The sequence below is a fragment of the Lepus europaeus genome, chromosome 15 (genome assembly GCF_033115175.1).
Source record: "Lepus europaeus isolate LE1 chromosome 15, mLepTim1.pri, whole genome shotgun sequence".
NCBI classification, from domain to species: domain Eukaryota; kingdom Metazoa; phylum Chordata; class Mammalia; order Lagomorpha; family Leporidae; genus Lepus; species Lepus europaeus.
This window is the reverse complement of record NC_084841.1, coordinates 42493072-42554892: the sequence shown is the minus strand read 5'-3', so window position 1 is coordinate 42554892 and position 61821 is coordinate 42493072. Positions and strand designations below refer to the sequence as shown.

General features: G+C 48.1%; 3 protein-coding genes and 1 pseudogene across 3 annotated transcripts; 2 read left to right on the top strand and 2 right to left on the bottom strand.

The window, feature by feature from the left end:
• Positions 1-1158: 1158 nt before the first annotated feature.
• LOC133774501 (ribosome production factor 2 homolog) lies at positions 1159-2586 on the bottom strand. Its single transcript, XM_062212239.1, has one exon. The coding sequence runs from the start codon at positions 2536-2538 to the stop codon at positions 1618-1620; it is 921 nt and encodes a 306-aa protein (XP_062068223.1). The 5' UTR covers positions 2539-2586; the 3' UTR covers positions 1159-1617.
• Positions 2587-24031: 21445 nt separating this feature from the next.
• On the top strand, positions 24032-26217 carry CCNO (cyclin O). Its single transcript, XM_062212073.1, has 3 exons — positions 24032-24418; positions 24960-25145; positions 25535-26217. The coding sequence occupies exons 1-3, from the start codon at positions 24032-24034 to the stop codon at positions 26018-26020; spliced, it is 1059 nt and encodes a 352-aa protein (XP_062068057.1). The 3' UTR covers positions 26021-26217.
• Positions 26218-29746: 3529 nt separating this feature from the next.
• Positions 29747-35044, top strand: MCIDAS (multiciliate differentiation and DNA synthesis associated cell cycle protein). Its single transcript, XM_062212072.1, has 7 exons — positions 29747-29863; positions 29953-30049; positions 30165-30256; positions 32922-32994; positions 33535-33758; positions 34324-34434; positions 34604-35044. The coding sequence occupies exons 1-7, from the start codon at positions 29747-29749 to the stop codon at positions 35042-35044; spliced, it is 1155 nt and encodes a 384-aa protein (XP_062068056.1).
• A 20901-nt stretch (positions 35045-55945) lies between these two features.
• LOC133774633 (PRELI domain containing protein 3B-like) lies at positions 55946-56495 on the bottom strand (annotated as a pseudogene).
• Positions 56496-61821: the final 5326 nt, after the last annotated feature.

Here is a 61821-nt window from a genome sequence, read left to right as displayed (position 1 = left end):
TATCTATGGTCAGCTGAATTTCAGCAAGGGTGCTAGAAGGCAAAGAACCATCTTTTCTGCCAACAGTACTGGAAAAATTGGATGGCCACGTGCAAGAGACTGAAAAGGACCCTTAGTTCCCTCATACTAAATACAAACAGCGACTTATAGAGCTAAATATAATGGCTAAAATTCTTTTTTTTTTTTTAAAGATTTATTTAAAAGAGTTATGGGGAGAAGGGAGATAGGGAGAGAGAAAGAGAGAGAGAGAGAGATTTTCCATCCACTGGTTCAACTCCAGATGGCCACAATGGCCGAGGCTGGACTAGGTAGAAGCCAGGAGCTTCTTCTGGGTCTCCCACATGGGTGCAGGGGCCCAAGCACTTAGGCCATCTTCTGCTGCTTTCCCAGGTGCATTTGCAGGGAGCTGGATGGAAAGTAGAGCAGCTGGGACTAGAACCAGCACCCATGTAGGATGTTGGCATTGCAGGCAGTGGCTTAAACCATTGTGCCAGCGCTGACCTCAGCTCCCTCGTTTGTGGAACAGGCAGAGGGAAGGCCAAGGAATGGGTTCCCACAAGAAGGGAAGAAATGCAAAGTTAAACTGAGGCTCTAGCTTTTGCTTGTTGTCAGCTCCACCTGTACATAAATGTACGCACACACAAGCACTGGGGAGCTCTCTGACATGGAATTAAAAACAAGAGCGCTCCTATATCATGAAACAAATTACAGTTTATGTATGTTTGTGTTTTTACAACAGAACTGGCTTGTACTTGTAGAAACAAGTGTATCTGCCAGAGAATCAAGGAACTTAAATTCTCCACTCTGGGGAAGCAAGTATGCAAAACCAGCAAGATTCTTCCTGTTTTCCTCAGCACAGAGCTGGGCTTCAAGAACCTTTCAAAATAAGCTGTCAGGCTTTGGCTGACTTCTACTCCGCCTGTGAGCACTTTCACACAACCTGCAGCTGCCCAGGAATAACCAGCTCCCTGAAGCACCCTGTGACCTAAAACTCATTTGTTCCTTTTACCTCCTTTCTAAGAGGGACTCCACCTAATGGCAGAATCAACTGAAACAATCAACAGTAAGGTAAGGTGCCAACATCACGTAGTGGACAACCCTCTCAGACATTTATATTTTAAGACACAAAGCTTAAAATCTCAAATCAATCTTTGGTAGGATTTCAGGCAGAATAACAGAAAAGTAAAAAATAAAAATCAGGTCATAGATACATATTGGGAAATGGGGCTAGGTTTTTATCTCAAATGTTTATACAGCTCCTTTGGGTTCTTTCTGCTTTCCAAGGCTGTCTCTGTTTATCTAAAATGTCCCATCCAGAATTTTTTTAAAAACACCAATGGTTGTGAAGATCCCTCCTCTCTTACCCAATGAGAGAGAAGAGTTTTAGGAAGGCAGATGTCATATCATAGAGAGAAAACAGCATACCAGGGTGTAACATCAGAGGGAGGAGGCTCAAACTTAACACCAGTACATTACTGTCCACAATAATATAGAGTAAGTTATTATGTTATAAAAATATACAATAAAATCTTATAAGAAACTCTGAATTGACTGAAGCTTGACAATTCTCTTAAGTAAACAGACTAAAATAAAGCCATATCTGTTGGCTAAATTCCATCAATCTTTTTTAACTCTCTTTGATTTTTCCTCCTGGTTTTCTGTTATCCTTTCTGCAGGTCGCTTCTTCAACCCCTTCATCTTCCTGGTTTGTAGTTTGCTTAGGTCTTGCTTCTGCATATGAATCCTTCCGTAAGTTGTACCAAAAGTATCATGGGAGATATTTTTCTTCTTCTTTGGCTTGAGAGCTTTGGGCATTTTCATGGATAATTTATAAAGGTCATCGGATGCTAAGTGCGTCCTCCTCAGAACCAGATCCAGTGAGGGTCCCATCTCTTCTAATTCAATCCGAGGCGTTCTGCAACCAGATTTCTTCAAGAGCAACTTATAGCTTCGAAAGTAAATCTTCCCGTTCAGTGCAGTGAAGTGCAGAACATACTCCAACCCAGCCAGGCGAATATTTGGTACTGTGGGGCCTCTGAAGAAATCAATAAGAAGACTTTTTAGTCTTCTATAGTCTTCTGTTGCATCAAAATCATCACCAGCAAATATCAACATGGGTTTCGTGCCCTCAGGACATTTACTATTCTTAATATCTTTTAGAGAGACAAACTTCTCAATTCCTAATTCAATCATATCCAGCACGTGGTAGTCATACATACGACCCAGAACTAGATTATTAGGTCGCTTCTTATTATGGGAGCCAAACATGAATAAAGAACAATCTGACTTCTTTGAAAAGAATTCCAGTGATGTCTGATCTTCAAATGGTCTTGTAATATTTTTCTTTTTATACAGTATACCATATGGTTTTTTCAGGGCATACACATCTCTAAGCACTTGTGTTACTGTTGCATTTGCGTTGCCCCCTTTAATCAGCATGGCATTTTTAATATTTTCACTCAGCTTCGGTTCTCTCTTCTCAAGGAATCTCTTGGCCCTTTTTGTTTTGGGCTTTACTATCCGATCCAAAGGGTCCATCGCCACCGCGGCCAAGCCAAGAAAGCACACGTGCAGCTCGCGGTAACCGGAGACCTAATGGCTAAAATTCTAATACTCAGAAAAAAAAAAAAAAACACAAGAGTATATCTTCAAGACCTTGGATTACTTGTTTGTTTGTTTGTTTGTTTGTTTTTTAAGATTATTTATTTGAGAAGCAGAGTTAGAGAGGGAGAGACAGAAAGAGGTTTTTTCCAGCCACTGGTTCACTCCCCAAATGGCTGCAATGGCTGGAGCTGGGCTGATCCAAAGCCAGGAGCTTCGTCCTGGTCTCCTACATGTGTGCAGGGGCTGAAGCAGTTGGGCCATCTTCCACTGCCTTCCTAGGCCATTAGCAGAGAGCTGAATCGGAAGTGGAGCAGCTGGGACTCGAACCAGTGCCCATATGGGATGCCAGCATCAGAGGTGGAGGTTTATCCTACCATGCCACAGTGCCAGCTCCAAGTATTTTTTAGATAGAACACCAAAAGCACAAGAGAAAAAAATAAGTAGGACTTCATCAAAATGAAAAACATTTGTCTAATACTCAATAATACCATTCTTTTTTAAGATTTATTTTATTTATTTATTTGAAAGGCAGAGTTATACAGAGAGAGAGAGACAGAGACAGAGACAGAGAGAGATCTATTGGTTGGTTCACTTTGGCCAGGCCAAAGCCAGGGGCCAGCAGTTTCTTCCAGTCTCCCATACGGGTAGAGGAGCCCAAGGACTTGGGCCATCTTCTGTTGCTTTCTCAGGTGCATTAGCAGGGAGCTGTACTGAAAATGGAGCAGCCAGGATTTGAACCAGCACCCATATGGGATGCCAGCACTGCAGGCTGTGACTTAGCCCATCATGCCGCAATGCTTAGCCCCAATAATGGCCATTCTTAACGTGGTATCTAAAAAAGCAAAGTCAGGACAGGCATTTGGCCTAGTGGCTAAGCCACCAGTTGGGGATGCTCACATCCTATAGTGGAGTGCCTGGGTTTGATGCCCAGCTGCAGCTTCCTGCTGAGCAGCACGTAGGGAGGCAGCAGGTGATAGCTCAGATGATTAGGTTCCTGCCACCCACATGGGAGAGCTAGATTAGAGTCTCAGTCCTGAGCTCCTGGCTTTGGTCTGGCCTATCCCTGGCCATTGCAGGTATTTGGGGAGTGAACCAGTGGATGGGAGTTGCCCCTGCTTCTGCCTTTTAAACAAGAGAAGAAAAAAACACTTTAAAAATAAATTACGGCCGGTGCCGTGGCTTAACAGGCTAATCCTCCACCTTGCGGTGCCGGCACACCAGGTTCTAGTCCTGCTTGGGGTGCCGGATTCCATCCCGATTGCCCCTCTTCCAGGCCAGCTCTCTGCTATGGCCCGGGAAGGCAGTGGAGGATGGCTCAAGTGCTTGGGCCCTGCACCCTCATGGGAGACCAGGAGAAGTACCTGGCTCCTGGCTTCGGATCAGCACGATGCGCCGGCCGCAGCGGCCATTGGAGGGTGAACCAACGGCAAAAAGGAAGACCTTTCTCTCTGTCTCTCTCTCTCTGTCACTATCCACTCTGCCTGTCAAGAAAAAAAATAAAAATAAAAAAATAAATTCCCAGGGCACCAGTTCGAGTCCCGGCTGCTCCTCTTCCGATCCAGCTCTCTGCTATGGCCTGGGAAAGAGTAGAAGATGGCCCAAGTCCTTGGGCCCCTGCACCCACGTGGGAGACCAGAAGAAGCTTCTGGCTTCAGGTTGGCGCAGCTCTGACCATTGCAGCCATCTGGGGAGTGAACCAGATGGAAGACCTCTCTCTCTCTGTCTCTACCTCTCTCTGTAATTCTGTCTTTCAAATAAATAAAATAAATCTTAAAAAAAAAAGAAAATATTTGCAAACTGTGCAACAAATATCCATAATCTATAAAGAGCTCAAAAGAAAAAAGAAAGAAAAAACAAATTCCCCCCTCCATGCCGCTCTGGCTGGAAGTCCTTGTTTCTAATAAATACTTTTAAATCTCAAAATAAAATTAATTAAATTAAAAAGGCAAACTCATAGAAGCAGGGAATAAAAGAGTAGATTCTCGAGGGTGGATGAAATCAGGAGGTTTGGGTCATAGAATATAAGCTTTTAGTTATTAGGTAAGTTCTCAGGATCTAACACATGGGAACTACAGTTAATAATACTGTATTATTTGCTGAAATTTGCTGCTGTCACTTTACTCATTGTGAACTGTTAAATTCAAGAAAGTCTCAGAATACAAAATCAAAATAGAAAAATCAATTCCACTTTTATACACTAACAATGAAGAATCCAAAAATGAAATTGAGAAAATAGGTAATGACAGCATCAAAATTAAAATACTTGGGAATAAATTTAACCAAGGAGGAGAAACACGTATACACTGAAAACTACAAACACTGCTAAAAGAAATTAAAGGAGACAAATAAATGGAAAGACATCTGTGTTCATGGATCAGAATATTTATATTGTTCATACTAGCCCCAACAGTTTATAGACCCAATGCAATCCCTACCAACATCCAAATGGCAGTTTTTACAGAAATATAAAAAGCAATTTCTAAGATTTATATGAAACCACAAAGAAACTTAACTTGCCAAAATAATCCTGTTACAGGTAAAGCTGATGGGCTCACACTTCCTGATTTCAAACATATTAAAAGCTATGATAATCAAAACAGTATCGTATGGGCCAATGTTGTGATGTAGCAGGCTAAGCTGCCACCTGTGATGCTGGCCTCCCATACTGGTGCACAGGTTCAACTCCCAGCTGCTCTAGGACTGCAGGAGATCCTGATGGGATTTCTGGCTGCTGGCTTTGGCCTGGTCCATACCTGGCTGTTACAGCCATCTGGGTAGTGAACCACCAGGCAAGAACTCACTTCTTGCTCTCCCTCTTTCTGCTGTTGTGCTTTTCAAATAAACGAATAAGTAAACCTTTAAAAAATGAGATGAAATCCTTTCACATGCTACAATATGGATGAACCTTGAAGATATTAAGCTAAATGAAATAAGCCAGTTACACAAAGGATGATTCCTTTCATACAAGGTCTCTTAAATAGGTAAACTCATAGAAAGTAAAACAGTGGTTGTCAAGGACAGAATAAAAAAAGTTAAAATATCTAACAACTGAGTAAATGGATTTAAAGAGCATCAATATGGGGGCTGGCCCTGAGGCACAGCAGGTTAATGCTCTGGCCTGCAGCACTGGCATCCCATACGGGAGCCGGTTCAAGTCCCAGCTGCTCCACTTCCAATCCAGCTCCCTGCTACTGTACCTGGGGAAGCAGTGGAGGGTGGCCCAAAGTGTTTGAATCCCTGCACCCACATGGGAGACCCGGAAGAAGCTGCTGGCTCCTGGCTTCGGCCTTGCCCAGCCCCTGTCATTATGGCCATTTGGGGAGTGAACCAGCAGATGGAAGATCTTTCTCTCTCTCTCTCACTCACTGTCTCTATCTCTTTCTGTTACTCTGCCTTTAAATAAATATTTTCTTTTTTTTGAAAGGCAGAGTGGACAGTGAGAGAGAGACAGAGAGAAAGGTCTTCCTTTTGCCGTTGGTTCACCCTCCAATGGCCGCCGCAGCCGGCGCACCACGCTGATCCCAAGGCAGGAGCCAGGTGCTTCTCCTGGTCTCCCATGGGGTTCAGGGCGCAAGCACTTAGGCCATCCTCCACTGCACTCCCGGTCCATAGCAGAGAGCTGGCCTGGAAGAGGGGCAACTGAGATAGAATCCGGCGCCCCAATCGGGACTAGAATCCGTCTGCCGGCGCCACAAGGTGGATGATTAGCCTGTTAAGCCACGGCGCCGGCCATAAATAAATATTTTCTAAAAGATTTTTTTTTTATTTATTTGAAAGTCAGAGTTACACAGAGAGAGAAAGAGGTCTTCCATCTGCTGGTTCACACCCTAACTGGCTGCAATGGCCGGAGCTGTGCCAATCCAAAACCAGAAGCCAGGAGCTTCTTCTGGGTCTCCCAAGCAGGTGCAGGGGCCCAAGGACTTGGGTCATCTTCCACTGCTTTTCCAGGCCATAGCAGAGAGCTGGATCGGAAATGGAGCAGCTGGGACTCAAACCAGTGCCCATATGGGATTCCGGCACTGGAGGCAGTGGCTTTACCCGCTATGCCACAGCGCTGGCCCCAATAAATCTTAAAAAAAAAAAAAAAGTGTCTATACTTAATATCAATAGGACCAATGCAGTATAATGAAATCAATATATTGTATCAATAAAATAGGCTACTAGATCATTTAAAAAGGGATCAAAGACTGTTAATATGCTACAATATGGAAGAAGCTTGAAAACATAAGCCAAAGAAGCCCACAAAAGGCCACACATTGCATGACTTCTTAGACTTCAAATGCCTGTAACAGGCAAATCCATAGAAACAAATAGATTAGTGGTTGCAGGGGGCCAAAGGGACAGGGAAATGGGGAGTAACTACTCATGGGAACAGGGTTTTTTGGGGGATGACAAAAATGTTGTGAAATGAGATTGAAGTGATAACTGCGCAATTCAATGCTAGAAACACAGAATTGTATACTCCAACAAGGTAAATGTGCACAAACAAGATTATCAGACTCAAATTCTCTCCAGCCAGGCGTCTGAACTACCAAACCAGGAAACAGTGGCACAACCAGTTAGCAGCACAGCTCTGGACCAGAACTTGTGGAACGAGGAATGAGTGCTCTGTAAATCAAATGTCAGTTCTTTGGATTTGTGTTTCCCTCAATTTCCTAATAAATACACAGTCACCCACCAGTATCTCGGGGTGATTGGCTAGAGGACCCTTTACAAAATATGCGGATGCTCAAGTCCCTTCTACAAAATGGCATGGAAATTGCATATAACCTACATCCTCCCATGCTTTAAAACATCTCTAGGGGTGGGTGTTGTGACACAGCAGGTTAAGCCACTGCTTGGTTTGCCTGCATCCCATATCAGAATGCTGGTTCAAGTCCTGGCTCTTCCACTTCCTATCCAGCATTTCTGCTAATGTAACCTGGGAGGCAGCAGATGATGGCTCAAATGCTTGGGCCCCTGCCACCGACGTGGGCGGCGCAGACAGAGTTCCAGGATCCTGGTTTCAGCCTGGGCCAGCCCTGTCTGTTGCAGGCATTTGGGGAGCAAATCAGCAGATGGAAGGGGGTGCTCACTCTCTTCACCCTCTCTGCCTTTCAAGTAGATGAATATAAATAAAAGTAAACATTAAAAATCATCTCAGGTTATTTACAAATGTGATTCCTAATACCAGATAAATGCTATGTAAATAACTGCTGTATTGTTTAGGAAATAATGACATGGAAAACATCTGTACACACTCTCTACAGATGCACTTTTTCAGAATATTCTCCATCTGCCATTGATTGAATCCACAGATACAGAATCCACAGATCCACAGGGCGGACTTGTAACAGATTTCACCCCAGCCTCTACTAAATGAAAGAGGGTCAGGCGAGAGGGGCAGCTGTGGCCAAATGGTCGTGCCTGGATTCTCTAGGAAGGGGAGGGCCAAAACACAACCAACGTTGACTGTGCAGCACAAGTCACAAGGTTTTCCCTTTATTAACATATTTTAATACACCCCAAAGCTGTACCGATTTAGGATTCAACCCAGTCATTTTCAGATAAGGACATCTACAACAAACTATGCCTTTTTTTTTTTTTTTTTTTTTTTTTTTTTTTTTTTTTGACAGGCAGAGTGGATAGTGAGAGAGACAGAGAGAAAGGTCTTCCTTTTTGCCGTTGGTTCACCCTCCAATGGCCGCTGCGGCCAGCGCATCTGGCTGATCCGAAGTCAGGAGGCAGGTGCTTCTCCTGGTCTCCCATGCAGATGCAGTGCCCAAGGACTTGGGCCATCCTCCACTGCCTTCCCAGGCCACAGCAGAGAGCTGGCCTGGAAGAGGGGCAACAGGGATAGAATCCGGCGCCCCAACCAGGACTAGAACCCGGTGTGCCGGCGCTGCAAGGTGGAGGATTAGCCTGTTAAGCCATGGCGCTGGCCCAAACTATGCCTTTCTAAAAGGCAACAGAAGGATTCTTTTTCTCTTATTTATTTGAAAGGCGAATGAGAGAGAGGGAGGGAGAAACATCTGCCGAATCATTCCCAAATGGCCTACAACAGCTGGGGCCAAGAAGCCAGTAGCCTGGAACTCCATGCTGCTCTCCTACATGGGTGGCAATGGCCATCTTCCGCTGCTTTCCCAGGCACATTAGCAGGGAGCTGGATTGGAAGCAGAGCCACTGGCAGTGGAACCAGCACTCTGGTATGGTGCCGGCGTCACAGGCAGTGGCTTAAACTGCTGTAACATGACACTGGTCCCCAGGTTTGTTTCTGTTACCCACTGAATGTCTATGTAGAAGACAAAATTTGGAGACTGATGGAAACATACTGATTTTAAGTTTACATTTAATTGTAAAGTGAACTTTTAAAATTATTTATTTATTTGAAAGAGTTGTTCCACCCACTGCTTTCCTCCCCCAAATGCCTACAGCAGCAGGAGCTGGGAACTCAATCCAGGTCTCCCATGGGGTGGCAGGGACCCACCTACTTGAGCCATCACCCACTGCCACCCAGAGTGAACATCAGCAGGAAGCTGGACTCAGGAACAGGGTCGGGACCCAGGCATCTGACAAAGGATCTGGACATCCCACATGGTGCCTTAACTGCTATGCTAAGCACCTGCCCCACAGTGGAATTATCAGTGTGCTTCAAATCACGGTGTGCTGAAAGCTCTTAATAAGCAAGTCCTATCCAGCCTGGTTGTGCAGTCTCTCCCTCCCCTGCAACTCCAACATTACTTCCACACCTCCAAAGTTCCCGTGGACCAGGCCGAAGGGGAGTGGTGTCCCCAGCAGGCAAGCCTAGCTCCCCTGCCAGGGGAAGGGTTGAACAGGGATTGGAGAGGGAACAAAAGGAGAAAAACTGAGCAGTGCAAACCTAAGATCGGGTAGTTTCAAGAGGAAAAGGTGGCGACACATGGGTGTGAATAAACGAAGAGAAACGATAGCTGGACAGAATGGGAAGGCGTAGGGAAGCACTCCACTTGGAGAAAAGATAGGGGTCCAGAGATGTAGGTTGTAGCTTTGCCCTTCTGTGTGTGGTTTTGGTCCACAAATATCTGTGCTAAAGTAGAGAGAAATTTTAACATTATAGCATCCTAACGGTTCTAAATACATGCCAACAAGCTACACGTCTTCAGATCCTGATCACCAAACTTCAGGAAATCAAGAGGCATTCCATTGTAACACTAATCTTCCTAGAATGCCTAAGTACATAACTACACATACATACATTTCATGGGAAACACAGTAGCTGTTAAAAAATCATGATTCTGAAGACCATTTCACACCTTGGGGAAGATGCCAAGATACAACGTTAAGGCAGACGAAGGGGATGGGGAAGAGACAGTGCAGTGCATTAACTGTGCTGCTCCTAGCTTCTTGGCATACAACACCACGTTTCCTACCTCCACTGTGTCAGGCTGGGACCATGGCATTGGATTTCTCACTAGTGAGAATATGAGCAAAACTGCTGCGTCACATTCTAGTCTCAGGCACAAAAAACCCAGAACAAGTGTGTCAGGGTCTCTCTCCCAGCCTCAGGACTGGATGCGGACAACTCTCAAGACAGTGATTTGCAAAATGGAAGCAACCATGATCTTTAACTCACTGTTGGAGGAAAATGACCAGCAGAGCTGCCTGACCTGCAAAGAAGTGTGCTGAAAGCAAGAAACTAACTTTGGTTGTGTTGAGCCATTAACATTAGGGTTTATGGTGCAGGTGTTGTGGTACAAACAGGTTAAGCCATGGCTTGGGACACCTGCATCCCACATTAAAGTGCCTGGTTCCAGTTCTAGCTACTCCACCTTTGATCCAGCTCCCTGCTAATGTACCTTGGGGTGCACTTTGGCTCCAACCATTGCAGCACTTTGAGGAGTGAGCCAGTGGTTGGCAGATCTCTCTCTCTTCTAACTCTGCCTCTCAGAGAAATAAATAAATCTTTTAAAAATCACATAAAAATTAGGGTTTACAAGGACTGGCACTGCGTAAGGCCACCACCTGTAGTGCTGGCATCCTATGTGGGTGTCAGTTTGAGTCCCAGCTGCTCCACTCTGATCCATGTATCTGCTAATATGCCTGGGAAGGCAATGGAGGATGGCCCAAGTACTTGAGCCCCTGCACTCATATGGGAGACCTGAAAGAGGCTCCTTACTCCTGGCTTCAGACTGGCCCAGCTGTAGCCATTTTGTCCGTTTGGGGAAAGAACCAGTGGATAGAAGATTTCTGTCTCTCCTTCTCCCTATCTGTAACTCTTTCAAATAAATAAATATTTTTTTTAAAAATTAGGGCTTAGAGGTCAGTGCTATGGCGTAGTATGTAAAGCAGTTGCCTGCAGGGCCAGCATCCCATATGGGTGCCAGGTCATATCTTGGCTGCTCCAGTTCCAATCCAGCTCTCTGTTTATGGCCCAAGTCCTTGGGCCCCTGCACCCACATGGGAGACCCAGGAGAAGCTCCTGGCTTCGGATTGGCACAGCTCCGGTCATTGTGGCCATTTGGGGAGTGAACCAGCAGGTGGAAGACCTCTCTCTCTCTCTCTCTCTCTCTCTGCCTCTCTGTAACCCTACCTTTCAAGTAAATAAATAAATCTTTTTTAAAAAATTAGGGCTTAGTTGCTAGGGCAATGACTAGTAAGATATCAAACTATGTATGTGAAGAGTCAAATTTCGCTTTGATGAAGTGAATATATAAGTATGTATTGTGTTTATGTTTAGATACACATAAGCAACTGAAAGAATATGTATTAAATTGTAAGTGTACTCTTATAAAATTGTAATATTTAATCCTCTATGCACTGTATATTTTTTCTCATTTTACTGTAATAAACAGGTATGACTTTTGGAATCAGGAATATACTATAAATATCATTAACAAAAAAGTAAGTAGGCCAGGCTCAGAATAGACAATGAGTGAACCCTGGCTGATTAACTGAAATCTGGGTACGGTGAGTGACTGGCATACCGGGACAAGGGATGGGTGCATGGTTTGCTACACAGCTTCTCCTGGAATGCTCAGATATTTTCGAGTGATCATTCACCACCAAAAGAAGCCAAGAACAATTTCTTCATATACTACTTAGTTAAAAATAATTTTCACAGTTTTATGCTAAAGTTGTCATGTGCATACAATTCCCTGTTGGCCTTTGAGTTTAAAAAAATGATGTCACAATAGAGACATAATAGGTGCTCCATGAATGGTGCACACCTGCTTCCTGCAAGCCGATTCAGAACCAGCAGATAGGAAAACATCAGAAATGCAGGTTAAGATACAGGGATGGGAAACAGAGGATCTCTGTCTCTGCTAAGAGACTGGGAAACTCTGCTCCTGGCAGATCTGACTTTAATACGCACACTTGCCATGTGAGGAGAAAACTCACCTCCTCCATGCAAACTGGGAGAATGGAACACGCAGGCTGGATCCTGCCTCCCAACAGGGCAGCCTAACCTGCTACATGCTGAACGCTGCTGCTAGCTACAGGCCTCGGAGCCCTCTCTTAGAAACTCAGCAGCGCAGGACTCAGCGGCCCTCAACAGCTGCGCAGCTTTCATCTGAACTCTGTGATTTGCCATCCAAGTCGGCATAGTGCACACTGGGCCCTGCAGCCTTTCCCTTTGTTGGCTTTTCAATAGGACCAGTGTCGCTTTACACCTGGGACATGGCGTTATTGTACCCTGGTCTGAAGACACTAATTGTGGCTCTCTCTCTCTCTCTTTTTTTTTTTTTGTCTCTTATTTGAGAGAGAAAGACAAGACAGGATGGATCTGCCCTATCCACACCAGAGGAACCCAAAGTGATGTTAATATGGGATGCTGCACCGGCCACCCAGGCTGTTCATCATGTAAAGTCATGTCATCAACAACACAGCAACGTAGAGGAGCAATCGCTCTGTCTTGCATTGGGCTGGGCAATGTCCATTGTTAATTTCCACACTCCTCGCCTTCGCAGATCATTCTGAGATAACTCTCAGGAGAATTTAACTATCACCATCTAAGCAGAGTTGGGTCCCCCTCCCTCGATGGGAAAATGTTGCTCCCTAACAATGATATATCAATTTCAGCCAACATTTTGAGAAATGTCACTCAGGGAATGGGTTTGCACCACATTAGAAGAAAAAGACTGATGGTGACTGGTGAATGCCAGCAACACAGGATAACATTCTTCAGATAGGCATCCATGATCATGCAATTGTTGTAGCTCCCTGGGGCAGGCGTTTGGCCTAGCAGTTAAGACAGCAGCTGGGACGCACACATCCCATACTGGAGTGCCTGGGCTCAAGCCCTAGCTCTGCTCTCAATTCCACCTTCCTGCCAATCTGCACCCTGGAAAGCAGCAGGTGGGCCAACCATGCGGGAGAATCAGACTGAGTTCTTGTCTCCCAGCTTCAGCCTGGCCCAGTTCCACCCACTGTGGGCATTAAGGGAGTGAACTCATGGATGGGATTTCTCTACCTCTTAAATAAAATATAAATTAAAAAAATTTTTAAATAGCTACCTATTCATACTCTAGACCATGACACATTTTCATTGTTGCACCTCCCTTACTGCTGTCTGATATTGTTTTCAGCCTCCCCACCCCTTGCTCTATGTAAGCAGGGCCTTGTGTGTTTTAGGTACTCATTAAATACTGGTGGTAGAAGAGCAGAGCCAGACAACTACAATATTCAGGGCCACTTACGTCCCAGTGACCAGGCTATTTCAAAAAGTTAATGGAAAATGGAATTAAATGATGCAATTTTTGAAATCCATGCCTAGTTTTTCCATAAAACACATTTCCCATGAACTACTTAAAGAACTCTTATTGAAGTTAAGAGGTTCCTTTAGTGGTTTGTCTTAGATCTGCCTCTTCATATGAAATATATGCTTGCTCCAGCAATGGAAGGTGGACAGATAACCCATACTTCCCAGCAGATTATCAAACAAAAGCACCAGGGGTAGACGTTTGGCCTAGTGTTCGAGATGCCCACAACCCACATCTGAGTGCCTAATTCAATTGCTAGCTCTGGTTCCTGATTCCAGCTTCCTGCTAAGGTAGACTCTGAGAGGCAGCAGGTGCTGGCTCAAGCAGCTGGGTCTTTGCCACCCATATGGGAGACCTGGATTGAGTTCCTGGCTTCTGGCTCCAGCCCCAGCTCAGCCATGGCTGCTGCAGGCATTTGGAGAGTGAACCAGTGGGTAGGCGCTGTCTTTTGAATAAATAAGAAAAATTATTTTTAAAGATTTACTTTATTTATTTGAAAGACAGAGTTACAGAGAGAGGTAGAGACAGAGAGGTCTTCCATCCAATGGTTCACTTCCCAGATGGCTGCAATTGGCAGAGCTGCGCCAATCCGAAGCCAGGAGCCAGGAGATTCTTCCAGGCCTCCCATGTGGGTGCAGGGGCCCAAGGACTTGGGCCATCTTCCACTGCTTTCCCAGGCCAGAGTAGAGCTGGATTGGAAGAAGAGTAGCCAGGACTTGAACTGGTGCTCATATGGGATGCTGGTGTTTCAGGCCAGGGCTTTAACATGCTGTGCCACAGCACCAGCCCCAGAAAAAATATTTTAACAAAAGAACAAAGGCATTAACTTCCCTCATTTTTTTAGAGATTTATTTTATTTATCTGAAAGGTAGAGTTAGAGAGAACGAGGGAGAACAGAGATTTTCCACTGCTGGTTCACTCCCCAAATGGCCACAACAACCAGGTTGAAGCCAGGAGCTTCATTCAGGTCTCCCAAGTGGGTGCAAGGGCCCAAGGACCTAGGCCATCCTCTGTTGCTTTCCCAGGCACATTAACTAGAAGCTGGATCCGAAGTGGAGCAGCCAGGACTCAAACAGATGCCCGCCCATAGGAGATTCCTGCACTGCAGGCAGTGACTTAACTTTTTACACCACAATATGGTAACCACTTCCCTCATTTATTAGGCCAATAGCCAATTGTTTTCTTTTTTTCTTTTCTTTTTTTTTTTTTATTTGATAGGCAGAATGACAGAGAGAGGAAAGGAGAGGGAGAGATCATCTATCCACTGGTTCACTCCCCAAATGGCTACAACAGCCAGGGCTGGGCCTGGCTGAAGCCAGGAGCTTCTTCCAGGTCTTCCACATGAGTACAAGAGCCCAAGCACCTGGGCCATCCTCCGCTGCTTTCCCAGGCACATTAGCAAGGAGCTGGATTGGAAGTGGAGCAGCTGGGACATGAACCAGGTGCCCATATGGGATGCCAGAGTCACCCAGAGGGGCTCTGCCTGCTGTGCCATGGTGCCAGCACCAGGCCAGGCTAGCTGCTGAGATTTTTTTTTTTCATTCAAGGGCTGCTAGACATGGGAACTTGCCTTTCACAGCCCAGTTTAAACACATCTATTCAGCACCAGGACTCTTACAGGATACCTTTCTTACAGCTACCTCCTGAGAGGTAGCTGGGTCACAGAAAACAGAGGCAGTCTGTGCTCATCACATTCCACAGAACATCACATTTTCTTTGGCCTCAAAGCCTTGGTCCCTTTTTATCCCACTCTCAATTACAGCTTAATTTTAAAATTTTTTTTACTTATTTTGAAGAGCACAGAGATCTTTTGTTCCCTGAATCACTCCCCAAATGACTGAAACAGACAGGACTGGGCCAGGTCAAAGCCAGGAGCCGGGAACTCCATCTGGATCTCCCACATGGGTGGCAGTTGCCCAAGGACTTGGGCCACCTACTGCTGCCACCCAGAGCGCACATCAACAGGGAGCTGGACCCTGGAACAGAGCCAGGACTTGAACCCAGGCACTGCGATATGGGATGTGGGTGTCTGAAGCAGGATTTTAACCTGTGGGCCAAAGCCTGCCCCTAGTAGTCGCATTTTTACCCCCTGAGATTCTGCCCACCACTCACCGCAAGAAAGTACAGCAAGCTTTGACACTCAGGGACCTGCGACCCCTCAGCCTCGCTCTCCTTTCAAAGCAGTGCCCTGGGAGCGGACTCAAAGCCCTCCCTCGGTTCTCCCTTAGCACCGAACAAACATAGAAAAGCACAAAGGTAGAAGTCTAGACTGGGATTACAGATTCATTTTCAGTCTTAAATATTCCACTTCCTAGCTAGACATCTTTAAGCAATCTCTCTAATCTGTCTGAATGTGTTCTCTCATCAACACAATGGGGAGAATGTGTTATCTCGTACAGCCCAGGGGATGATGAAAACGCTACAGTAAATATAAGGTGCAACCTAACAAGCCCCAGAACTCAGCGAATGTTAACAAGACTCAGCGTGACCCGGCCTCATCTCCTCTCTGAGCTCAGCTGCTGCTCTCCTTACCCCCACTCCAGCCACGCTGCCTTCCTCACGCCAGGCCTATTCATGCCTTAGGACCTTTGCACTGGCTGTTTTTGCTGATACAGTTACTGTCCCCACAGATGTCCATGTGGTCAACTTCTCCTCTTCTTAGAGGCCTCTGCTCAAATGATGCTTTCCCTGGCCAGCTTCTTTGATCCTATACTCTGTCCATCAACACTCCCAACACCCCAATTCCTGTACTTTTTGTCTCTCTGCGTCAGCACCCGATTTAGGTTCCACCAAAGCCAGAGAGTTTGTCAGTCCTGTTCACTGATCTAAGCCACATGTAAAACCCAGCAGAGCATCAGGCTAGGATGGCAGTGCGAGGAGATGCGGTGGAGTTCTAGGAAACAAGTCACTTAGTCCCCCATGCTGAGAGCGCGCTGCAGCCTGGTGTGGCTCCAGCATAATCACACTGCTGTGCTGTCTGTCTGGATCTTCCTGATGTTCACGCCTGATCCAGAGGGTGCGTTAGCAGGAAGCTGGAATTGGAAGCAGGGGCAGGACTTGAACCAGAGCGCTCTGAGATGGGATGTGAATGTCTTAACCACCGCGCCGGTCTGGAGGACTGGGGCTGCTGCTGGAGCCCGTGTGTTCTGTTCTGGTGTTTCCTTTCTAGTAGCCAGAATTCTGCATCTACATGGGCAAGGACATGTACACTTTACAGATGTAAGACTTCTTAAAGGTTACCCCAAACAATGCTTATTTGGAGGTTCAACACTCAAAACACAGCCTGAGATCTCACATGAAATCCAGCAGGATTGTAACCCAAACCAGACTCCTTATAACCATACCTCGTTCATATCTACAAACATATCATAACAAAGTAAAGAACAAGTATTCTCTTCCCCAGTCATCTTCAGTGGCAACAAGACACAAACCTTATACCTTAGCTGGCAAAAAACATAATTATAACAACAGCTGATCACAGTGAACATGATACAAGCATGTGATGTCTTATTTAACCCTCACAATAAGCTTACAAGATACTCTTACTCTTTAAAATGTATTTGAGAGGCAGACAGAGACACACACAGAGTTCTCGCTCGGTGGTTTACTCCCTCGAAGCATGAAACATCCAGGGCTAAAGCTGGGAACTGAGAGCTCGATTCAGGTTTTCCTTATGGGTGGCAGGAACCCAACAATTCCCATCACCACTGCCTCTCTTGGTCTATTAGCAAGAAGCTGGAGTCAAGAATCAGAGCCAGGAGCAGACCCCAGGCTCTCTGATCTGGGACCTAGGCATTTTAACCATCGGGCCAAATACCTGCCCTATTCCCCGCCCCCCCCCCGCCCCCCCCATCCTGTGTGTTTTTAAACAGCTGGGTAAACAGAAAAATAAGAGGTTGAATCACTTGCCCAAGTTCACAGCATTGGTTAGGCCACAGCTGGGCTTGAACCCCAGGAGTTTGACTCCAGAACCAAAGTTCTTTTTTTTTTTTTTTTTGACAGGCAGAGTTAGACAGTGAGAGAGAGAGAGAGAGAGAGAGAGAGAGAGAAAGGTCTTCCTTACGTTGGTTCAGAACCAAAGTTCTTGACCATCCTAAGGGATGGCCTGTGCTGCGGAGGTTGCCACAGGTGGGTGTGAGTTGGGAGGAAAATCACAGGTAGGCAGTGCACCTAAGCACGTGTACTGAACCTGTGATGAACTAGGAACTGGCAAAGCCCCAGGAAGGCAGCTAACAAAGAGGCAGACTTTTCCACAGGTGGACGTTTTGACGTGTAAGCCAAAGGTTTGGGTTTTTTCAGTGTGTAGAAAATGCTTGCCCTTTGTTTGCTAAATACCAGCCAAACTTGTCTGACTCCAAGGACCCTGAATACGCCTCCACTTTGGTGCTTAAACACAGCAATGGAGAAGAGAGTCTTGAGTAAACAATACAGTTTTCAGCAACATCAAAACTGAGTTGAAGGTGCTTACAAAGTAGTCCACGTTGAGGTGGCAGCCGCCGGCTTAGTTTGCTGAAATAAGGCACTGTCAGCAAATGCCTTGTTCCCACTACAACCCCAGTCACTGGGTTGGGGTGGGCAGGACTATGTTGAGCGGGTTGGGTTGTGGGTATGGGTTGGTCTCAAGCCAAAAGTGAAACACACACACACACACACACATCCCACCCCCGGTCTGGGTCCATTCTATTTAATACTCCCTGGTAGGTTTCATAAACCATATCTGAAAACAAAAAGGTCAAAATCATGATTCAGCAGCCAGATCTAATGAGGTTTCACATTCTTTAAGCATTCTAGGTTTGCCTCGTGCCTTTAAGATGCACTGGGCCTGGGGCCTAGGGAGATTAAACAGAAATTAATTTTAAAGACCTTTCATGGGGAAATAAAAAAGCCCTTAACTTGGGCCATGGGCCACAATGTTCATACCACAAATACTGAACAAAGGAGAATGCAACACTGATGTCCCTGAGTGACAGCCTTGGGTTTAAAAAACAACAACAACAACACAAAACCGAAGGTGACACCTTGAACTGGGGTTTGTGCAGGGATATTACTCGGCATACCCCACCCCAACCAGGTTGAACTGGGTTTCGATAGCGCATTCCACAAGAAGGAAATGGAATATCAGGAAAACACTAGGTAAGCTGGAGGGAGCCACGATATTTCTTGTTTCTTGTTATTGTGTATTTACCCTTATTAACTCATGCCACCCAAATGCACACCTTCAGCACAGCCTCACTCCTGACTGTCTCACCTGTGTACTCAAACACTCAACATCCCCACTGGGATGCCTCACACACTCAAACCTTTTCCCTTCCCTTAATCTTTCCCATCTCAGCTCACAACCATTTCATCTTCTCAGCTACCAGGGCCAGAAAATCTGGAGTCATCCTTGACGCCCTCATACCCTGTTTTCACACTCTGCCGGCCTGTGATCAGAATGTGTCCAGCGGCTGTGGCCTTCGTGGTGTAGCATAAGCTGCTGCTTGGGGTGCCTGCACCCCATGTCAGAGGGCCTGGTTCCAGCCCCAGCTGCTCAGTTTCTGGCTCACTTCCTGCTAGTGCGCACTCCAGGAGGCAGCAGGTGATGGCTGGGTACTTGGGTTCCTGCTACCCACATGGGAGACCACAGTTCAGTTTTGGGCTCCTGGCTTCCACATGTTCCAGCCCTGGCTGTTGCGGGCATTTGGAGAGTGAACCAGGAGACGGGAGATCTTTCCCCATCTGTCCGACTCTCCGCCTTGTCAATAAACAAACTATGTTTAATTGCCTAGCACATCTTAAGTACTCAGTAAACAGCCGAATAAATGACTCAGCAGTAAACACTGCTTCTAACAATGAGCCTCAGCTGCAACCTCAAGGCCAGCAGACAAGAGGCTGGCCGCGTAAGCACGGAGGTGGCCAAGATGCTCGGCTTCCTGCTCTGTACTCACCTGCATGGACCCGTTGCTCACATATTGGGTCCTTAAGTACTGGGACCCTCACCAAGTTCAGTCTTTAAAGACCTCACTCAATCCAAGTCCTGCACGTGGGTGGCAGGGACCCAAGTACTTGAGCCATCACCTGCTGCCTCCCAGGGTGTGCACTAACAGGAAGCTGCATCAGAAATGGAAAAGTCACAAGTGGAACCAGCTACTCCGATATGGGATGCAGGCATCCCAAACAGGGACTTAGCCACTGTGCCGAGCATCTACCTCCAGAGTAAATCCTTTCCTTTCCTTCTTCTTTTTTTTTTTTTTAGATTTATTTATTTGAAAGACAGAGTTACAGAGAGAGGCAGTGACAGAGAGAGAGGTCTTCCATCCGCTGCTTCACTCCCCAGATGGCCGCAACAGCCGGAACTGCATCAATCCGAAGCCAGGAGCCAGGAGCTTCTTCCAGGTCTCCCACGTGGGTTCAGGGGCCCAAGGATTAGGGCCACCATCTACTGCTTTCCCAGGCCATAGCAGAGAGCTGGATTGGAAAAGGAGCAGCCAGGACTAGAACCAGTGCCCATGTGGGATGCCGGCACTTCAGGCCAGGGTATTAACCCACTGTGCCACAGCGCAGACCCCAGAGTAAATCTTTTCAACAAAAGACAGATCATCTGTGTCCCTGGGTCAGACATCTTCAGCAGCTTTTCAGGTCACATCTAAAGTCTTACTGTAGCCCACAAGGCACTGCATGATCTTGCTGTTAAAGCAGTATAGCACAGTATTATGGAGCAAGGAACTGCTAGGCTAAGTCTGAGTCCTAGTTCTGCCATTTACGCAGCTGTATGACCTCAGACAAATTAGCCCTCCATGCCTCAGCTTCCCCATCTATAAAGTGGGGAGAAGGCTAGAAGCTATTTCAGAGAGGGGTGGTGAAGATTAACAGAGCACAACAGACACCAAGCGCATAACAGAGAACCTGCCGCATACTAAGTTGCGTGTAAGTATTAGCTGGCATGGGCCCTGGATCTTGCCTTCCCCTCCACTGTGAGTCAGAGTCATTCTGTATCGGGAGGACCCTGTGTAAAAGGTCTCAGGAACCATGCTTCCACATCCTGCTCTCTACGGGGAATACTCCCACCCTAACCCCTTCCTCTCTTCTTTCTGCCCCCCTCCTCCTAGCTGCTTAACTTCCACATGTGTGGGAAGACTTTCCAGACCAGGCTAGTTGCTCCTACCATGGGCTTCTGTGGCACGCAGCCAAATGGCAGGATGCCCAATCAAATCGGAATGTTACACAGATGATCTTTTTTGTTTAAACTATAGCAGTATAACTTTTTTTTTTTTTTGACAGGCAGAGTGGATAGTGAGGGAGAGACAGAAAGAAAGGTCTTCCTTTTTGCTGTTGGTTCACCCTCCAATGGCCGCCGCAGCTGGCGCATCACACTGATCCGAAGCCAGGAGCCAGGTGCTTCTCCTGGTCTCCCATGTGGGTGCAGGGCCCAAGCACTTGGGCCATCTTCCATTGCCCTACCGGGCCACAGCAGAGAGATGGACTGGAAGAGGAGCAACCGGGACAGAATCCGGCGCCCCAACCGGGACTAGAACCTGGTGTGCTGGCACCACAGGCGGAGGAATAGCTTAGTGAGCCATAGTGCCGCCCTGCAGTATAACTTTTTTTAAAAATATTTTTATTTATTTATTTGAGAGGTAGAGTTACAGACAGTAAGAGGGAGAGACAAGAGAGAAAGGTCTCCCATCTGCTGGTGTTCACTCGCCAAATGGCTGCAATGGCTAGAGCTGTGCTAATCCAAAGCCAGGAGCCAGAAGCTTCTTCTGGGTCTCCCGTGTGGGTGCAGGGGCTCAAGCACCTGGGCCATTTTTTTTTCTTTTTTTTTTTTTTTGACAGAGTGGATAGTGAGAGACAGAGAGACAGAGAGAAAGGTCTTCCTTTTTGCCCTTGGTTCACCCTCCAATGGCTGCCGCGGCCGGCGCATCACGCTGATCTGAAGCCAGGAGCCAGGAGCCAGGTGCTTCTCCTGGTCTCCCATGTGGGTGCAGGGCCCAAGGACCTGGGCCATCCTTCACTGCCTTCCCGGGCCATAGCAGAGAGCTGGCCTGGAAGAGGGGCAACAGGGATAGAATCCGGCGCCCCAACCGGGACTAGAACCCGGTGTGCCGGCACCGCAAGGCGAAGGATTAGCCTGTTGAGGCACGACACCGGCCCTGGGCCATCTTCTACTGTTTTCCCAGGCCATAGCAGAGAGCTGGATGGGAAGAGGAGCAGCCGGGACTTGAACCGGCACCCATATGGGATGATAGCACCACTGCACCAGCCCCAACAGATCATCTTTTAATAGAAGAATATCCCAGAAAGTCTTTGCATTTCAAATAACTAATGAAAAGTTTTTTTCTTGCGTTGATGTAGTGTAGAAGGTTAGGTCACCACCTACAGTGTCAGCAACCCAAATGGGTGCCAGTTTGCATCCTGGCTGCTCCATTTCCAACCCAACTCCCTGCTAATGCACCTGGGAAAGCAGCAGAGGATGGCCCAAGTGTTTGGGCCCCTGCACTCATTTGAGAGGCCCAGAAGAAACTCCTGGCTCCTGGCTATTGCAGCAATTGGAGGGTGGGGGAGATGGTGAACCAGCAGGTGGAAGATCTCTCTCCTTTCTATAAAAGTAAAAAGTAAACAAACAAAAAACCCAGGTTTTTTCTTATAAAGAAGCTCCTTGCAATATTTGTTGCACACATAATAAAAAAATGTGTTTATCTAGCATTCTTATTAAACGGATGTCAGGTATTTAGCTGTCAACTCTAACCCCTGGAGACTCCTGCTCATCATCCTATCACCGTAATGATCTAAGCAGGTGGGACAACGGGTCCCTTATTTCCGCTACTAGAGTCAGCTGTAGCCAGGGCCCATGCAGTCTTGCTCCCCAGCACCTGGCCCAGCAGACATCCCACCAATGCTACCGAGGAGCAGCCCATCCAGCTGATCCTCAGGCAGCACCTGCTGGGGGTGGACTAACTGGAGAGAGGGAGAGGCCCACACCCACAGGCGGACCCAATGATGGCACTGCTTTCCAGAGGCTCCATAGGGACAGCCCCAGAGTGACCCCACAATTTTACATCCCACAGGGACCTGGCACTCTCACACCCACTTCACTTGGCCTGCAAGGCAAGTGTTACTGTCCACACCTCACAGAGGAGGGAAGTGGCTTGCCCAAAATGATCAATAAACAGGAGGGACAACGCTGAGCCTAGATGTTGATTTCATGCTCTTGCCACTGCTCCACCCCAGCCCTTTGGGCTGGTGGGAGATGCAGATTCCCTGGGTTCTTCTTTGCTGTAAGCTCCTCCAAGAAGTGTGATAGCGCACCCCTGTCCGCTGCTTCAGTTTCCCCTCTTGTCAGAGGAAACTGAAGAGGCGGGCACCTGCATTTTGAAAACCTCTCCCAGGTGGTTCTTAGTACACCTTCCATGTTCACAGGACACCATTTAGGGCAGAAGAATCAAGAGCTTCCAGTTAAGGGGAAATGAGTTACAGTGGCCAGCTGCTGTGTAAGAGATGCCTATCCCACCCTGTACCTCATTTCTAGGGACGGAAACTGGCCCTTTGATCACATACATTTGTCACCCGTCTTCTGGAACGAGGTGAGGACGGCTGAACCTGCTGTTGGCATGGCACCTACCACCACCCACTGTGGGGGCTGGCACACTCAGTGCCCATTCCCCTAAAGGGCCAGGGACCCCCAGGAGGATTCGCTCGGGACAGGACTGAACCAACGGTGCCTTGAGGAAGTGCCAGGTGTAATCAATCCTTCCTGCCCAGGGCTGGAAATAACCAAGACAAGACTGGGCCTGGGGTGGGGTGGGGGCAGAAAGGTCAGAAGCTAATGAGCTAAAACAGAACAGGCTGTGAACAATTCGAGAAAAGTAGCAACACAACCCTTCAGCTAGCGCTACGTTCTCTGCTCACCGGGCCTAGGAGTTAAGCGCGGGACAAGGTGCTCGCTGCACACTGGGCGAGCCGAGGGTCGTTCGGCAGTATTCTGTTTTGTCTGAGCACGGGCGCCTGCCTGGCTGGACCAGCTCCCTCCGACTCCGCAGCACAGACCCGGGTTCTGTTCCCGGACACCGGCCGGGAGCTATTCGGATACGGACTGGAACAAAAACCACAAACGCAAGGGAATTGGTAAGCACAGGTCACTGGAGAAAACGTCTGTGCCGACAGATTTCTGGCCCGACCTTCGCAGGGAAAAGCGACAGCGGACCTGCATGAAGTTACCGACTCTACTCAGAGCCGCCAAGGAGGGTGCTCGCCCGTGTTCACACCATCCGGCTCAAGGACAGGGAGATGCCCCCTGGGCGCACCTTGCGGCCGGGCCCCCAGCTCACCTGGCTGTGCCACCGCCGCCTCGCTCCGCGCGCGCAGCTCCCGCCCTGACCCGGGCTCCGGTTGCCGTGGTAACCCGGGACGCGCGCGGAGCTGGCGGCGGAAGACGGGTGCGCGGCGCCCGTTGCGGCGCCTCCTCCCCCTTGCGGGCCGCGGAGGCAACGCGGGACTCGCAGCTCGGGGCGGGGGGCGGGGGAGTGGCGGCTCTCCAGCCGGGAAAGCGCGGCTCTCGTGACGCCCCGGGCTCCGCCAGTGAGGGGCTGGGGGTGTGGCGCAGGGAAGGGGCCGGCAGGGTACTTAGGGCCTCGCCAGGCGCCGGGCCCGGCCTCCCTCGCACTCGCGCGCGCTTGCAGGCCGCCGCAGCCGTGGCGTTGGGGGGAGTAGGGCGGCCAGCCGGCTGCACGATGGTGACCCCCTCCCCCACCAGCCCCGCGAGCCCTACCGCCCGGCCTGGGAGGCGCGACAACGACCCGAACCTCCGCGCCCCGGTGAAGAAGAGCAGGCGCCCGCGCCTCCGAAGGAAGCAGCCGCTGCAGCCCCTGAGCCCGTGCCAGCTGCCCGGAGACTCCGGCGTTTGCGACCTGTTCGAGTCCCCCAGCTCCGGCTCGGACGGCGCAGACAGCCCCGCGGCGTCGGCAGCGCGGGGCTGCAGCCCCCTGCCCGGCCCTGCCCAGCCGTTGGCGCCGCTAGACCTGCAGACCTTCCGCGACTACGGTCAGAGCTGCTACGCCTTCCGCAAGGCTCAGGAGAGTCGCTTCCACCCGCGGGAGTCGCTGGCGCGGCAGCCACAAGTGAGGCGCGGGCCGAGCCGCCCTCCCTCCTCGCCGGGCCCCGTTCCTGCCCGCTGTGTCGGCGAGGCCGCGCCCCTCGGTTGGAGCAAAAGGGGCCCAGCCGGGTCACTCGCCCCCTCTTACGTTAGCTGGAGCCGAGCGGGGCGCAGGCGGCCTCCAAGCTGGTTAGTGGGGGCGCCGTAGAGGACAGAAGAGTTAGTTTCTAGGTTCCGTCCGGACTCCTGAGGACGTCGGGAGGTTATTTAACGGCCCTGAGCTCGTCCTGCAGCTGCAGAGTGGAGCCCTGGCCCCCTTTGCATTGAGTGGCTGGGAGCTCTACTGGAGGATAGCACGAACTTGGGCAGTCGGGCTCCCAGCCCCGGCCGCCGCCGCCGCCTTCCGCAGCCGCGCTGCCTGCGGGCCGCCCGGTTCCCAAAACCTTTAGCGTTTTCCCTCCGGCTGCCTCGCTCCGGGGGGAGCTCCCTCAGTCGCCTCGGTTCTTCCCCGCCGCAGCCCCTCTCCGCTCAGGCTCAGCCGGCCCGCCTCCTCTCCCTCCCGGCAGGTGACGGCCGAATCCCGCTGCAAACTGCTCAGCTGGCTGATCCCCGTGCACCGCCAGTTCGGCCTCTCCTTCGAGTCGCTGTGCCTCACGGTGAACACGCTGGACCGTTTCCTCACCACCACGCCCGTGGCCGCAGACTGCTTCCAGCTGCTCGGGGTCACCTCCTTGCTCATCGCTTGCAAACAGGTACCTGCCCGCGGTGCTGGGGAGGTGGGTGAAGTCGCTCTCCCCGCACGGACGACGCTGGCAAATATACACATCCCGTCCCAACCTAATAACCCTAAGTCCTGAAGGAACATAGGCTGAGGTCAGCTCCAAACAGCTCGGCTGCGCCTTTATTCTGGTCTCGGGGAAGAAACCCTGCGGAGTTCCCAAGCCCTTTTTCAGTTGCACAGGGGTTAAGAGAAGCCGCGCTGAACGCACGCCCCGAGTGATTCAAGTGGAAGCGATGGGGAGGCAAAGCCGGGGCCCTGTCCATCTGGAAGGGATGAGGGGAACCCGGGTTTCAACCCTGGGGGCGGAGGCCTCGGGTCCTGGCCACCTCGAGGCAGGAGCTGACACGCCCTGTGTTGCAGGTGGAGGTGCACCCGCCGCGCGTGAAGCAGCTGCTGGCCCTGTGCTGCGGGGCCTTCTCCCGGCAGCAGCTGTGCAACCTGGAGTGCATCGTGCTTCACAAGCTGCATTTCAGCCTGGGCGCGCCCACCATCAGCTTCTTCCTGGAGCACTTCACGCACGCGCGCGTGGACGCCGGGCAGGCGGAGGTCTCGCAAGCGCTGGAAGCCCAAGCCCTGGCGCGGGGCGTGGCCGAGCTGAGCCTGGCCGACTACGCCTTCACCAGCTACGCCCCCTCCCTGATGGCCATCTGTTGCCTGGCGCTGGCTGACCGCATGCTTCGGCTCCCGCACCCCTTGGACCTGCGCCTGGGCGGGCACCCCGAGGCTGTGTTGCAGGACTGTATGGGCAAGCTCCAACTGTTGGTGGCCATAAACAGGACCTCTCTGACGCACATGCTGCCCCTCGAGATCTGTGAGAAGTGCAGCCTGTGCCCGAGCCGAGCCTGACATAAAGCAGAGCTGCCCTCGCTGCCAGCCTGCCCGCCCAGCTGCGGGACCTCTCCCCCATGGCCTCATTAAGGTGCGGAGGCTCCACAGAGGGGGCCTCCTGCAGATTGTAAATAATGGACGATTATAGAATGTAGTAGGTTTATTTATTTTGCTGAGAACACAGGAGCCAGCTGAATTCTTTGTCCAATAAACAGGCTGCCTGTCCTGGTTTGTCCTTGTGCCGTGACTGCGCGCAGCTGTCTGCTCAGGACTGGGGGATCCTCCCCTCCCTTGGGTCCACTCTGTAGCTGGCACCTCTGTAGGAATGCCAGATTCGGTGAAGCTCTGGATGATACCAGGAGTCAGGGTCACTTCTAGGGTTGGGGCCTATGCCCTTAGTGTCAGGAAGCTAAGGACTGTACAACCTTGACGTGTGTGTGTGTGTGTGTGTGTGTGAGGGGCGTGAAGCAGAACATAGCTGTGCAGGCTGTCCAGAAGGACCACAGTTGCACTTGCTGATGGTGAAATTGGAGGGCCAGGCAGGCCCACAAATAGATGGAGAAGATCCCTTGACACAGAGAATCCAGCACAATTAACCTGGTGTTGGGCCACTGTGGCTTTTTCAAGTGGAGTCCGTTTACTCTGCAATCAGGTGGTTCACCTGCTCACGCTGTGCTGTGTAAGAGCCCAGGGTAACAACAATGGTGTGATGGTAATCAGGGCTATGCTGAGGGCTCACTGCATTCCTATATGGTGTTCAGCACTCATTGTCAACCCTGCAACAGTTCTAGAAAGCACCGTCTGTTATCATGTTCCATAGAGGACAGTAAGGCATGGAGAAGCCAGGAGAGTTTGAAGGCAGGTGATCAGAGTCCAGGGTCCCACCATCAGCCACTTTGCTAAACTTCCCTCATAGAAATGAGGGTAATTCAAAAAGTTCTTAGAAAATGGAATTAGAAGATAAGTTTATCGGGGTGCAAACATTTTTGGAACCCATGCATGGTCTTTTCAAAATGTACATTTCCGGGTCTTTTTTTTTTTCTCTTTCAAAGACTCTGTGTAGTTTTCTGGAAATGTTCAAAAACCTCTTTCCTGTGGTGGGCTCGGGAGAGCCAGCCCAGTGCTTGCCCCCAGTCACGTTCTAGATCTTGGAGGACAACTGGAGCTGAGCAGCGACAGGCTCCCCCGATCACCTGAGTTCTGCGGCTCTTCAGCTGTCCCATCTTCACTCTCGCAGTGGTGGCTCTGTGAGATTCTTGTATGGGTATCACCCAGACCTTCACCTCCAGCAAATTCAACCCAGGTGTAAGGGTTGTTGGGAACCTTAGATGAGGTTACGCTTACGTAGCATGATCTCTATATTAGGTAGCACAGAGTAGTGATCAAACGGGCAGGATCAGGAGCCAATTTTCTGGGTGACTTTAAGTCACATCTTTGTCCAGGTCTCATCTGGAATAATGAGCACACTTTATTTGATAGGGTTGAGGTATGGAGCTAATGAGACGTTTTGTACAACAAGGTGCTTGGAATGTAGCAAGCCTTTGAGAAATGGTCAGTAGGAGCTTGTGCAGTTATGGGAGCCAGAGAGATTATGCAGATCGGCGCAAAGGAATACAGAAAGCAGATATGAGAGTGGTAAGATATGAGAGCATATGGTTCATTATGTTATCACATTTTTGCACGGTGGAAAAGATTTTCTGGGGAGGAAAGATCCCAGGTATGTTCCACTGCTATTAGAACAAATAAAATTGTATAACCAATATGAATAAACAGTAAACAACCTGTAAGCAAACTCAGAGAAACCACTTTGTACTTCTTCACACAGTTCCAAGTGCCCTCCAGAGCCTGGGGGCCTTGCTTTGGGCTCCTTGGATCCCTTCTCTCCTGACAGGTTGATATGCTAAGCTCTTCTCACAGAGCTGGAAGTACTGGTCCGCAACCTGTTCAGTGAACATCACCTGTCCCAAGTCCCAACCTATCTGGGGCTCCCAGCCTGGCATCTGCAAAAGAGTGACTTGGGAAGAAGTTGTCAGCGAAAGTATCCACTCAGTCAAATCCCCTAAGACTCCACTCCTGTCCCTTGTGCTGCTGTGCTCTGATTTCAGAATCAGGCAGGCTAGGAGTCCTAGAATCACGCTTTTCCCATTCTGTTGCTACAGGCAATCTAGTGTGATGCCCATATTTTTTTCACCCCAACTGGGGACTATTTTGATGACTATTTCAAAAACACCGAGGCTGTCCTGGAAAATCTGTGATAGTCTCCACGTGTGGAGAGAGCTCTGCAAAACTCAGCCAAGAGCTTCCCGGCTCATTTACAGCCTGGGAAGTGGGTGAGGAGAGTGAGAGGAGGGACCAGTTGGTGGGCTGCGCTACTCCTGGATCAGACAGAACCGGGAACCAGCGCTGGGAAGCTGAAAAGATTGCCTTAAAAAATGATCAGCATGAATGTATCCACCCCAAGCACTAATCGCCTGACATAAATCTCTCATCTCCACAGCAGCTCTATTGAGGTGTCACTGTTTTTCCCAAAGACCTGGGCCTTAGCATCTGGCCAAGTGACCCTAAAAGGCAAGGCCCCTCCCCCTGTGCACCGTCACATCCAGTCTAGCAGGCCCTGGCCCTGCATTCAAAGACAACTCAGAGGCCCTAAGAACCCCATCACTGCTAGGAGCATCTTGCTGCTTCACCCAGATTAATGGGCGCTAAAATAAAAACCGACCACGTCGCTTTCAAAGGGGATCTTGACTCCTTTTACTAGGAACGAGGCAAAAACAAGATGCCCGTGTCCACTGTGCCGTCAAGCCGGACGGATCTGAGGGGCACTCTGCAAGCGCTGGCCTCTCCGTAGGGGGCTCCTTTCCGGGAGACGCCCCCGCAGAGGCCAGCAGAAGAGCAGCCAGCCGGGGAGGTTTTAGTGCGTCTGGGGCTGTCCAGCGAGTCGCTTGCAAAAACCGGGTGAGGATTTCTGCAGGTCACTCTAAACCGATCCTCTTCTCAAAGGCCGGGCTCAGGCGCCCAACTGCCCGGGAAAGTGTGGGGGCCCGGGGTGCGAGGCGGGGCCCTGGGCTTCTGGCCAAGTGCGGCTGAGGAGGAAGTCGGTGAGTCAGGACCTGAATGCTGCCCAGGTTAGGGGGAATGCGATTCTGTACTCCGGCCGCTGCCGGACGTCTTCGTCCCCACCAAGTCCGGAGTGGGAGAGTAAACGCCCGCGTCTGGCTTCGGCGAGCATCGCCCAGCGTTTCAGCCGTGCCGGGTGGCTGGCGTGGGAAGAAAGGGGAACGAGGATCGTTGACTTTTCCATCTCGGCTGTCCGCAGACGGGAGGGCGGCACCCAGTGCTGGAGACGGGTGCGGCGCACCCGCCCCTCCTTCTTTTCTTTTTTTGCGATCCGCGCGGCCGCGAGGCGGCGGCGCCAACGCTCGGCCCAAGGGCGCCCGCGGGCCGGGCCCCGCGCTCGCCGCTCCCGGGGGAGGCCGCGTTGCCAGGTTGGGTTTAACGCCTCCGCCCGCGCGCAGATTGTCCGGGGCTGAAGGCGCCACCTCGGGCGCTCAGGCGCGAGCCGCCCCTCCCTCTCCGCCCGGCCCCCCCTCCGCACCGTCCAGGCCGCCCCTCGGCTCCTCCCCGGCCACGCGCCAGCCGCGACCTGGGGCCGCCTTCTGAGCCTGCCAGCGCGCCCCGGCCGAGCGCGAGGTGTGCTGCGTCGCCCTCCCAAACCTGGGCCGCCGCCTCCGAGCAGTCGGCAGGATGCAGGCGTGCTGGGGTGGCGCGGCGGGACGCCGGGCCTTCGACAGCATCTGCCCCAACAGGATGCTGGAGCCACCTCGCCGGTCCCTCGGCAAGCCCGGGACGCTGGACAGGAAGGTGGGGCTGCTGGCCGAGGCCGGGAGGGATCTGCGCCCCCGTGTGCCTTCAAGGGCCGACCCGCACTCACCATTTCTGTGCCCGGCTAGTTGGCCCCTCCGCGGAAGTTCTTTCCTGGACGCAGCGGCGGCAGCCGGGTGCAGGTGTACGAGGATCCCCCCGACGTGGAGCCCGCTGAGCTGCCAGGTGAGCCCCGCGGCACCTGCGCGAGACCAGTTGGGCTGCCGGTGCCGGGCTCCCGACGTCGTGGCGCAGAGGCTCAGGGTCCGTGCGGCGGATGTCTCTCGGTCTCTCCACGCAGCCCTCACCACCATAGACCTGCAGGACCTCGCAGACTGCTCCTCTCTACTCGGGTCCGACGCGCCGCCTACTGGTGACCCGGCCGCCTCACAGGTACCTGCGCTTCTCGGGGAACCTGGTGGCCGCTGATAACCCCCACCCCACCCCGGAGGGACGCGTTTATTTCCCCAGAGGTTAGTCTCGGGCTAAGGGCGCAGGCACCTGGCGCGGTGCAAGGCGCAGTGCAAGAACCTGAGCCTCCCAGATCTGAGCTTCCTCCTCCCTCCTAGTGTGTTGGGAAGGCCACATTTTCTTGGCTGCCTGGGGCTCGCCTGGAGGGCTGCACTGCCACACCCCTCCAACCCTGCCCAACTCGTTCTAGGAGTTGTGACAAAACGGGGTGCAGATGCCCACCGAGGGACCAGGTGGGATGGGTGGGTGGGAGCTACGTTGTGCTCTGTGCCCCTGCTCTTGGAATGCGTGCTCCTTGTCCAGCGCCTTCCTGGCCATTTACTAACCGTGTTCTTTCCGTGGCTGAGTAAGGAGAGTGGAAGTCCATGAATAACTTCCCATCAAGACTGGAGAAGAGGAAGAGTTTGCATTTGGGGAACCGGGGAGGACAAAGACCCCTGGAAGAAATTTGACAGAAAATGTTCCTCTGCAGACATGGCCCTGCAGCAGCTGGGCACTTGTACAACTTCTCTCCCCCTTCTAAAGCTCTGGTCATAACTGTCGTGGACAAAGAGGACTCTGGCCTTTTCCTTTCCCACCAAGTCTGTCTTATTTCTATACCACTTTTACCTCCTGCCAGGGCTGGCCCTTCCCAGGCAGGTGATGGAGCCTCCCAGTTCTGGAATCTAGGAAGTCGGAGGCCTGGCTCATCAGTGAAACTCGAAGTACCCAGAAGAATAAAAAGTTGACCAGATGCAGCCCATAAACATAGTGCCAGTTCCAGCTTCCTAGTGGCCGGTGCTGGGGCCATGAGATCCCTGGAGGACCAACCCAGCACAGAACTCTCCAGAAGATGCAACCACCTCGCAGAGCTGGTGGTGGAGCAGAACTTCTGAGGCCTCCACCTAAGGCCTCATTGAAAAGCACCTTGGGGTAGAACCCCAGGGGGCTCAGGGCCAGTGGCTGCTAAAAGCTGGGATTGGTAGGGCCTTGTACTTTATAGACCTTTGTGCTCAAACAAGGAGAGGGAACGCCTGCACATCTGTCAGCTGACCAATAGGCACACACGTTTATTTTGTACCAAAACCCAAGCTGTCACTGAATTTTTGCTACTGTATACACAGCATTTAAATTCCACATCAGGTTCGGGTTAGTAATCATCTTCTTCCCTTTGCTGTTGGAGCTGGAGAAATGCCTGGTTTATCTAACTGGGGAGGTAGGATTCAGAGTTTCCAGGCCAGACTTTATATCAGATGGATCAAAAGGTCTGGGACTTTTCCTGGGAAAAAATAGTGCTGGTGTGGAGGGAGAGAGGCCCCTGACCCTGTGCACCTGCTGGAGAAGGTGGACAGAGAGAGGAAGAAGTGCTCTAGAGGTCCAAGTTGGCCCCAAAACCAGGGATAGCGTAAGAGGTGGTGCATTGTGGGTCCCGGTCTCTGAACTGGCCTGCAGCCCTTCAACTGGAGTCAGGATTTGCCTGGGACTCTCAGCCCCTCCTCTCACAGCTCCTTTCCCCATATAGCTTCAGTGTCCCCTGGGACCAAGGGAAGTCACCCAGTTTCATTCTATCTTCCCTGTGGGAATCTGATACACTTCCTTAGGAGTTGGGGTCAGAATAAGTTCTTACCCCAAATACTCATGTATGAATAGGAAAGAAGGGCTTTGGGGAGAACAGTAGGATTAACACAGAGGCATGGCTCTTTCTGATGAGCGTTTTGGATGCGCGCCATGGCCATCGGACTCCGGGCATTTCCAAAGAGAACCACAGACAAGGAGCTGCAGGGGAATGAGGATGGACGCGGTGGGCCTCCAGAAATCCCTTCTTTCAGAGCTGGGGGAAGGGCTTTGCACTTCAAAACCTCTGGGCGCTTCAGATTCTCCCGCAGTCGGAGAGGAGGGCCCCCAGCCTGCTTCCCACACTGGTGTGAGGATTAAATGGGGATAGCAAAAGAGCATCCTGCCGATTCTAAATGTCCCTGAATTAAGGTTATCAGAAGGCACCCAGGTTTCCAGCCGTTTGCCACAACCCCAGACACCTTGTGGGAGCCCAGGAAGGTGTTCAAGAAGCCACAGGTGTGTGGGCTGCCGCGCTAAAATCAGCTGCAACCTTCCCAGAAACTGGAGAGCGCAGTAGGGGCCACGCCTGACACACAGAGGCCTCCTTTGCCCCGGCAGCATCCCGGGCCTCCTTCCCCCAGTTTGGGGGAACGGCATTGGCTGTGACATGTCGTCTTGGCGGGAAACAGGGCTTCCAGAGACTGCTTTGGAGGATTCAAAAAGGCTATGCCCTTTGCTCCTAGAGCCACGGCTCCTAGGTGGCTCGGGTGAGTTGGCGATGGGGTTCCGTGGGCGTCGGGGACCTGCACCTGGCGCGCCCCCCGCGCACAGTTTGGCTGCTGGTCGCAGCTTCGCCTACCAGGTGGGCGGTCAGCGCATCTTGCTTCATGCCAGGGCGGTGTAAGCCTGCTAGATTCCGTGTCCCGGATGGGGCTTGAGGTTTCAGGTCCATGTAGACCCGCCTCCGAACCAGGGAGAGCGTCAGTCCCATCTAGAAGCCGTTCCGGTCTGGAGTAGACATTCACCCGGCTCCTCCTGTGGTTTATTTTAGACCCATTCCCTGCCAGCGGAAGGGGACTTGGCACTGCAGGATTTCAGAGACACGGTGGATGACCTCATTGCAGGCAAGTGTCGTCTCCTTGCAAGTAACTGACAGCCGCAAGTGCCCCGCCGCCACCTCCCCAGGACGGGCTAAAGAGTCCTTGGTCGAGAAGGTGGTACCCCCAGTCACCTGTCCGTGACTCATCACAGGACGAGGCCCTTTTATGTGTAGGACATCCCCCATGAGAACTTGCGCCTCTGGGTCCGTAGCGCTTGCGGGTTTGTGGGTTTGAGTTCTGGGAGAGGGAACCCTACCGTGGGAGGGAGGGAGGGGGAAGGCCGTGTGACCCGAGTGTACAGAGGAGCAAGGCCCTGGGTGACTTCCAGGAGCAGGCAGCTTTGCCTGATTCGGTTCAGGTTAACTCACCAGGCACGTACCGGGTGCCTGATGTCGTGTGCGGGATTCCACGAAGGGTCTCAGAGTCGCAGGCATTGCGGAGTGAGGGGCGCCTGCCTCACATAGAAACATCTCGTAAACCTCACACCCGCGGCGTGGCGCTTTGCCGCCGTAGCGAGCTGGGCGTGCGTCTGGGGCTACAAACCCAGCCCTCGCTCTTCCCCAGACTCGTCCTCGTTGATGTCGCCTCCCCTGGCCGGCGGTGACTTCCCTTTCTCGCCCTGCGACGTATCGCCTTTCGAGCCCTGCCTCTCCCCGCCGCGGGACCCGAGGGCCCTGCCGTCCCCGCCGCTCCGCCCTCCGGACGTGCCCCCGCCGGAGCAGTACTGGAAGGAGGTGGCCGACCAGAACCAGAGGGCGCTGGGGAACGCTCTCGTTGAGAATAACCAAGTAGGGACGCGGGGCTGACACCGGGAATCCTGGGGGCGGAGACAGAGTCTGGAGCGCGGGGAGCCAGTGGGGTTGCAAGGGTGCGGGTGCGCTCCTGTGGGCGTCAGGGGCCCCGCCAAAGGTCCACGTGGCTGCGACTGCTCCAGGAGCAACCCCACGGTTTCCAGCTTCACCCAGTGGGGGTAATCCCGTCCTACCAGATGTTTCATAGGGTCGCCAGCGTGCACCCAGGCTGTCCAGGAGCTTAGTATTTTTGCTTTCTCCTCTTACCTAATACCACCGCTGAGCTAGCTACCTCACCAGCCCCAATTCACAGAGAAGGAAACGGAGGTGTGGGGTGGTTAATCTGCCTGGTACACTGCATGCTACAGATGTTTTGTCCAAATGCTTTGTGGAAGGAAAAACAAAAACATCAAATAAATGGTTTAGGAGCCTCGCCAGCAACAATGCCCTGAGACCACCCCCCTCCCAGTTCCCGAAGGGGCGTCAGGACCTGCGTTTGATTCTCGCAGACCAGGTAGAGCGCGGCGGCCCACCCCCTGAATGTGAGGGTCTCCCCCTGCAGCTGCACGAGACGTTGACCCAGAAGCAGGAGGAGATCGCCTCGCTCAAGGAGCGGAATGTGCAGCTCAAAGAACTCGCCCGCCGGACCCGGCACCTGGCCTCGGTGCTGGATGTAAGTGGGGCGCGGGTGTGAGGGACCATGAAGCACTTGGAGCCGTTCCGGTGCCCCGGTGCCTGTGTTGGGACCCGGCGGGGCTCCGGGAGAGGAGAGGGCGGCCGGGCGCCTGGCACACGCGGAGCCTGACTGGCCTCAGGGCGGCGCTTGCCCTCGTCTTTCGCAGAAGTTGATGATCACGCAGTCCCGGGGTGGCGGAGCGGCGGCCGAGCCCTTGCTGCTCAAGGCGACGGCCAAAAGGAGCCTGGAGGAGCTGTTCAGCGCGGCCGGGCAGGATTGCACGGAAGTGGACGCCGTGCTGAGGGAGATCTCCCAGCGCTGCGATGAAGCCCTCCGGAGCCGCGAACCCAAGCGGCCCCGGCTGCAGCCGGAGCCCGCGAACACAGACGGCAGGCCCGGGAACCTGCACGGCGCCTTCCGGGGACTGCGCACCGCCTGCAACCAGGGTGCCTTAAACCTGAGCCGCAGTGAGCTGGAGGAGGGCGGCTCCTTCAGCACCCCCATCCGCAGCCACAGCACCATCCGCACCCTCGCCTTCCCCCAGGGCAACGCCTTCACCATCCGGACAGCTTCAGGGGGTTACAAATTCCGCTGGGTCCCCAGTTGACCTGGGGAATGGTCCCCTAAAACACTGCCCTGTGTCCCGATGGAAGCGCCTGGAGGTTGAGCAGGCGTAGCTGGACCGGTTCCCCTAACCTGGCTCGTGGGGAGCACCGCCGCCCCGCAGGGCGAAGACCACCCTGGAACCTGTTCGGTTTTCGGGAGCAAAACCGGCCTCATGCTGGTGCTTTGTCTAGTTCCTCCGAAGAGCGTCGTGTAGCCTCTCCCCTCCCCTTTTACAGCGAAAGTGTGTGTGTAGTCACACCCATGCCACAGTTTTTACAGTATTTATTTTTAGCAGCTTTGAATTGTGTGCCCTCAGAGCAGGAAGGGATTTAGAACCACTCAGCTACTTATGCAATTACAAAATGCCCAAGTTCCGTAAGAAGGAAAAGGAGGCTAAGATGGGAAAGGCAACAGAAAGGCTGGCAGACCCTTGCCGGCACTGTCATTCCCACGGAGGGGTCCTGGGCTCAGGGTGCATGTTGCCACGCATCACTTCCCCTCAGTCTGGGACGGACGCCTGATTTTGATACCCTGGAGAAATTTCATTTCAGCTGTCAGTGTGGAAAACCAGGAGAGGGAACCTAAGGAAGTTGCCTTAGAAAAATACAGATTCTTCGGAAGCGGTGGGGCTATGGTCCAAACAGGTGCCAGACACATTTGCTGTGATGATCATTCACATAATGTTGTGAGGTTGATGATAAGGGTTTATATCAATTATAGGTACCATTTTATTTGTGTGAACAGAAAAACTCCTCAGAAAGCAAACTTTATTCAGAAGAAACGAGCAGTTTTAAGAAAATGGCAAATACCACTTTTTTTTGTTTGTTTGTTTTGGTGCCGGAAGCCAAGTGTGGAAATCTTAGTAAAAACAGACTCTCTATTTGAATTCTACGAATAAAACCAGGACATGGGGAGTGGGGGAGGTTGCACATTCTTGTTTTACAATTCTTGGCTTTCTCCTCTAAGAAAAACTTAACCCATTATTTAATTGCCTTCGTTGACTTTTCTGCCTTTTTTTTTTTTTTTTTTTTTTTGGTCTGGGCTTCCTTTTTCTACTCTGTTCTGAAATCACGTGAGTGGCATATGTCAAGCAGTGATTTGTGCTCACCACAGGGGTGAGTTCTTGCTCAGCCTGGGCAAGTTGCCAGGGCTGCTACACCTAGGTGCGTTGCTGGCTGCAGGGTGCAGAGCTCAGGTAACAGGTGCGTGGGGTAGGCTGGTAGAGCCTGCTCCTCCAGTTTGCCGTCTGTACTGCTATCTGTGTTTAAGTGGCCATTTAGGAAAAAAGGTGATTTTAAAAGGTGATAAAATAGGCCATATTTCCTCATATTTTGTCTAACAAATGGAGTCTTAAAAAAATTCAATGGGAGGTTTAGACTTTTCTTTCATCAGCTTACATACAGATTCACCACAGTTCAGGATCAGAAAAGAAAAAAAAAAAAAACAAGAAAAAAACCCTGTCCTAAAAAATAATAAGCTTTTCTAAATTCTTTTCTTCTGACTCCTCATTAGTATCTTCATAATGTATTACCTTCAGTGATGAAAAAGTTCATTATTTATGGGTATTTTTTCCTGTAATGTCTTTTGCCTGCATTAAAAAAAAATGTTTCTTCCTGAATTTCAGATTATAGCCCTTATAACTGTCATGTTAGCCATTTTAACTACTCAAGTACCCTCTATTTTTGGGGGAAAGCTCTCTTCTGAACTAATGGTATGATTCTTTTTGGTTAGCAGTTGTAGAGTATAAAAATTTGACTCAAGCTGACATTGTGGCAGAGCGGGTTAAGCTTCTACTTGCATTGCCTTGATTCCATATGGGATCCCTAGTTGAGTTCTGGCTGTTTTACTTCACTTCAACTCTCTGCTAATGCACCTGGGAAGGAAATGGATGATGGTCAAATACTTGGCCCCTGTCACCCATGTGGGAGAGACTCAGATGGAGTTCCTGGCTCCTTTCTTTGGCCTGGCCCAGCCCTGGCTGTTGCAGTCATTTAGGAAACTAAATAGGTAGGTAGATGAAAAGATTTCTCCTCTCTGCTTTCTTCCTTTCTCTCTCTTGCTCTTCCTTTCAAATAAATAAATTAATCTTTAAAAATTAAGATTTATTCATTCTCTCAACATTTATTTATTGAGTATTAATGAGAAGCTCAGTAATACAGATATTAAGAAATCAACAAAATTACAAAGCATGAAGGTCTTGGCCTCCCAGATTTCTTCTGGGAAGAGAGAAATACTAAACACATAATTATATGGTGTTCTGAGGAAGAAGAAGACGAGTAAGGCTAATGCCTCAGTCAGCACGGGCTGCTGTAACACAGTTGATCCATGGCTGCTTAGACAACAGTACTTGTTTCCCCCGGATGTGGAGGCTGGCTGGCGATTTGCTGGTTTGCAGGTGACTACCTTTCTGTTGTATTTTCATATAGCTGAAAGCAGGGTATTCTGGTTTCTTCCTTCTTAAGATAATACCGATGTTTTAACATTTTATTATTTACTTATTTAAACATTGTTTTCATTTTATTTGAAAGGCAGATACACACACATGTACACACAGAGCTGGAGGCACAGAGAGAAAGACCGAGAGAGATCCTCTACCCACTGGCTCATACACCAAATGGCTTGCAACAGCCAGGGCTGGGTCAGGCTGAAACCAGGAGCCAGGAATCGAATCCAGGTCTCCTGTGCGGGTGGCAGGGACCCATGCACTTGACCCATCATCGGCTGCCTTCCCAGGGTGTGCATTAGCAGGAAGCTCAATTGGAAGGGGAGCTGGAACTAGAACCAGGAACTCCATATGGGATGTGGAAATCCCAAGCAGAGCCCTAACTATTTCACCAAATGCCTGCCAGATCTCTTCTTATAAGCACACCCATCCCATAATGAAGGCCTCAGGCCATCCCCAAAGGTCTCACCGCCACAAAGCATCACATTGTGGGGTTACAGCTTCAACATGGGAATTTAGGGGGACACAAACATTTGGTCCATAAAAGATAGAGAATAGTGGGCAGGGAATGCTATTCTTTTAAAAATTATTTTACTTATTTGAAAGACTGAGAGAGACAGACAGATCTTCTATCTGCTGCTTCACTCCCCAAATGTCCGCAACAGCAGGGGCTGGTCCAGGCCAAAGCCAGGACTGGGACCTCCTGCATGGATGACAGGAAACCAAGTGCTTGAGCCATCACCTGCTGCCTCTCAGGATGTGTCTTAGCAGGTAGCTGAAACTGCAGAAGTAGGATGGGAACCCAGGCATTTCGGCGTGGGAAGCAGTGTCCCAAGTAGCACCTTAACTGCTAGACTGAATGCACACCCAGTGCCATTTTAGATAGGGTGATGTGGTCTGGAAAGATTCCTTTGGGGCACTGACCTCTGAGTAGAGACCTGAGCTCTAAGCATTATGGGTATCTAGAGAAAGGATGTTCGTCCCTAGCAGAGGGGACAGAAAGTACAGAGGTCCTGTGGGGGATGACAGGTGGGTACAGAACAGCTGGAGACCAGCAGGAAGGCCAGTGTGGCTGGTGCTGAGTAAGGAGGGGGGAAATGGGGGCCACTTAGTAGGGGAGGTTGCAGACGCCTCATGGCCTTGGGGATTTTGGTGTTTCTTCTTTGGGGAGTGTTGGCTGAGGATCATGTGATCACACTTGATTTTAAGTGGAATTCCCTGGCTTCTTGGAGAGACCTGCAGTGGAGTAGGCATGGGAAAGCAAGAGTGGAGCCCACTGGGATCATCGAGGTCAGGGATAATTATGATTTATGCCAATGTGATTGTGGCAGGCAGGATAATCAGGATGACACCTTCCCCTACCTCCACCTCCAATATGTTCTTGTTCTAATCCCTGTGACTGAGCAAGCCCAGAGCAGGTTCTGCACCTCCCTTGAAGGCCCTGGGAGGCTGAGAGGGATGGACACAGTGAAAGCCCAGACATGCAGCCTGGAACTGGAGACCTGAGTGTATGAGATGAATACAATGGTGGGTGCCCACATCAGATTCTTCTTGATAAGTTCTCATCTTCATCTTCTAATTAAAAAATGAAAATAAATATTTTATGCAAGTAATACATATTCATTATAAACTCATTTGGACAAAAAACTATAGCAAAGGAACAAGTAACTATTCCTACTATTCAAAGCTATTGCTATGGGGGCCAGAGTTGTGGCACAGCCATAGGCTGCTGCTTGCGAAGCTGGCATCCCATATTGGAGTGTAGTTCTGAATCCTGGCTGCTCCTCTTTCTGATCCAGCTTCCTACCAGTGTACCTGGGAAGGCAGTGGATGATGGCTCAAGCACTTGGGGTCCTGCCACCCATGTGGGAGGCCAGGATGGAGTCCCTGGCTCCTGGCTTCAGCCTGGCCCAGATTCATTTGTTGCGGCCATTTGGGGAGGGAACCTATGGATGGAAGAACTCTCTCCATCTCTCCCTTTCTCCTTGTCACTCTGCCTTTCAAATAAATAACTCTTTAATAAAAACACGAAAATATCACTATGAACATGGGGGGGGGGAGAGGCAGAGAGAGAGAGAGAGAGAGAGAGATTTCTATTCACTTGTTCACTCTCCTGAAACTGGAAGCCCACAACTTCATCCAGGTCTCCCAAGAACTTGAACCATCATCTGCAAGCTCCTAAGGTGTGACTTGGCAGGAAGCTGGATTGGAAGGAGAGTAGCCGAGGCTTAAGCCAGAACTCTGATATGGGATGTGTGCATCCCAGGTGGTGACTGTGCCACACATCTTCCCCTTAGAAAATTTTTATGGACATACATATATGAATTCACAAGAACGTTTGTGTTTACAAGTCGGATCATTTATACTTATTGTTATTGAATGGCAGCAATTGGTCATTGGATAGCATTGGTCAAGAGGTCTGAAGTCCTGTGGAGATGTGTAGGTTCCTATGCTGGCTTTGCTGGGCAGGACCAGTTGGGTGACTTGACTTGGATCTGTGACTAAGTCTCACTCTTCAACTTTGAAACTGGGGTAATGCAAGTTGTGGGGGTTGAGCGAGGTGGTACCTATCAAAATGTTTGTCATGGTGTCTGTTTTCTGGTGCTCAGTACATGCTGACTGTCTGTGTTAATTTTCTATTGCTGCTGTAACAAATTACCACGAACATAGAGCTTGACCCAACACAAATTATCTCAGTAAGTCAGAAGTCTGTAGGACTGACTCAGCTGGCTTTTCTGCTCTGGCATTCTTGGAAAATAAGGGGTCACCTGGGTTCTCATGGGGGCACTCTGGGAACACTCCATTTCCAAGCTCATTCAGCTGGTGGCAGGATCCACTTCCTTATGGTTGTAGGACTGAGGTACCTGTCTCCTTGTTCTCTGTAAGCCAGGAACTTGTCTTTGCTCCCAGAGATATTGCTTTGGTCTTTGCTCCTGGGCCTCTACTTCTCCAAGCCAGCAGCTGTGCCAAAGCTGACTCTGCCTTCTCCCTACCACTCCATCTCCCTTTAGCCCCCAATTGGAGGAAATCGCCCAGGAGCTAACAGCCCAGGCATGAGGTAAATGTGAAAGGCGTGAGTGTGACCGCAAACATGGGTCTGTGCTCACAGCTGTCTTCTGGGGCTTGTTCTTCCAAAGGAGCAGGTCCGGAGAGCCTGGTGAGATGCTCCCAGCGCTCTGTAATGCTTTAGGCAGTTGCCGGGAGGAAAGCAGAGATGGGGCGTTAGGGTCCGTTCTCACTTTCCCAGTGGAATTCCCTGGCTCAGGGAACTTCAGACTGACTCAGGAAAATTGCCAGGGCCCCAGAGACATCTTGGTGTTGATGTACAGCCAACATTTCTGCTTAGCAAAGGTGCAGAGTTGAGAAGAAAGCATTTCATACAGATGTTTAATATCTTGGAAGTCTGGCCAAGGCTATGAATGCAATCTTATAATCTCACCATGGGCCCTTTGAAAATGTTATTTAAATGATTGTGCCCTCCTCCCAGCCCCTAAACTTGCTTGGTTAATAGAGGTTTTGTTGCTGGCCTCAGAGCCTAACAGATCTTGCTCTGAAAAATCACCTTCTCATGCTTTAATTTAGGAATGACATCTTCATCCGGTGCTTTACTTTATCTGGAGTAAACTTGGATTCACTCATTTACTTACCCATTTCTCACTTAGCTGTTTATACTTTATGCCACTTACATATGAAATTAATCTGAGGCCATTTGTAATGAAAGCTTACGGACGGGTGTTGTGGTACAGTAGGTTAAGCCACCCTCTGCGATGCTGGCATCCCATATCTGAGTACTGGTTGCTGTCCCAGCTGCTCCACCTCTGATCCAGCTCTCTGCTAATGCACCTGGGAAAGCAGCAGAAGATGCCATCCGTTTGGGAGACTCATATGGAGTTTCTGGCTCCTGGCTTTGGCCTGGACCAGCCCCAGCCACTGTGGCCATTTGGGGAGTGAACAAGAGAATGGAAGAGATTTCTCTCTCACTGTCTCTCTCTCACTCTCTTCTCTCTTTCTTCCCCATCTCTGTCAGTCTGCATTTCAAATAAGTAATTAAAAAAATAAAAAGAAAAACAAAACAAGACAGTTAAAATTGAGTACCCTTAACTGTAAGGAGATCAGTATGATGGGATAGAGCAGCCATCTGCTTTGATTCAATCATTCCTGAATGTAGAGACATATAGCCCCCCGTTTAGGCAAACACCTGTTCAAACTTGCATAGCTGACAACTATTTGCAATATTTACTTTTGGCTGCTTAACAAAATCCTAGGTAAATCAGACATGACAATTACTTTTATTCATTCCTTTCGTACTAGGAGAAGAAACTCCACAGATTTACTTGGGATTTATATGAACAGCCAAAAAATAATTCGAAATTGCATTTAGCTATAGGCTGTGGAAAATTCGATTATTTCTAAGCCAAGCCATGGTTGAAAGTAAATATGGTTGAATACCCTGTTCTGTGAGTGATAATAATAGTCTCGGGCACTTGCATAAGTTCATGACTAGCTCCCAAGGTTTCAGGGTTGCATTATGTTAGAATGGAAGGCTACTGCTTGGGGCCACTTCCAAACTCATGGTGATCCCCTCTTTTCTGAGAACAGACCCAAGCACACTGGGTTGGTTCTGTTTAGCTTGCGCTTAGCCCACCCCTTCCTGTCATACCACCCACCATCCCACGTCCTCACCAATAGCTGATTGGGTCAGGGGACTATCTTTTTAAACAGATATATTGAGAAGTAATCCACACACTACACAATTTACACATTTAAAATGTACAGTCAAATGTTTTTAGTATATTCCTAAGGGTTTATAACCATTCCCCAAATCTAGTTTTAGAATATTTTTCTTCCCCCCTTACAGGAAAATAGGAAGCAACCACTCCTCATTTCTGTCCCTGCTCCATTTCCCAGCCCTAATTTATTTTCTGTCTCTATAGATATTCACCTATTCTGGATATTTAATATAAATGAGATCCTACAAATGTGGCCTTTTGCGACTGGCTTCTTTTGCTTAACTGTGATGTTCTCAAGGTGTATCCATGTTGTAGTGTGCACCATTAGTTCATTCTTATTCCCAATGAATATTCCTCTGTGTGGACATTCCACATTTGATTTATTCATTTATCAGCTGATGGGTGTTTGGGTCATTCCAGGTTTTTGGTTAGTATGAATAAAACCGCTATAGACATTCTGTGCATGTTTTCATCTGTTTTTGCTTCTCTTGGCTACTTGTGCAGGCATGGAACTGCAAGGGTGTATGTTTGCTCTATGTTTAATTTTGAAGAGCTGCCAAACTGCTTACAGAAGCAGCTGCACTGTTTTCCATTCCCACCTGCAGCGTATGAAGATTGCAATTTCTTCACATCCTTATCAACAGACACTATTGGCTGTCTTTTTAAAAAGACTTATTTATTTGTTTTCATTTTATTTGAAAGGCTGAGAGAGACAGAAAAGCAGACAGAAGAGAGCTCTTCCATCCATTGGTCCACTCCCCAAATGCCCATAGCAGCCAGGGGTGGGCCAAGCCAGAGCCAGGAGCCCAGAACTTAGTCCAGGTCTCCAACATGGGTGGCAGGGACTCACATATTTGAGCATCATCTGCTGCTTCCCAGGGTGTGCATTAGCAGGAAGCTGGATTGGAAATGGAGGATTCAGACTGGAACCAGACACTCTAATACGGGATGCAGGAGTCACAAGCAGCAACTTAACCACTGTACCAGATGTCCATCCTTTGGCTGTCTTTTTTTTTTTTTATTTTAAGATTTATTTATTTGAAAGGCAGAGTGACACAGACAGGGGGAGAGACAGAGAAAGAAAGAGATCTTCCATCTGCTGGTTCATTCCCCAAATGGTTGTAACAACTAGGGCTGGTCCAGGCCAAAGCCAGGAGCCAGGAACTCCATCCAGGTCTCTCACAAGGGTGGCAGTAGCCCAAGTATTTGGACCATCATTTGCTGCCTCCAAGGCACATTAGCAGACAGCTGGATCAGAAATGGAGGAGCCAGGACTGAAATCAGCACTCTGATATGGAAGCCAGTGTACCAGTGGCAGCTTAACTTGCTGTGCCACAATGCAGACTTGATTATAGTCATGTAAATGGATGTCAAATGCCATGAATATGGATACTGATAGGGTATGAATGCAAACTCTGGGAGGCAGTGGCTGATGGCACAAATAATTATGTTCCTGACACCCACATGGAGACCTGGATTGAGTTTCCAGATACCAGCTTCGACCTGGCATAGCCCAAATGGCTGTTGAGGGCATTTGGAGAATGAACCAGCAGATAGGATCTCTCTCTCTCTCTCTCTCTCTCTTTCTCTCCCTCCCTCCCTCCCTCCCTCCCTCCCTCTCAAATAAAATTTTAAAACAATAACATTGAAGCAAGTACCTTGATGAAGACATAGTCTGGAGAAAGAGAATAGCAATGGAGAACCCAGATGATATGATTCTTTATTTAGGGGACCCAAAGAACTCTACTAAGAGACTGCTGGAACTCATCGAAGAGTTTGGCAAAGTAGCAGGATATAAAATCAATGCACAAAAATCAACAGCCTTTGTATACACAGGCAATGCCACGGCTGAGGAAGAACTTCTAAAATCAATCCCATTCACAATAGCTACAAAAACAATCAAATACCTTGGAATAAACTTAACCAAAGACGTTAAAGATCTCTACGATGAAAACTACAAAACCTTACAGAAAGAAATAGAAGAGGATACCAAAAAATGGAGAAATCTTCCATGCTCATGGATTGGAAGAATCAATATCATCAAAATGTCTATTCTCCCAAAAGCAATTTATACATTCAATGCAATACCCATTAAGATCCTGAAGACCTTCTTCTCAGATCTGGAAAAAATGATGCTGAAATTCATATGGAGACACAGAAGACCTCGAATAGCCAAAGCAATCCTGTACAACAAAAACAAAGCCGGAGGCATCACAATACCTGATTTCAGGACATACTACAGGGCAGTTGTTATCAAAACAGCATGGTACTGGTACAGAAACAGATGGATAGACCAATGGAACAGAATAGAAACACCAGAAATCAATCCAAACATCTACAGCCAACTTATATTTGACCAAAGATCCAAATCTAATCCCTGGAATAAGGACAGTCTATTCAATAAATGGTGCTGGGAAAATTGGATTTCCACATGCAGAAGCTTGAAGCAAGACCCATACCTATCACCTTACACAAAAATTCACTCAACATGGATTAAAGACTTAAATCTACGACCCGAAACCATCAAATTATTAGAGAGCATTGGCGAAACCCTGCAAGATATAGGCACAGGCAAAGACTTCCTGGAAAATACTCCAACAGCACAGGCAGTCAAAACCAAAATTAACATTTGGGATTGCATCAAATTGAGAAGTTTCTGTACTTCAAAAGAAACAGTCAGGAAAGTGAAGAGGCAACCAACAGAATGGGAAAAAATATTCGCAAACTATACTACAGATAAAGGATTGATAACCAGAATCTACAAAGAAATCAAGAAAATCCACAACAACAAAACAAACAACCCACTTAAGAGATGGGCCAAGGACCTCAATAGACATTTTTCGAAAGAGGAAATCCAAATGGCCAACAGACACATGAAAAAATGTTCAAGATCACTAGCAATCAGAGAAATGCAAATCAAAACCACAATGAGGTTCCATCTCACCCCGGTGAGAATGGCTCACATTCAGAAATCTACCAACAACAGATGCTGGAGAGGATGTGGGGGAAAAGGGACGCTAACCCACTGTTGGTGGGAATGCAAACTGGTTAAGCCACTATGGAAGTCTGTCTGGAGATTCCTCAGAAACCTGAACATAACCCTACCATACAACCCAGCCATCCCACTCCTTGGAATTTACCCAAAGGAAATTAATTTGGCAAATAAAAAAGCCATCTGCACATTAATGTTTATTGCAGCTCAATTCACAATAGCTAAGACCTGGAACCAACCCAAATGCCCATCAACAGTAGACTGGATAAAGAAATTATGGGACATGTACTCCATAGAATACTATACAGCAGTAAGAAACAACGAAACCCAGTCATTTGCAACAAGATGGAGCAATCTGGAAAACATCATGCTGAGTGAATTAAGCCAGTCCCAAAGAGAAAAATATCATTTGTTTTCCCTGATCGGTGACAACTGAGCGCCAAAGGGGAAACCTGTTAAGTGAAATGGACACTATAAGCAACAATGAACTGATCAGCTCCTGTCCTGACTTTAGATGTACAATGTAATACTTTATCCTTTTTAGTATTTGTTGTTGTTGTTGTTGTTCTAGTACTATTGGTTGAACTCAGTAATTAACACACAATTATTCTTAGGTGTTTAAATTTTAACTGAAAAGTGATCCCTGTTAAATCTAAGAGTGGAAAAAGAGAGGGAGGAGATGAACAATTTGGAACATGCTCAATCGGACTGGCCGCAAATGGTGGAGTTAGAAATGTGCCAGGGGATTCCAACACAATCCCATCAAGATGGCATGTACCAATGCCATCGCACTAGTCCAAGTGATCAATTTCAGCTCACAATTGATAGCTCTGATAGGTCTAAGAGTCAAAGAGATCACACAAACAAGACTAGTGTCTGCTAATACTGATAGAATCAAAAAGGGAGAGAAAGATCCAACATGGGAAGTGGGATACACAGCAGACTCATAGGATGGCAGATGTCCTAAACAACACTCTGGCCTCAGAATCAGCCCTCAAGGCATTCAGATCTGGCTGAAGAGCCCATGAGAGTATAGCAGGCATGGAAAGCCAAGATATCATGGGGAAAAAAAAAAAAAAAAGACCTAAATGAATGATCTCTGTGAGTGAGATCCCAGTGGAAAGAACGGGGCCATCAAAGAAGGAGGTACCCTTCTCCGAAGGGAGGAGAGAACTTCCACTTTGACTATGACCCTATCGGAATAAGATCAAAGTCAGCGAACTCTAAAGGCTTCCATAGCCCTGGCAACTCATGACTAGAGCCTAGGGAGATTACTGACGCCATGAACAGGAGTGTCAAATTGTTAAGTCAGCAACAGGAGTCACTGTGTACTTACACCCCATGTGGCATCTGTCCCTAATGTGTCGTCTAAAGCCAAGTGATGCTATGACTGGTACTGAAACAGTATTTTTATACTTTGCGTTTCTGTGTGGGCGCAGACTGATGAGGTCTTTGCTAATTATATACTGAAGTGATCTTCTGTATATAAAGAGAATTGGAAATGAAAAAAAAAAAAAAAAACCAACCTGGTGTTAAAATGGAAATGGCATAGAAAATTAATTAATTTGAAAAAAAAATTATGTAGGATCTCTGTCTTTAATGTGCTGTACATTGCTATTTAATGCTATAATTAGTAATCCAATGGTAGTTTTTTCACTTGATGTTGCTATATGGGCAAAATGTTGAAATCTTTACCTAATATATACTAAACTGATCTTCTGTATACAAAGAGAATTGAAAATGAATCTTTACATGAATGGAAGGGGAAAGGGAGCGGGAAAGGGGAGGGTTGCGGGCGGGAGGGAAGTTATGGGAGGGGGGAAGCCATTGTAACCCATAAGCTATACTTTGGAAATTTATATTCATTAAATAAAAGTTTAATAAAAAAAATAAAAAAAATGCACTAGGATAAAACAGTGTAGTGGAATGGAAAAAAAAAAAAACAATGGAGAACCCATTTACATATAGGAGCTTAGGAAGTGCATCTCCGAGGAAGAGATTTTTAAGTATTAAATTTAAAATTTTATCAAAACATACATCAGCATGGTTAAAAACAGAACATATACATTACTCACCAGATATAGCCATTCTTAAAAAACAAAAACAAAAAACTCTTCCAGCTATTTTCCCTGCTAGTTGCTGCATTATCTTTATTTATTTATTTATTTAAAGATTTATTTATTTATTTGAAAGTCAGAGTTACAGAGAGACAGAGAGAGAGGTCTTCTATCCACTGGTTCTCTTCCCAAATGGCCACAAAGGCTGGAGCTGAGCTGATCTGAAGCTAGGAGCCAGGAGCTTCTTCCGGGTCTCCCATGCAGGTGCAGGGGCCCAAGGACTTGGGCCATCTTCCACTGCTTTCTCAGGCCATAACAGAGAGCCGGATCCGAAGTGGAGCAGCTGGGTCTTGAACTGGTGTCCCCATGGGATGCTGGGCTTCAGGCCAGGCATTAACTCGCTGCGCCACAGCACCGGCCCCGATTATGGTTTTAAAAATGTTTTCTTTCATTTTATTTGAGAGAGAGAGAGAAAAAAGGGAGAGAATATTCCTTCCCATGATTCACTTCCCAAATGCCTACAACAGCCAAACAGCCAGGGCTGGGCCAGGCTGAAGCCAGCAGCTCAGAACTCAATCCAGGTCTCCCATGGATTGACACTGACTTAACTATTTGAGCCATCACTTGCTGCTGTGCATTAGCAAGAAATGGAGCTGGGGTTTGAATCTAGACACTCCAATATGAGATGTGGCATCGCAACCAAATTATGTCTTAACTGCTGTGCCAAATGCAAATCCTAAGGATACATTTTTTAAATTAAAAAATAATACAATTCAGGGCCGGCGCCGCGGCTCACTAGGCTAATCCTTCGCCTTGTGGCGCCGGCACACCGGGTTCTAGTCCCGGTCGGGGCGCTGGATTCTGTCCTGGTTGCCCCTCTTCCAGGCCAGCTCTCTGCTGTGGCCAGGGAGTGCAGTGGAGGATGGCTCAAGTGCTTGGGCCCTGCACCCCATGGGAGACCAAGAGAAGCACCTGGCTCCTGCCATCGGATCAGCGCGGTGGCGGTGCGCCGGCTGCAGCGCGCCTACCGCGGCGGCCATTGGAGGGTGAACCAACGGCAAAAGGAAGACCTTTCTCTCTGTCTCTCTCTCACTGTCCACTCTGCCTGTCAAAAAAAAAATAATAAAATTCAGAGAGAGAGAGAGAGAAAGAGAGAGAGAGAGAGAGAGAGAGAGAGAGAGAGAGGGAGGGAGGGAATGAGAGAGGAAGAGAGGCTGATTTCTTATGTACTAATTCACTCCCCAGATGCCCACAATGGCTGGGGCTGGCTCAGAGGCTGGAACCAAGAGCCAGGAACTCCACATGGATGTCAGAGACACAAGTACTTGAGCCACCAGCTGCTGCTTCCCAAGGTTTTCATTAGTAGGAAGCTAGAATTCTGAGTTGGAGCTGAGACTTGAACCCAGATATTCTGATATGGTTGTGAGCATTGTAATTTATTTATTTTATTATTGGATTGCTGGATCATATGGTAATTCTGTGTTCATTTTGTTTGAGGAGTCTCCATAGTGCTTTCCATAGCAGTTTTGCTAATTTACATTCTCACCAGCGGTGTGTAGTTCTCCTTTCCTCTCATCCTGTGACTGTTGATGTTGACCTTGACCTCGGGACTGAGGCAGTGTTTGTCCTCTGAATGCACTGTCTCCCCTCCTCCTGTGGTGTGCTCTTTGGAAACACCAAGTGCAACCTGCAGTTAGCAGCGGGGAGTCTCCTTCTGTTCTCTGGAGCAGACCATTCCCACATTGTTTGGGGTTCTCCTGTGGGGGAGATTTGCCTCTTATCCTCCATAACAGCTATATTTTCACTATGTCTGTCTTTCTAGCTCTTTCTTTTTCAGGTTAAACAAAGAAAACAGCAAAAACCCCATTTTTTTCTATAAGGCTTAATATATTTTTTTAAAGATTTATTTTATTTATTTGAAAGAGTTAGAGAGAGAGCTGGATCAGAAGAGGAGCAGCCGAGACTAGAACCGGCGCCCACATGGGATGCCAGTGCTTCAGGCCAGGGCTTTAACCCGCTGCGCCACAGTGCCAGCTCCTTAATATTATTTTAAAATTTAAAGTGGCATGTCTTGAGGCTGGCACTGGGACATAGTGGGCAAAGCCACCGCCTGCAGTGCCAGCATCCCATGTGGGCGTCAGTTCGAGTCCTGGCGGCTCCATTTCCAATCCAGCTCTCTGCTGTGGCCTGGGAAAGCCCTAGAAGATGTCTCAAGTCCTTGGCCCCTACACCCCCATGGGAGGCTCAGAGGAAGCTCCTGGCTCCTGACTTTGGATCGGCGCAGCTCTGGCCATTGCGGCCATTTGGGGAGTGAACCAGCGGATGGAAGACCTTTCTCTCTCTCTCTCTCTCCTTCTCTCTCTGTGTGTAACTCTGCCTTTCAAATAAATAAATCTTTTAAAAAAAGAAACTTAAAAAGAATAATGCTCATTATGTTTGCTTTCATTTAGGTTTCTACCTAAATGTTAAAATTAGGTTCTTGGGGCCAGTGCCGTGGCTCGCTTGGTTAATCCTTCACCTGCATTGCCTGCATCCCATATGAGCACAGGGTTCTAGTCCCGATTGCTCCTCTTCCACTCCAGCTCTCTGCTGTGGCCCAGGAGGGCAGTGGAGGATGGCCCAAGTGCTTGGGCTCCTGCACCTGCATGGGAGACCAAGAGGAAGCACCTGGCTCCTGGCTTTGGATCGGCACAGTGCGCTGGCTGTGGCGACCATTTGGAGGGTGAACCAACGGAAGGAAGACCTTTCTCTCTGTCTCTCTCTCTCACTGTCTAACTCTATCTATCAAATTTAAAAAAATTAGGCTCTCTATCCTCTTATCATTTGGGAGGGTTTAGCCCATAGGCTAGCACCATTAACCCAATTTTTCAAATGAAGAAGCAAGTGGTGAGGTGCCATCACTAAGTTGCTACAGCAAAGCAACAAACAAGCCCTCTCTACAACTGATTCCTAGCTTTGCCTCCCTTTTCAGAGTCTAATTACATTTCATTATTTATTTTTAAATTAAATTAAATTAAATTAAATTTTTAAAAAACATTTATTTATTTATTTGAGAGAGAGAGAGAGAGAAAGAGAGAGAATCTTCCATCTGCCGGTTCACTCCCTAAATGTCTGCAACAACCGGGGCTGGGCCAGGCCAAAGCCAGGATCCAGGAGCTTTCTCCGATCTCTCACATGGGTGCAGGGGCCCAAGCACTTGGGTCATCTTCTACTGCTTTCCCAGGTGCATTCACAGGAAGCTGGATTGGAAATGGAGCAGCCAAGACTCAAACTGGTGCCCATATGAGGTGCCGGCATTGTAGGTGGCAGCTTAACCCGCTATGCCACAATGCCAACCCCCATTATTTCTTTTTAAACTTTAAGACTTTTAGAGGAAAATATGCCTCCCATGTGGTTTTTTTTTCTCTTCAGAATTTCAAACTTCCCCCTATCTATGAATTGTGAAATTTTTACACATATTATACTGAAGAGGAAAAAGTACAGCTAGGTTTTTCTGCAGTGTTTAGGATACCTTCCACAAGGGGAAACTAAAAAGTCAAATTACAATGTTACTTGGAAAGCAAGATGAACACCAGTATTGCATAAGGCAAGCGTCAACTACAAACCCAACAACAAATAAAGACCTTACAGGTGCTACTACTCAGAGACGCTTCAGCTTGGGTGCTTTTGTTTTTGGATGGAAGGCATGACGACGACGACGACCTGTTTGCATTTACATTTGGAAAGTTTTGCTGATACCTGCTCTGAAAAAATCAACACTCTATGGTAAGTGGCCTGACCACGTGCACATACACCAGGACTGGAGAGCCCTGCAAGGTGGGAATGGTGTGCAAAGAAGATGGCAGGTGCCAGGGGAGCAGGGCGTGCATGGTGAGTTGAGGAGACAGCGCTAAATGGATTGAATTTACTTTTATGGGGATTTAAGGATTGTTAAATGAATCATGAAAAGACGAGGCTAATTCAGAAAGTCTGTGGAAAAGCAGAATTAAAAGACAAGCTTTTTTTTGGCACACAAAAAATTTTGAAATCCATGCATAGTTTTTTTCATTCTGTGTATCTCAATGAACTTTTTGAAGACCCACCTTTGCATGGATTTCATTTTTTTCATATTTTTGACACCAAAATAAAATGATGCTTTTACACTTTTTTAAAAAAGTTTATTTGTTTGAAAGTCAGGGTTACACAGAGAGAGAAGGAAAGGCAGAGAGAGAGAAAGAGAGAGGTCTTCCATCCGTGGTTCCCTCCCCAAATGGCCTCAACAGCCGGAGCTGTGCCAATCCAGAGCCAGGAGCCAGGAGCTTCTTCCAGGTCTCCCATGCGGGTGCAGGAGCCCAAGGATTTGGGCCATCTTCTACTGTCTTCCCAGGCCATAGCAGAGAGCTGGATCAGAAGTGGAGCAGCTGGGTCTTGAACCAGTGCCCATGTAGGTGCTGGCACTGTAGATGGTGGCTTTACTTGCTCCACCACAGCGCTGCCTCCTCCATACACTTTTTGAAGCCCCTTTGTAACTTTTCTAATCTTTATGTAGTTGTGATATAGAGAAATTTAATATTGGAAACAACATCTGTGAGAATGGCATTTGTGTTTGAATTTATTGTAGAAAATTATTTGCCCAAGAAATATTTAATCTTCTGAGCAAAGAATTTAAAACACTCTAAAGCTAGCCATGTGGAGGCACAAACATATTTCATAGATTTGCCATGGAGGGAAAATTTTTACAGCTATATTGGAAAACTATCAACTAAATAAAATTGGTAGCTCAAATTGAGAATGATAAATTAAAACTACAAGCATATTAGTACCATACAGTTAAAATATAAAAATATAGTAAACTTTTGTTATATAAAATTATTGTCCTTATTCTTTTAAGTGTATTTATTGGTAGGACATCTTTATTAAACTAACTTATGGAGTCTACTATATTATGTATTTCTAATGATTTTCTGTTAATTAGTTAATTTATGGCTATTAAGAAGAGGCCTAACAGTTTCTTTACTTACCTTTCTTTTTATTTAATTGATTTTTGGAGGTAGAGTTACAAGGGGACAATTTTGGCTGAAGTATAGTATGTATGAATATTTGTTGGGTCTACCCAGTTCAAGTGATTCTTAAAAATACTGTGGGGGCTGGTGTTGTGGCATAGTGGGTTAAACCCCTGCCTGCGATGCTGGTATCCCATATGGCTGCTCCCTGCTAATGCTCCTGGGAAAGCAGCAGATGATGGCTTGAGTGCTTAGGCCCCTGCACCCAGCTGGGAGACACAGAGGAAGCTCCTGGCTCCTGGCTTTGGCCTGGCCCAGCCCTGGCCTTTGCAGCCATTTGGGGAGTGAACCAGAAGAAGGAAGATCTTTCTGTAACTCTGCCTTTCAAGTAAATTAATGAATACAGTCTTAAAAAAATAATACCGTGGGAGGAAGGCGCCCCAGTTTAGGGTCAGGCCCCTCAGCCTCCTCTCTTGGCCTCTGCCATGGCGAGTAGCAGCAGCACCTGGGTGGCCACAGCACAAGTCTGAATGCGGTGAGAGAGCTTGGGCGTTCTGCTGGAGATTGCAAGAATTTTGAACACTAGGTCAGCCGTGGAAACACTGATATATGTGTGCGGCTTTGTGAAATTGACCCAGGAGCTTGATCGTCAGGTAAGGAGCTTTGCAGGGCTGCTGAAGCACTCAAGACAGCTGAGACTATGACAAGCTGACTCCAGCTGATACGCTGGAGAAAACCTGATGAGAAAGGTCAAGCTCTGCAAGGTGATTCCAAGATTGCCTTGTAGTCAAGAATGAACAGTGGAATCATTGCATGCAGCAGTATAGGAAATTTTACCTTTTTTAAAGAATTATAAAAGCATGGCTTTATAAAGTGGCTTACAGAAAAGAACGATCAGCTGAATTTACATCTCATTCACTTTTTTAAACTACCCTAATGCTTTGGCATTGCAATGTTCATGTTTATGCATTCCTTATTTATAGCTCTGCCAGCTTTAATTTTCTAAGCAGTCTGTCTATCAGATGTGAACTTCTGCTGTGCCTGGTTGAAGTATAGTGGAACCCATCAGTAATGATGAGTAGTAGTTATGACTTTTTGCCAGTTCCATTATAAACTTTAATTTTGAATTGTTTATATGTAATAACTGTGGGTATATGTTGTATTGGGCTGAAAAGTTGACAGGATTTCAGCCACTATTTGTGAATTTTTTTGAAGGTTTAATTTATTTATTTGAGAGGTAGAGTTACAGACAGTGAGAGGAAAAGACAGAGAGAAAGGTCTTCCTTCCATTGGTTCACTCCCCAAATGGCCGCCACGGCCGGCGCTGCGCTGATCCGAAGCCAGGAGCCAGGTGCTTCTTCCAGGTCTCCCACACAAGTGCAGGGGCCCAAGGACTTGGGCCATCTTCTACTGCTTTCACAGGCCATAGCAGAGAGCTGGATGGGAAGAGGAGCAGCCAGGACTAGAATAGGTGCCCATATGGGATGCCGGTGCCACAGGCGGAGGATTAACCAAGTGAGCCACGGCGCCGGCCCCGATACTTACTTTTTTTAAAACAGTTTTTGAGCAGATAATGGTGAACCAGACCATTTTTGCATTGATTGAAAAATAAAATTTTTAGAAACTTAGGTTTTAAAAATGATATTGTTTAGCTTAGTATTAGTTATAGTTTGAATAATTTAACTCTAATGAGAATTTTAGTTAAGAATATTTTTCTTTCTAGATTTTAGCCATAAATGATGTTATCCTATAAATTAAGGCCTAAAAAATATTGTATAAAGTGAAACATAGCCAGCATGCAAAATTCCTTTTTACTTTTATTACATAAGAGTAATTGGAATGCTTACTGAATAAATCTTGAGTGGTTACGCAATAAATGACTAGATGGGTGGTATGTTTCAACAGATATTTAATACTTCCTGATGATTAAGGATTTCTAGTCATTAAACAGAAGGCCAATCAAATGTTCTGCACCAGGAGTTACTAGTAGTACTTTCTAAAATCATTTTGTGTCATTATTTTTACCCTTAAAGTTTTAACCAGTGAAAGTGATTATTCAAAAGTGAATTTTAGGGGAAGGGAGAGGGAGCAGGAGATGGGAGGGTTGCAGGTGGGAGGGAAGTTATGGGGGGGAAAAAGCCACTGTAATCCAAAAGCTATACTTTGGAAATTTATATTTATTAAATAAAAGTTAAAAAAAAGTGAATTTTAGGAAATTTATCATTGTGTTGGTTCTGTACCTGTAACAATCTCAGTTGAAGGTTTTTGCAAGACTGATATGGATTGAATCTGATTTTATTGTTTCCCAACTTTTATGTTTTGTTAGATACCATTTAGATGACAGTCCAAGCATTTACTCTTTACTAGCATTTTATGTTGTTCAGACAAGCTGAAATGGATTTAATAAGACTTAGTATTTAAATAGTAACTTTCTCCTTTTTTTTAATGTAAGTGTTTGACCATTTTAACTTTATCAGTTACACTGGATGGTCTGTCATTGACAGGACAGTTTAGGAGACAAAAAGAACTTGTGACAAATCATTTGATTGATAATAAACACTGAAAATAACAGCATGTTGTTGTTTTAAAAATCAAAGAGAACACTTTGGTCTTACTCAAAAATTTGTATATACTTCTAGTCTGTAAGAATTGATAGCTTTATTTATGACTTTATAGATTAAGTTATTTATGTGTGAAGCAATAGTGGGAAAATCTATTGAGAGATTATATTTACAGAGGACTTCTTTAATATATCACATTTCTTAAATGTAACCAGATTTTCTTTTGAAGGGAATACCTTTGCTAAGTTAGAAAACTCTGGCAAATCAATACAGTACTCTTTAATGTAACAAAATCACATTTGGGCCTGCGCCATGGCTTAACAGGCTAATCCTCCACCTTGCGGCGCCAGCACACCGGGTTCTAGTCCCGGTCAGGGCGCCGGATTCTGTCCCGGTTGCCCCTCTTCCAGGCCAGCTCTCCGCCATGGCCCGGGAGTGCAGTGGAGGATGGCTCAAGTGCTTGGGCCCTGCACCCGCATGGGAGACCAGAAGTACCTGGCTCCTGGCTTCGGATCAGCACGATGTGCCGGCCGCAGCGGCCATTGGAGGGTGAACCAACGGCAAAAGGAAGACCTTTCTCTCTGTCTCTCTCTCTCTCACTGTCCATTCTGCCTGTCAAAAAAAAAAAATCACATTTTTGTTGGAGTCATATATTCTTGTAGTGCTAAATGTTCACTCCACAAATATCATTTAGTGCCAAATCAAAACACCAATTTTTCAGCAGAGCAAGTTATTGTATAGAAATTAATGTCTTTTTAAAACTGTGCAGCTTCTCCTTTTACAGTGAATTCCCTCACGCAAGCTGTTGACTTCTACAGCAGCAGCACGGTGGTGTGTTCGGAAGAGGCAGCTCTGTTTTATTCTGGGGTTGGTCCAAAGCCAGGTAGAGTTCCAATGTGTGAAAGGCTTCCAGTTCTGCCTCAGGAGAATTAAGATGCTCATTTCAGACAATACTAATTTCAGATGATCCTTCTGATTTAGAAGTCCTGCATCTTTTTATTTTGATCAAATCTCACAGTCTTACTCCAGCTTATGAAAAATTTTTTTTTTTTTACCTAAAATATAGTTGTACTTTTAAAATAACAAATAAATACATCAGCCTCGAGAGCTGGGGGCCCGATGGAGAATGGACAGCCGTCATTTCTCTACAAACGCTGCCGCCACCATCAGTGACCTTATGCTTTCTCTTGTCAATGCTGCCAGTTCTTCCATCTCAGCATTTAATGTATGTATTACCCACTCCATTGCTTCTCGGCCTGTATTAGCTTCTGAAGAGATCCTACTCCACCAGTCCTTTAAGGTAGCTGCTGAGGCTGACTGCTTTCACGGTGATTATGGCTTCTTGGGTTAAAGCAGTCTTTTCTGGGTCCTGAGGATGTGGTTTTGTATGAGTCTCTCATCTACTGAAACCATATTTGTAAATGACATATTAGTAGATTTGAGTTCCATGGTTCTCTCTACAGGATCAACTACAGAATGTTCTTGCACGATGTTTTGGTTCTTGCTGCGCCAGTAAGAGACCTCACGACGGAGGGCAGGCCCCACTCGGTGCTCAGGAGCCTGTGGCTGAGCAGCTCTCCACTCCAACCACACTCGGGTTCATCGGATTTGGGTGCTTTGTCGTTGCAGCGGTTGTAATGCTTTCCGATGGGTGGTCAAAGATATGTTCCAAGGTCCAGATCTTCATGGTGCCATTGGTCCGTGCAACATCCGGGCAACACTAGGGGGACAAGAAGGCCAAGAGGCTCAAACCATGTTTTTAATGCATACTTAATATTTAAGAAACTGAGCAAAATTATGATAAATTGCAGTATTGTGCATGTTGTTAGTGACAAAAATAAAACCATTTTGGTGATAGTGACAAAAAATACTGTGGGAGTTTACAAGGAAAACTGAGGAGAATCTGCATCCTATGAAATAAATCTACCATGCATGATTTACAATCAAATCCATGCAGGTATTCAGCAGCTGACAAAGGGTGGGCTTCTTCAGTGTGTGTTTGCAGCTAACAGTCATTTCCCGCGAGGGGGAAGTTTATTTATTTATTTTTTAAAAGATTTATTTATTTATCTGAAAGACAGAGTTACAGAGAGGCAGAGGCAGAGGCAGAGAGGTCTTCCATCTGCTGGTTCACTCCCCAGATGGTCACAATGGACCGGGCTGGGCTGATCTGAAGCCAGGAGCCAGGAGCTTCCTCTGGGTCTCCCATGCAGGTGCAGGGGCCCACGGAGTTGGGCCATCTTCTACTGCTTTCCCAGGCCATGGCAGAGAGCTGGATCACAAATGGAGCAGCCAGGACTTGAAATGGAGCCCATATGGGATGCCAGCACTGCAGGCGGCGGTTTTACTCTCTACACCACAGCAACACCACCAAGAGGAAAGCTTTTAAAAGGCTAGGATTCCTGGGTCCATTTCTGGACTTGTGTTCTCCGATGCTACACACTTGCCAATTTGAAATTGACTAGTTGTTTGTGTCTAGATTGATATGCTAATTGCAGGATTGGCAATCCATCCACAGTTGCTCTGTCGCTCATTCTTTCTATGTCTTCAATGAGGGAGACTCTGTTAATTGAACTCCGATGGCTGTTTCTGTTCTCATTTCCTAAGATGCAAATTGGTGTGAGTTAGGGAATTTCGGCAGTGTGATGCTCCCTAATTATATCCAACTTGGAAATGCTTATGAATACTTGTGTGAATATTTTCTATAAAATGATCCCTTAGGAGAAGAGGTTCTATAAATTGCTTTGGCTTTACTTGAGGAAAAAAAAAAAAAACTTCCAGTTTTCCCAATACCTGAAATATTCTTTTTTGTTAGGAGATTATGTACTTGGGTAAACTTCTCTGGGTTTTTTTCCTCATTTGAAAAGGTGAAATGAGGCCAGGCCATTGAAGGTTTGCATCTTCTGCAATCACAGGTGAATTCACAGAAAGTGCTCATGAATATAAAAGATAAGATTGTTGGGGAGGAGAAAACATTTTCTCCTTTTTTTTCCCCAATCAAATGAATGCTCACTGTAAGTAAATAAAGACATTTAAAAGCACTGAGTCCTCTTGGTTTTATCTCTAAAAAATTTTTTAGCATTGATTTGTCAATTTAATTTTTTAAAAGATTTATTTATTTTTTGGAGAGGCAGAGTTACAAAGAGAGAAAGAGAAACACAGAGTGAGAGAAAGAGAGAGAGAGAGAGTCTTCCATCTGCTGGTTCACTCTCCAATTGGCTGCAATGGGTGGAGCTGGGCTGATCCGAAGCCAGGAGCCAGGAGCTTCTTCCAGGGCACTTGGGCTGTCTTCCACTATTTTCCCAGACCATAACAGAGAGCTGGATCAGAAGTGAGGCAGCTGGTACACAAACTGGCGCCCATACAGGATGCCAGCATCACAGGTGCTCCCTCGGGTTTTCATCCTAGGCCAACCATCTACTTACAGGCTGTTGATCCTGGGCATGCTATTTGACTTCCCCGTGCTTTAGTTGCCTATCTGAAAAATTCCAATTCTGCCAGGGCCTACTTCCCTCATAGCCAAGTGTCCATGGCCTTTAGGCATTGCTGAGTATGTGAATGGGCGGTGTAAGTGCTCCCCAGTACAGCGTCATAAATGTTAACAGTTATTTGTAAAGTGCTCTAACACTTTTAAAGTGCTCTTACATACATTTTCTTACAAGTACTCAGGACATTTTCATTCCTTTTCTCTCAGTCACGTTTTGCACAGGATGTTTTTGGCATTCGAAACTTTCAATTTCTTTCTCTCTCACCTCTCCTGAATCCACAGAACCCAGAGTTTATCAATGTTGGATTCTTGCTTTTACCTAGTCTCTGGTGATGTCCATAACATAACATAACATAACATAACATAACATAACATAACCTTAACGAAGGCAGGAGCCAGGTGCTTCTCCGGGTCTTCCATAGGGTGCAGGGCCCAAGGACTTGGGCCATCCTCCACTGCACTCCCGGGCCACAGCAGAGAGCTGGCCTGGAAGAGGGGCAACCAGGACAGAATCCGGCACCCCAACCGGGACTAGAACCCGGTGTGCTGGCGCCGCAAGGCGGAGGATTAGCCTAGTGAGCCACGGCGCCGGCTAAGGAGAAATCTTAAAAACCAAAGGAATTGGGCCGGCGCTGAGGTGCAGCGGGTTAATGCCCTGGCCTGAAGCACCAGCATCCTATATGGGCGCCAGTTCTAGTCCCAGCTGCTCCACTTGCAATCCAGCTCTGCTATGGCCTGGGAAAGCAGAAGATGACCCAAGTCCTTGGGCCCCTGCACCTGTGTGGGAGACCCGGAGGAAGCTTCTGGTTCCTGGCTTCGGATCCATGCAGCTCCAGCCATTGCGGCCAATTGGGGAGTGAACCAGTAGATGGCACAGTAGTTAAATGGCACTTGGGATGTCTGCATCCTATATCGGTGTGCCTGGGTTCAAGTCCTAGCTCCACTTCCTACTCCAGCTTCCTGCTCATGTGCAGCCTGGAGGTGGCAGGCGGTGGCTCAAGTATCTAGGTTCCTGCTACTCTTGTGGGAGACCCGGAGTGAGTTCCTGTCTACCAGCTTTTGGTCTGGCCCAGCCTTGGCTGTTGTGGACATTTGGGGAGTGAATCAGTGGTTGGAAGATCTCTGTCTCTGGCTGTCTATCTCTCTATCTATATATCTATGTCCGTGGGTCCTGAGTTGAAAGCACAGTTCATTTAAGATAAAGAAAATGTGCATTTCCATGAACTTTTTGAAGACCATTCATTTATACTTAATAGAAATCATAACCCTCTGTGTGCCTTTTTTCTGCTAATTAAAAATCATTACTGGCCGGCGCCGCAGATCACTTGGCTAATCCTCCGCCTGCGGCACTGGCACCCTGGGTTCTTGTCCTGGTTGGGGCGCTGGTTCTGCCCCGGTTGCTCCTCTTCCAGTCCAGCTCTCTGCTGTGGCCCAGGAAGGCAGTGGAGGATGCCCCAAGTGCTTGGGCCCTGCACCTGTGTGGGAGACCAGGAGGAAGTGCTGGCTGTAACGGCCATTTAGGGGAAGACCTTTCTCTCTCTCTCTCTCTCTCTCCCTGTCAAAAAAAAAAAAAAATCATTACTACTCTTTCATGACTTTTTGTTTATGAAATATTTTATTAACTTTATTTCATTGTACGGGTGAGGAATAATGTATTGAACCGACACCCTGTGGCGAGATATTTAATATGCACTGGATAGTCAGCTGTTTCTGCAATTATTTTGAAAGTGACCATGATGCTAGGAAGCTGTAGGCATTTCTTAAAAAAAATGAAGCCTTTGGGGCCTTTCTAATGGTGCGGCAGCTGTATGTTCTGTATTCTAAGATAAACATTGAAACTCGAGGATTCAAGGACAGTCAACAAAGCATTGATAATTAGGAATTGAAATGATTTCACCTGAACAAAGCTTGGTGATGGCTACATTCGTGCTTATGCTCGATAGCACCTTGCATGTTCATTACATCAGGCTCACATAGATCTCCTCCTCCCTGCTTATAGAGAGAATTCTCCTACTCACCCCCTCCCCTGGCAGCATCCGCTGTTTGAAGGGCGACTGTGCTAGAACTGGAGCTCAGCACGGTTATGGCAGTGCACAGGAAGAGAGAGCAGGGTAGTCACTGTGCTGCTTTGCATACACTTCTACAGGAACTGCCCACCACGTGACTGTGAATTCGGCTCATCTGCTACTGTTGGTTTCCTATTCCCAAGAAGAACTGAAGGGCGGAGAGCGGCAAGATGGCGGAATCGGCAGGGAGCACACTATTAGTCTGGGGGCAGAGAAAGTTTAATATAAGTGGAGATACTGCAGGGTCAAGGAAGAGTAGGGGATGAAACAGCAGAGGAAACTCTTCCGGAACTAGTGATTCACAGTGTACCTGCGTGGAGAGCGTGGGAGCCCAAGTTCGGGACACCAGCGGCAGACTCAACACACCAGCCTGGAACGCGAGGTGAGCCGAACCTCAATAGCCCGAGACACCAGCGGGCGAGCGGAAAGAGGAGGCTAGAGGGAACGAGGCTTGAAACTCCGTGGGGAAAAGTTCACCAGGCGAACTAGAAGAGATATAGGAAAAAAATAAAAAAAGTGACCGATACAGAAACAAGTTTCTCTCTCTCCGCTCACCTCTCAAAGGCGAGCAAGACAGAGCAGGCGCCATTTTGGACATACGTCATAAGCAGGGCGACCTCAGGTCTGCACCAGCCCTGAGCCTAGCAGAAACACCTGACTCTGGGGGGAGGGGTGAAATAACAGGAGATTAGCATCTAACTTGGCAACCCAGTGGGAGACTGCAGGAGAATTGGAGCCCACACTGAGGGCAGCAGAGATTCCCTGTGTGGTCCTTGGGAAAGAGCTTCCGATCTCTGGCTCCTGTGGGTATATCATTTGCCTGCTAACTACCTCCAATTACGTTCAGCTGTGCGGAATTACTTCCCTTTTAAATCAAAAAAAGAAAGAGAGATTTACCACACCTAACCTGGGAGTGTCATCTTTGACACACCCTCAACCCTGAGGAACCAAACACAGCTCTCAGTCCACACTCATCTCAAGCCTCTAAGGCTCCACCGAAAGCAGACAGTCCACTTAATACAGAGCCATAGTGTAACAAGAAAAAACACCACAGTGAAGAAACCAAATATCTCCAACATGCCAAACAACAAACGCAAAAACCAAGCTAACAAGAACAAGGAAGACACTAGAACGCCCCCAAATGAAAAAGACACCCCAATTCAAGATTATGAAGATGATGAGATCGAAGAAATGCAAGAAGCAGACCTCAAAAAATTGATAAGAACATTAAGAAGTTCTCAAAAACAAATTCTTGAACTACAGAAATCCTTAATGGACAAGATAGAAAATCTCTCTCGTGAAAGTGAAATATTAAGGAGGAATCAAAATGAAATGAAACAACTAGTGGAACAAGAAACTCTGATAGTGATGAGAAATCATAATGAAATGAAGAATTCAATAGATCAAATGACAAACACATTAGAGAGCCTTAAAAACAGAATGGGCGAAGCAGAAGAGAG

What these genes read in the sequence shown, in the direction of transcription:
- LOC133774501 (XM_062212239.1), bottom strand. Translation starts at nt 2,538, where the DNA reads ATGGACCCTTTGGATCGGATAGTAAAGCCCAAAACAAAAAGGGCCAAG.
- CCNO (XM_062212073.1), top strand. Translation starts at nt 24,032, where the DNA reads ATGGTGACCCCCTCCCCCACCAGCCCCGCGAGCCCTACCGCCCGGCCT. An exon ending in CGCTGGCGCGGCAGCCACAA is followed by an intron (nt 24,419 to 24,959) that starts GTGAGGCGCGGG and finishes CCCTCCCGGCAG; the next exon opens with GTGACGGCCGAATCCCGCTG. An exon ending in TGCTCATCGCTTGCAAACAG is followed by an intron (nt 25,146 to 25,534) that starts GTACCTGCCCGC and finishes CCTGTGTTGCAG; the next exon opens with GTGGAGGTGCACCCGCCGCG.
- MCIDAS (XM_062212072.1), top strand. Translation starts at nt 29,747, where the DNA reads ATGCAGGCGTGCTGGGGTGGCGCGGCGGGACGCCGGGCCTTCGACAGC. An exon ending in GGAGCCCGCTGAGCTGCCAG is followed by an intron (nt 30,050 to 30,164) that starts GTGAGCCCCGCG and finishes CTCTCCACGCAG; the next exon opens with CCCTCACCACCATAGACCTG. An exon ending in GTGACCCGGCCGCCTCACAG is followed by an intron (nt 30,257 to 32,921) that starts GTACCTGCGCTT and finishes GGTTTATTTTAG; the next exon opens with ACCCATTCCCTGCCAGCGGA.